General features: G+C 42.6%; 4 protein-coding genes across 5 annotated transcripts in view; 1 reads left to right on the top strand and 3 right to left on the bottom strand.

The window, feature by feature from the left end:
* The first annotated feature begins 14,096 nt into the window (after positions 1-14,096).
* Positions 14,097-15,380, top strand: LOC127328590 (putative F-box protein At5g15660). The gene has a single exon (XM_051355182.1). The coding sequence runs from the start codon at positions 14,097-14,099 to the stop codon at positions 15,378-15,380; it is 1,284 nt and encodes a 427-aa protein (XP_051211142.1).
* Positions 15,381-28,270: 12,890 nt separating this feature from the next.
* Positions 28,271-28,692, bottom strand: LOC127332651 (calmodulin). The gene has a single exon (XM_051358964.1). It carries the CDS (start codon positions 28,620-28,622, stop codon positions 28,347-28,349), a length of 276 nt encoding a protein of 91 aa, XP_051214924.1. The 5' UTR covers positions 28,623-28,692; the 3' UTR covers positions 28,271-28,346.
* A 5,920-nt stretch (positions 28,693-34,612) lies between these two features.
* Positions 34,613-38,806, bottom strand: LOC127332652 (protein WEAK CHLOROPLAST MOVEMENT UNDER BLUE LIGHT 1). Of its 2 annotated transcripts, none has more exons than XM_051358966.1 (3): positions 38,627-38,806; positions 36,772-37,398; positions 34,613-36,638 (listed from the first exon to the last, which is right to left on the bottom strand). In XM_051358966.1, exons 2-3 carry the CDS (start codon positions 37,360-37,362, stop codon positions 34,827-34,829), a joined length of 2,403 nt encoding a protein of 800 aa, XP_051214926.1. In that variant the 5' UTR covers positions 37,363-37,398; positions 38,627-38,806; the 3' UTR covers positions 34,613-34,826. The 2 variants fall into 2 exon arrangements, with proteins under 2 accessions (XP_051214926.1, XP_051214925.1); XM_051358965.1 differs by having other exon boundaries at positions 36,772-37,405.
* A 31,882-nt stretch (positions 38,807-70,688) lies between these two features.
* LOC127332653 (probable calcium-binding protein CML13) overlaps positions 70,689-72,089 on the bottom strand; it is a 2,657-nt gene continuing 1,256 nt past the window's right edge. Inside the window, exons 5-7 of the mRNA XM_051358967.2 lie at positions 71,695-71,847; positions 71,020-71,122; positions 70,689-70,909 (exon numbers count right to left, since the gene is read on the bottom strand). Of these exons, the coding sequence (XP_051214927.1) occupies positions 70,845-70,909; positions 71,020-71,122; positions 71,695-71,847 (321 nt within the window). The 3' untranslated portion in view covers positions 70,689-70,844. The remainder of the gene's footprint in view (positions 70,910-71,019; positions 71,123-71,694; positions 71,848-72,089) is intronic.

Consider the following 72,089-nt stretch of genomic DNA (forward strand, 5'->3'; position numbering starts at 1 on the left):
GCATATTTCCAAAGAGGATATTTGCGAGCCTGAAGCGGCTGCACTCTAGTCTTAAGAAAGTATGCAGTGATTTGGATACCCGATAGCTCTTTGCCACGAGTAGTTTGCAACTCGTGGATGCGAGCCATCAAGTTTTCTGTCGACGCCTTTTCTTCTTCGGTAGCCTCTGCGTCCCAGGAGCGGCGGCGAAAGATTTTCTCGGCGCCATCAAAAGGAGGGATATTGTCTTCAGCACATCCATGGTTCTCCTCCTGAATGTACAACCACTTCTTGCGCCACCCTTGAACAGAGTCAGGGAGTTTGACGTCGAAGTAGTCGACAGTGGGCCGAACAGAAATTACAACGCCGCCTATATTATAGGCGACATTGGGCGAGCCATTACGGCGGCAGAAGAAAATGCGCTTCCATAGCGCCCAGTTAGGCTGGACGCCAAGGAAGGCCTCGCAAAGAGTGATGAAAATGGAGATATGGAGGATTGAATTTGGCGTAAGGTGGTGGAGTTGCAGACCGTAGATAAAAAGCAGTCCGCGGAGAAAAGGATGAATGGGGGCGGAAAGACCACGGATGAGGTGGTCGACAAAACTTACCCGGTACCCCATTGGAGGGGTTGGGTAGCTCTCCTCACTGGGGAAGCACAGTGCCTTGGGTTTCTGCTTGCTGATCCCCAACTTCTTCAGCATGTTGATGTCCTGAGTGGAAATCTTCGATCTTTCCCACTCCGCCGCCCCCAGATCCACGGCGGCCATGGAGGATTCCGGCGTGCTGTGCCTTGTCAATCGACGCGGTGGCATCAACAATGGCGCAGGGTTTGCAGCTTGGAGACGAGGAGCTAAGGTGGCTGTGGGTCGCAGGAGGAAATTTGCAGATGAGAGCAGGAGGACGGCGCGAGCGGAAGTGCTCAAGGAGGAAGAAGACGATCTTATATAGGGGTGCGGTGAAACGATGAACCGTTGGATAAGGAAAATGTGTGGCAGATGGTAGCCACGTGGAAACGAGGGTAAAAAAGTAATTCAACATTGGAGAAGTTACGGTACGTGCGCCAGAAAAAGCGGAGGACGTGTGTCCCCCACTTGCATGACGTGTCAAGATAGTGGATCAATTGGGCCCGCAAGGCAGTGGGAGAAGGCTTCTCGCGATTTTGGGTTCGCAATCGTGGCTATCGTCAGCAATAACGTCACCTTGGCAGAGGAAAAAATTCGACTCTACAATTTCATAAAAGACGACAGGGAAAATAATGCTGAGCCCTTGATCAAATACAAGTTTTTGATCAAATGCTCGGGGGCTACTTTGGAAAAAAGGAAAAGATTCAGAAGGACAAGATAGAAATGGCGTGAGCCTATGACCAAATACAAATATTTGTTCATAGCCTCGGGGGCTACTCCCATCGGGAGCGCTGTTCGCGCACCCGAGAAATTATAAAACTTCGGGAGATAAAAGAAAATATAGCGGCATAAGGCGTGGAGCCTACACCCAAGTACAAGTCCTTGGCTGTAGCCTCGGGGGCTACTCCCATCGGGAAAGCTGCTCGCGTGCCCGATGAAATCATAAAAAAAAGAGAGAGAGAAGAAAGAAAAAAGAAAAAGAAAAATAGTAGAGCAAAAAAGTATATTTCGAGTTATAAATAACTCTGCATATACTCCCATCGGGAGAGCAATATAAGTCATCTTTGACTCGATAAAATGTGCCTTTCCAACAGCCGAAAAAGCACTCGACAATATATTCTCAGAACGCCAAAGTTGCGATCAATTTCTGAATGCCGCAAATTTGCGAAGGTAAGACCCCAGATCCGTTCTGTTGGGCGTGGCATCGCCGAAGACTGCGCTCTGCTACTTTTATCCGTATCAACAGATACGAAGAAAAATCCTAACGGACGCGTTAGGTACCCGATAAATTTTACTGGGACTCGACAGAATGGTAAGACCTTAAGCGGCACCTGTCGAAGTTTACACCAGTATCCCGAGATCATGTCCAGGGACGTGATCTTGAAGTAGGTTTTTGCGGATTGCCACTAGAGCAGTTAACTAGTACCTGATTCGTCAGATGAACTAGCCCCAATTACCGTTATCCCTGTACAATATAGAAGTTTATGAGAAGAAATATAAAAAAGTTAAAGTTGTCGAATAAAAATAAACAGTGGAGATTTTCCTTGACCCTACGATTCAAGCAAAATCTCGGGGGCTACTGACATAGGCATCCCAAATGGGCCTGCCGAAGATAGTACCCGGGGTTTACTGAAGGCCCACTACCCGAAGAATAAGAAGATTCGGAAGCCCAAAATATTATTAAGGAAAGCTAGAGTTGTAATAGAAAGTCTTATTTGTAAACTTGCGGGATGAGTTAGAAACCTTTCCGGACTTTGTAACTTGTACAGCACGAATCCCTCGGCTCCACCTCCTATATAAGGGGGAGTCAAGGGACGCAGAGATCATCGAATCATTGTTTACAAACCCTAGTTTCATAATCGTCGAGTACTTTTCGGCTGAAACCTTCGAGATCTACTTGCCCTCTACTTTCAACTAAACCCTAGTCTACAATCCGTAGGCATTGACAAGTTAATACCTTGTCAACAAGTGATTACCAAACACAATGTAGTGGACAACACCCATCTCTATGATCTATATCATATTAGAGCCACTTTTGTGCCAGCCTACTTCAAAGAAAGGTTCTTTCCGTTCCTACAGACTACTGCTCGTAGTGAGGGGTTCAACGCCGTTTTGAAAACTTACATTGACCCGCACAACAATTTGCATCATTTCTTCCTTCAGTACATGAAGTTGCAAGAAAAGATTGATGTAGCGGAGGATGCAGTTGAATTCAAGGATGAAGACAAGACTCTTAGGGCGTGGGGAGATTTTCCAGTTGAAGAGCAAGCCTTACAGGTGTATACACGGCCCATTTACTTGCGCTTTCGTGCGGAGCTTCATAAAGTGACATCTTATAATGTACAGCATGGTGGTCATGAAACGTACGATGTTAGCCCTATCAAGAATTATGTTTATGGCTATAGCAGTAGAAGCTACAAGGTAGAGGCTAATTTGGAAGCTGAAAATTACAACTGCGAGTGCTGCAAGTTCAGCAGGGATGGGTTCTTGTGCTGCCATATTTTTAGAGTGATGATGCAATTGGGTAACATTGACAGAATTCCAGATAAGTACATCCTCAAGAGGTGGAGAATACCAGAGGAAATTATCGTGGAGGAGAAATTGGAATTGCCAAAGGTACTAGTAGACAGAAAAATGAGTAACAAAGAAAGGAAGCAGCTACGTTATGGAACTATGTGCAATGATTTCACTAAAGTAGCCAAAATTGCATCAACATCTGATAAGGGGAAGGCGCTAGCTGATAAATACATGCAAGCTTTAGAGAAAGAATTGTTAGACATGAAAGCTTCGGAGTCTGCTAAACGTAAGAAAAGAAAAATGCTACTACTGCTCAAGATGGAGAAGGGGCAAATGATGGTGGGCTTGATAGTTTTTCGCAGTTTGATCATGTTCAGGATCCAGTATATGTTCCAAAGCAAGGTCGTCCAGCAGAGAAAAGAAAACAGTCTGGTTTGCATTTGAAGTCATCCAAAGTTGTCAAATGCAGCTTATGCGGGTCTAATCAACACACTGCGACTATGTGCAAAGATAAGATAACACCAGCACCAGAGCCCAAAGAATTTGACTTCTTCCGTGAAATGGTGTAATCACATAAGGGAATTCATATTTTGTTCATGTTATCAAGTACTGGTGGATTTGTTCTTTGTGAAAAATTTATTTTATACATTGTCCAATGTTAAACTATCTGTTGCACTGGGAATTATGATTTGGTGTCTTATATCCAAGTTCTGTGAATTAATTAAATTCATGTAATTTTGGTGCTTAATCATGGACATCAATCATTCACAGTGATTATGCTTAAAAACATTCATAAAATCTGAATTTGCATGCTGAAAAATACATGCTTTGTACTTGCTGGATTGGTCATCACAAATCATGGAGAGAAAAATATATATCCAATTCTGAATTTACATGTAAAACATGAAAAATACATTTTGTACTCCACAAAAAGTAGTACCTTTGAGCCATACATGAAGAATGTACCACTGGTTAACTTCTTATGAGAAGAGAAGTTCCTCCCAGTTGATTGTGTTCTTGTGAAAGTCCACCCATTTCTTCAAGTTAAGCTTCCTGAGAGCTGGCATGTCTGAACCTCTAAATGCTAGCATCTTTCTCCCATTCCATTCTTCAATGAACTTTAGAACGAAGTACCCACAGTCATACCTTGAAAAAAAGAATGTTAGTAAGCGGAATGTACTTTCCCGTAGAAAGAAGTAATAAAATACATTGAGATGAACAATTAAAAATCATATGTTAGAAATTACTTAGTGTCTTGCATTGGCGTAATTATGTGTACTGTTTGATATTTTGAGATATCAATTTTTGACTCACTGTAGTTCGTTGCCCACAAATGCTTTATACTTCCGATGATTGTTCGAGAATCTTTCATGAGTCCACGATCACTCTCACGTCTCATTGAGTCCATCACTTCAAACCTACCGGACTTCAAGTTCAGCACGATAAGGTAGTAGTGCCCAGTCATGATATCCAAGTCAGGTGTCAAGTCTTGCAGAACTGAGAACATTACCTGCATGGTTTTGAAAAAACATGAATACCTCAATTTGTTCTAAAAAAGAGGTTTGCAACTCAATTTTAATTAAAGCCTGAATGTATAAAACATCAACACATTCGAGATTTGTATTGCCTATAAAATATGTAACTACATCCAAACACTGCAAAAGATTCGCCAAAAAGAACGAAGTGAACCAGACAGTAATTACATCTTTTTTCTAAAACTATTTCCTCTAAAACTACAGTTTATATGTGAAAAGTAATAATTGAAGAAACAACCTGGGACTTACCATGTCTTTGTGATCAAGACGGTGATTAGGAGAACACTCGAATGCTTTCTTCACTGATCTATCCGTCAAACAAGTGGCAACACTTCTGAGTTTTGTCTGCATGTGGAAGGAAACAAGAGGATAACACGTTTAAAAAAAAGTGAAACTACTGATAAAATGGAACTACTGCAAAATGGCACTACTTCATTGAAGAACACAATCACAGTACTGGAAAATGGCACTACTGAAACAAATGGCACTACTGATGCCAATGGCAGTACTGGAAAATGGAAACATTGAAATGAAACAAAAAACGTGGTAATGCACTAACCGCAATCCTAAGTGGCATGACAAACTTCTTCTGCTTGGCCATCTCTGTAGAAAGTGCTTGCAACGCGATCTCGCAAGTGGAGTTACTTAACCAACCCCCAGGCTTGACAGAGTCAGCCAAATCACGGAGGTAAATGTAGAAGTCTCCATAATCAATAATCCTTTCGCCGTTCAATGTATCTTTAGTTTTCTCTCCATACATGCAAACCTTGTCGTATAACTCAGAATCTGACTTAGGAACAGATGGTTTCTTTGCGTTTGCAACGAATGGAGACTTCTGATGTGGACCTAGCTTGACTACCCTCCTCGTTTGCGGAATAGGTGTGGTACTACCAGGCGTCCTTGGAGAAGTTCTTGCATTTTGCAACATAATGCCCTTCCCTGATGAGGAAGGCACCTCAATAGAAGCATATATTTTATCCAGTGAGTCACCACTACCATCATTGCTGGAAATAACAACAAGTCCTTGAACCTCTGAATCTTCTTCCGGTCTTTCCATGATATTTTGCTGGTTAGGTACTGATTTCTCTGGTAGAGCTTGCTCAGCTACTGTTTTCTGAGGTATGGTTTGCTCAGCTAGTGTCTTCTCAGTTAGTGTTTGGTCAGCTACTGTCTTCTCAGTTAGTGCTTGCTCACTTAGTGCTTGCTCAGCTACTGGTTGCTGACCCACTGTTTGTTCAGCTACAGCCCTCTCAGGTACTGCTTGCGCATCTACTGCATGTTCACTATCTTTTTGCTCAGTTAGTGTTTCTTCCACTTGACTGAAACCAAGATCAAACGATGGCCAATATTCCGCCAGCTCTCTCACCTTTCTGTGATAATCTGTTTCATTTGCAGTTTGAACAGCCAATTCCTTGGTTTTCCCTCTGTCAAGCTTTGCAGCGTGAATAGGGTTGTGACTTTGATCGCTTGATGGCGAGTTGTAAACCTTGTTCATGCTAGCATTGGGCCGTGCTTCAGCAGTAGCAAATCTTGTGAGCCTCCTCCCAATCGGGCTGGCGGAAACATCTTGCTTAATGGGTGACATTGATCTAGTGACAGGCCTCCTGCCAATCGGGCTACAAGAATCTGGTTTCTTTCTCCTTGTTCTAAGTTGGCCTGAACCTTGGCTACCCTCTTCCTCTTGGCTCCCTTTACTTCCTTCCATATTATTAACAGCTGGAGGAGTTTCAGTGCTTGATTGAGATCCTGTACCATAAACTTGGAGATTCCTCAGTGCATCACCCATGTTGGTCCGTTGAAGGGATACTTCTGTCTCCTGAATAGCTACAGCTGACACATCCTTGTTGACTTCTGCAAGTTCTTCCATTTGTACATTGCTTCGTGTTTGTTGTTCATCTTCAGCAAGTTCAGAGTTTCCTACTATGTGGTCAGTTTGACAACCAAATGCCTTTTCTTCAAACAAATTTGCAGTCGCTTTCTCCTTATGCACTTCAGTGCCAAAATTATCCTGATGATCTTCAATGACAACATGCTCTTCCGGATTAATTTCAGAGCCTCTCATCTTCTTCTTCTTAGGCCTTGCAGCAGCAATAATTCTGTCATCTGGCTTTCTTTTCTTAGACTTTGCAACAATCCCCATTTCTGGAACAACCTCCACTTTTGTGGTACCTGCCATGTGGTCCAGTAACACCTCCTCCTCATTTCTAGCTTCTGTCACCTTCTGCCTTGTACGACATCTCTTCTTGCTAATGATCTGCACATCTTCCTCTGCCTGGTGAGGATTTTCAGAGCTTTCCTTCCCTTGATTAACTGCAAATGACCTCACAAATTCTGCAAGACCATCCTCAAACACATTGCACATGCTAGAAACAGCTTCTCTGTATATTACCAGTTGCTGTTACATAAGAAAAGATAAAAAAGGATAGTGAAAAATCTAGTGTATTTGTAATAACAAGTAGAACATGCCCCTAGAAGTAACAAAAATGGTAAGCCTTACTTCATCATTTGGAGATACTGGTGCATGTTGTTTGATGAACATGTCTACAACACAGGGTTCAGCAGAAAACAAAAATGGCTTGTTCCTGAAGCAAGCCTTGAGATGGGGACATTTAAAAGAAAAATGGTCAACAAATGAGATCATGCAAGTGATATAAAAATACATGCTATCAATAAAAATTATAAATCATCATATGATGGAACGTATGGAGGGTAAAAAACCTATGGAACAGTACAGTTTATATGTAAATTTGCAAAAAGGGTAACAATTGGAATTTATTTGAAGCTTCAGTGTATATTTCTCCCAAATGCAAAAAGGTGAAAAAATTAGCTATAGTTTTATATGGATCAAATTCTCTTTCTTATGTATAAATTGGAACCAGAGACACAAATTAGCTATAGGGTTAAAGGTACAAAAATAAAAACATCAAATGTTAAAGCATTTGTTAGCTTCTTATGAAATATATCAAAACAGATTTAAGAAACATTTTGTTAGCTACATGTGAAAAATCAGAAAAGTTGTATAAAATATACATCCTATGCAGACAAAACAAATATCGAAAAACAGAGAGATACTTTTCACCAGAATCTTATGCTATAAGAAAATTTCACCAGAATAAGGAAAAAGCGGGGTAGTACCGGTAATTTTCCAAACGATCCATCCGTGTTAGTGTCCAGCTCTACGACACGCTTTATGAGCTTGTTTGTCCAGACACATATGCGAGGTCCACCAACTGGTACCTTTACGGCATCTGTTTGCAATGAATCAACATATAGGACCTAGAAACCAAATTAGAAAGTGCAAATCAGTATGTGTTATCTACAGCCATTGAGAAATGTGTTGAAAAAGAAAAAACAGTTAAAATCACAAGAAACTAACCATGAGGTATGACATGCAAGCCTTAAACCAATTCTTGCTTCCTTTGGCATTCGCGGTCTGATTGAGGATGTCAATAATAAATCTTGCCCAGTTCAACCTTGGGATTGCTTCTATGTTAATAACCGCCGGGTAACACTTTGGACTGACATATATTCCAGTAGTAGGAGAAAACACAGAAGAGATTAGGTAAATGATAAATTTCCTCAAGTAAGCAACATCAGCAGGATATGTTTCCCCTAATTGCAACTCCACAACTGCGACAGTTGGTTGCTTGCCATTGTTGATCCCCATCATCTCGAGAGCAGAACTTGTTGCTTCAATATTTTGCTTGTATGGGACAGGGAAACTACCCATGGGTACTGCCATTACATTGACAATTGACTGGACATCAACAGGTATCTTCCCCCTATCACCAAAATCAAGAACACAGGCGACTGGATCGAAGTGCTCCATCAGGAAAATGCATAACTCTGGTATTAGCTTGGAGCATTTCATGCTTAGGATGGCGGAAAATTCTGCTTCACTGATCAAGGTACGCTGCTTGCTCGTCATTCCCTTGCAAACCCTCACAACCTTCATTGGAGAAGAACGGTTGAATAAGTTGACCTGCATCAAATATAAACTTCACATCAGAGCACACCCACCAAATGCATGCAAAAAATTAAAAAATAAAGAGGAAACGGTAAGTAGAAGCAAGTTTGTTATCATGTACCTTCGGTTTCTTGGAAGAAACAGTAGTCTCTACCCCAGAGATTTCTTCTTCAACTGATGGGCAATCCACTGTTTCAGCTGGCTCAAATGCAATTGGGTGCACATCATGCAAAGGAGGGACACTCTGCAATGGTGATTGCTCTTCATGCCCGTTACCCGCAGACACATTTTTATATTGTAACCTCTGCTTCATCCTTTTGAATTTAGTGGTACTTTTCTGCCGGCTCTTTGGGGTCTTAGAACGTATCTGCAAAGAGAAAAGAAAAGAAAACAAAACAAAGCACCATAAGTATTACACCCCCCTAAATCATCCTAGTCAACATTGAATGAAAATTTTTTTGAGGGAACAGAACTTACAATTGGATTGACTGGTTTCATTACAACTTAGATGATCAAATAAAGTAAAATCATCCAAAAAAAACCCTGCATAGATCAAAACAGAAGTTATCTACATATTATTACATCCTATGCAGTTGAAATATACAGCACTTAGACAAAATAGTTTGCTAAAAAAGCTTGAGTAAAATCAGAAAGTTGGGAAAATGTACATCCTATGCATACACATTGTTCAATACTTTGTGGTCAGCTATGTAAAGGATGTACATCCTATAAAAAGTGAATATACATTCTGTAGATGAATATACACTGGCAAGACAGCTAAAACTTGAAAAACAACACCCAGAAATAGAAAATGTACATCATAAGTATAAGGATATACATCCTACATGATGTAATAATATGAAAATGTACATCCTAAGCATAAATATTGTACATGCTACCCCCTCCCCCGCAGGTGAATGCAAGAAAACCCGCCATGCAAACAGTGGCCATAATTGCCCTGCCCAGCCAATCATGACCAGACCCAGAGGTACAATGAAACTTCCAGAACAGCACAGTAGCACAGAAAATTAGAAAAATATACATCTACACAAAATATGATGTACATTTGCAAGACAAAAACTAGTTGAATGGCGATGGGATGGAGGCGGTGGCGGCGGCGGGTTCAGTTTGCTGTAGGGTTTGGTTGTGCGACTTCTGGGTGACCAAGAGCTAAACCCTTTACTACAGCTAATGACAACCAACTTTTGTGTGAGTGATCAAGAAGCAGCAAATGGGAGTGCTACCCCCTCCCCTGTTTGTGCTCCACTTGCGCTATCACCATGCTTTCAATCACATTTGATCATATCCAGCAACATTCGAGCATGAAGAACTGCTACTCTTTTTTTTGTGTGGGGATGGAGAACTGCTACTTGAGAGAAAACTGTACTAGGAACGAAATGTTACTGTACTAGATTCAGATATACAAGTACTACTCCCTCCGTTCTCTAATTTTTCCTAAAACCAAACAAGGTAGTACAAGGCTTCAATACCACACGCAGATATACATCATAAGTATAAGGATATACATCCTACAATTGGGAATATATATTTTGCAGATGAATATACACTGGAAAAACAGACAGTTAAAAATATACATTACATGCATGAAAAATATACATCCTATGCCATGCAACAACAAAAATTAACAATACAGAGAAGTACTTAGCTACAAGGTTTTATACATGCTACAATGAAACACATGAGTGCAAAATCACAAAAACCTATCAACCTACAAACCAGATCTACAACATTTGACTAGTCTGCCATATGAATCTCAAAATTATTTGAATACAACCTGAACAAAAACTGAATTAAAAGCTGAGCAATATACTCTGGAGATTATTCGTTCACATAATCAACACCTACAATACCAAACAAGTACGGACACACACGGAAGGCATGTATGAAGCATTGCAGAAACAACTTTAGAACGAACTAACAGTGTAATCAACAATTCATGGGTGGGGAAACTAACAGCGTAATCAAAAATTTCGTGGGTGGGGGAACTAGAACGGACTCACGGGGGACATGAATTGCTACCTAGCCGGGGATGGGGGATGTACCTCCACCGCAAAAAAACCGAGCGCGCATCACAGGAAAACGCGAAATCGGAAACATGAGAGGCTCAAACGCGCCGAATCGAAGCACTCACCAGCACTTGACGAAGAACACCGACGAGAAGCAGACGCAGAATCCAGAGATCTGGCAGACGACACCAAATCCAGACCTAACACCACCTCGAATGCACCGAAATCGGGCGAGGACGAGCCGATCCACTGGTTCCCACCACCGATTCTGCTCTCCCCTAGTGCCCCATGCTACATGAGACCTCGCAGACGGCTTCCTGGAGACCAACTCGCCGACGCTGAGGTCCTATTTGGTGTGGGCGACGCGGGGAAGTACGGCGGAGGAGAGAGTGGAAGCGAGCGAAGCGAGCGGAGAGAATCACGGGAGGAAGGGGATTCGCTTCGGCTTTCATGATACGTGTCGGAAATCGCTTCTGGCCGTAGGATCTAAATCGGACGGAGCGGACGGGTGAGCACCGTGTAAGACAAGCCAGTGCTATAGCACGTATTAGAAATTGGGATATATGCTTTAGAGATTAGAGATATTTACCATCAATACATATACATCATATAGATTTTACAAAAGTAGTTCAAGAAGATACTTTTCTTATAAATACATACTAAATTACCATAACAAATTGTATGTTCATTGATATTCATTACAAATAGCATAACAAAAACATTTTGCAACATTGCTAGCTGGTTGCCCACCTCACAGGTCTCTTCTGTTTCCGTTTGGCTTCTTCCAGTGTCGATCCTGAATTTTCTGACGCAACATGAGGCGATACGATGTTCGTTTCTGTCTCGCCAACTGTCGCACGCAGCCACGCACGCCTATGATTTTCTGAGGATGCAAGCACGCATCATTCAATTTGCAACCGTAAAGTTATCCAGAATAGATGGAGGCGGGGGAGTATGTTCGCTCGGTTCACGTGGCGTGAATGGCACAGCATGGTGGTGCAGAAATGGCTGACCTGAAAACCGATGGAATTGGATGGGAGCGGCAGCCGGCAGCCGGCACGGAGACTCGTCGCCGTCGCCGGTGCACGTTTTCTGTGAAGACTTCCAGAGGACACGGGCCATACGGTGTAACTAGCTAGGAGGAACCAAAGGCCCGTAACCAGATGACAGTTACCTCGTCTTCAGATTTGACACTAACGAATTTTCAGTTAAGCTCAGAAGAAGAAGAAACTGTACATTTTCAGTCTGTAGAGGATGTGGTGGAGTCATCTGGGCCCAAAACTCTTGGAGGCCCGATGGCCTTTACAGATGAAGCAACATTTAGTTGGGCGTTATTTTAGATGGTTCTAGCTGGGGAAAAAAGCTGGAACAACTACTGGTATTTTTTTTTTGGATCGATTTAATCCTATAATTAAATAAAAATGTGGTCATGGCAATATTAACACATAATCGTACAAATGAATATAACTGTATCAGATAGGAGCTCTTCTAGTACGGTATGGGCCTCCAAAAGGGCTAAATCTTGCTCCAACAGTAGTCATAGTTTTTTTTTTGCGGGTAACAGTAGTCATAGTTAGTTCTTAGGTTGACCTATTCTATATTCATGTTGCTAAGTGGCATTTGCTCCGATGAATAGGACGAACACATATTTTAATTTGAATTTTGAATGGAAAAATTTGAGCAATAAAATATTGATTATATTGCTTTATTTGAGAATATACCGTGGAAGATGTATCAATCATATAGAAGAGATGCCAAGATGGCTGATACATCGCCACAAATTGCTACAACTATACACAACACCACACAATAAGCGGTTTACAACGCCAACCCCAAGACACACGACAACCAAAGCTTGCCATGCACCATCACCCACAAACAATGGCGAGGGGCGGGGCACAGAGCTCCAGAATCGGGTCACACCCGAAGATGGAGACCTCGATAGAACAACACCATGGTCGCCCGAATCAATGTACTATACACTCATAAGCGCCTAGAGGAAGTCAACGAGTGGACAACAAGACCCGACCAATCCAGAGGAATTCATCAACCAAGAAGCACCATCCACGAAATACATTGCGCCCCGGAGGCCCATGCTCCAAGCAGCTGCCAACACCGACACCACCTGTAGTTACAGGGACTCGAGCAACCAAGGCGACACCTTCAAGAATGAAGCGACACCATGGTGCCTTCGTCGCCTGTGCCGGACCTAGGCTTTCCCCAGTGCTCGAGGTGAGGAATACGAATCAGGGCCGCAAATGACGCCTTCAAGGAGGAAGACGGCACTCGCGGGGGTCGCCGTAGCTCGCCAAAGGCATGGATTTCTCCTGGCCCCACCCAATGTCTAGCTGAACCGTGCAGATGGGCACAACATATGGCCACACCACCGCAGAGAGCCAAGCCGAGAAGACCACCGCACACCAAGCCCACCACTAGACGGGACTAGATGGTGGGATCCAGCCCACCGCCGTCTAGCTGACAGCCTCCACTGCGTCTCCCTAGAACCACCACCACAGCGTCGACCCGCAGAGGCGCAGATGACCGAGCGGGCCCGAAGCTCCAGGTAGCAGCTGCAGGGGCACCACCTCCGCGAGAGGAAGCACCCCCTCAGTAGCTGACCAACCGTGGCCGCGGCCGACAACGTCATCCCATGCATCATGCCGAAACCTCCGGTTGGCACGGCCTCAATCCACCGGCGCCGCAACGGGCCGCTGCAAACGAGGGCCACCACCCACTGCCACCTCCATATGCGAGAGGGCCACCATGCTAGGCCCCGCTGACCTTGCCGAGAAGCACCCCCGCAAAGGAAGGCCGCCGCCCTGCACAACCCGCCTCGCGCTGGTTAAGGGAAGTCCCGCCGCCGCCGGCACCGCGCAGGCTTTGCCCGACGGCGCACGCTTGCGGCGGCAAGGGAGGGAGGGGAAAGGGGGAGAGGGAGGGAGGGGGCTAGGGTTTCGCCCCTAGGCCGCCGCGGGGGACAACCCATGGTATGGTTGTATCTCCCCAAGGTATCAAAATCTATCTTGTTTATATTGTAATTCTTATCGATTTTTTTATACATATTTAGAAGAATTTCTGGTCAAATAAAAAACATGGAAAATGAGGGCACAGGTATTCAATACTGTTTGTGCCAAAAGCTTGTATACAATTGTGATGCTTGCTTGGAGAGACGTTATACTGGTGATGTTTCGTTTCGTAGCTCTGGGTATAAGATTTGATGATGGCCTTAAAGCTGGGATCGGGGCAACTTTGTTCTGTCAGCTGGCCGCTCGCCAATCCGAGAGAAAGATACGCGTTTTAAAGTCTGGGAAGAAATCCAGTTCGGAACAGAGAAGGCAAGTGATTCCGAGTAAGAGTAGAATTCGTTCATGCCATGTACCGATCGAGCACGCATGGCCTATATAAGTCGAGGAGCATAGCTCCCCGGTGCTGCATGTTCTCGGCGGACATGAAGAAAAGAATGAGGAGCAATAGGAAGCCGCAGCAGGGAACTATCCTTGATGAGCTTGTGTTCGAGATCTTAATCCGGCTGCCCGTGAAATCGCTGGTGAGGTTCAAGACCGTCAGCAAGGCCTGGCAGGCCACCATCTCCGACCCGTTCTTCATCCGTGCGCAGCTCGGCTGCTCCAAACAGCGACAGCGGCATGATCCGTGCTCGTTCCTCATCACCCCCCAGGTTTTACTCGAACCTGACTGCACCGCTGAGGATTATGGTGTCAAGGCCATGTCAACAGACATCCACTTCTACCGGTGGAATCTAAGAGAGTTCGACTGCAGCAGCACCACCACCACGCTCACCTGCAGGAGGCGCTTCCCGGACGGCGAGTTCGGGGCGGTGTCGCATCTGGCGCACTGCGACGGTCTGGTGCTGCTCCCCACCAGCACCAAGGCCTACGTCTTCAACCCGGCGACTGGGGATGTCCTTGCTCTGCCGGCGAGCCAGCGCAACATGCTGCGGAATGTCACGGCTCTTCCTGCTGGCCTCGGTCTCGATGCTTCCACCGGCAGATATAAGGTAGCGCGCTTCTTTTTCCGCGCCCGCAAGATCAAACGCTGGGAGATTGACACAATGGGGATGGAGGTATTCACCATTGGTGGCGGTGGTGAAGACGACAAGGACCCTTCTTGGAGAGAAACCCTGGTGCATCCACCCTACCCTGTCCACAGCGCGCAGACCGGCACCCACTGCAAGGGACATCTGCTCTTTTTCATCAATAAGCACAATCAGGAACAACCCCCAAATGGCCTGCTCCGTTTCAGCCTCCAAGACGAAACATTTGGTGTCACTCCGTTCCCTTCCAACATGGAGTCAGCGGTTGATGACGAAGATATTTTCGCCCAAGAGCTAGACGGGGAGCTATGCTGTAGTTACGTTTCCAAGTCTTCGCAACGGCTACTAATCTGGATGACAAGAGATGTTCAGGATCCACAATGGGGTTGCCGGTACGTAATCGATGTCCGAGATCACTGCCATCCGGTGGCCTCACGTGGCACCATGGCGGCGCTTGGCAGCGATGGGATTCTTTTAAGACGAGGCAGTTTTATCTTCCGTTACGACTTTGAAGTTAACGGGGTGAGAGAAGATGAAATCTTCGATATGAGTAGCCTAATATACTTTGGGCCCATCGAAGACACCGTGGGGCATGTGTGGAAAAATGTTGCCTGGTTCGACCTAATTAGTTACAGTGAAAGTCTTGTTCCAATTACTCAAGTGTACAGGCCTAGAATGTGATAATGGTCTTGAGCTGATGTCCACCTTTGTCTCTCCGGAGTCCGGACAACCCAAAATTTTACCAGAGCTTATCTGTGCGAGGCAGGAAGATCAGTTAGTGTTGGGTCTTGTTTTTTTACATTTAGAGTGTTACAAAACCGCGCAAATAAAAGTAGATCAAACGAAGAACAAGAATACAGATTTTTACGTGGAAATCCCAAACGGGAAAACCACGAAACGCACGGCGGCGCTCTCACTATAATTGAAGGAGTATTACAATACACGAGAGGACAGATCCTCTACGTGCTATCAATATGATGTAACTTTCTCTCATCTATTCTATGATTACCCTGGACTATATATAGGGGCAAACAACTCTCTTTCTTGGGACATGAAATAGAGTTGTAGATGTGCTACGTCTAGCACGGTTGGCACGCCGTAGTCTTTTAGGACTCCTTCCATAGTACAACAGGTAGATAGATTTTGTGTCATATTCAACAATCTCCACCTTAAGCCGAAATCCCTTGCAACAGTCATAGATAGCATCAACTCCTCAACTAAAGTCATTACAAGTAAACCTTGTGCCTTAAAACGTCCATAGGACTTATAAACTTCTCATGAAGTGAAATTGAGCAAATCAACAATAGGTCGTCTAGGAAACAACACAGTAGTCAACAAAGCAGACAAATAAACCTGGGTATCCTGTAAAACCCCAACAAAAGTCTGAGTCTGTGCCACTGACCTCAAATAAAACTGAAACTGCTCAATCATCAAATGACATAAGTCATCATATCTCCTGTAGTGCTTGAACGAGCACATAGCTCATAGTGCAACATCTTCCTCGTGCACATAACATTGTGAAGAACTTATCTCATGAAATCTGAATGTGCTACAAAACTGAAAGCACAAACCTCGGCAAACATACTCATGCAAAAGCATCTGGTACGAAGGGCATCACGTACACCAAAAACTGCCGACTCATAATGGTTAATGAAAATCCATGATATGGTCAAACACTGCCTTGTAGAACAACTGTCGGATGATGAAACCTCAAACATGCAATGAAGCTTCAACTCTGCAATAGACCCCTCTTGAAAGAGCAAAGACAACTGAATTGCACTGAAACTTACAGTACTAAATGTTGTAGTATCTAGCATAAAACAATCTTCTTCTTGCACCTCAAATAATCTTCATCACGGACTTGAGTAACAAAGCAAAACCTTCACATACATAACGCAAAAACTCGGAGAGCAAAGAGTATAATGCTAGCTACCAACAGGTATAAAAATTACCTCCTCATCTTTTTTTCTTTCAAATAACTGAATTTTGTTCTTCATGTAATTGCAGCAATATAATATCTGAAAGCATCCATAATAGCTCCCAACAGGCTATGATTCAACAAATTCCACCTTAAACTAAAAACTATCAAAAACGATAATCATACCAGCGGCAAATCATCGAACATAGGTGAAGTAGGATCCTCTTCTTGTCAGTCCAAACATCAACACACTTCTTTGTGAACTATCTGGTGCATCCCCATAATCGGCTTGCGCCAACAAACGCTCGCATCTCGACTTGCCATAGGGAAAATCCTTGTGTCACGAACTTACAATCTAGCAGCGGAAAGTCGTACTTCATAGTAGACAACAATAGATAAATCTTTGAACACAAAGTAGTACAAGTCCAACAGAAAAATTCTCTATAGAATTAAATTTACGGAGCGACAAATACAATATAGATAGCACCTGATTTTGTTCTGGATGTGGACGTAGAAATTTGGAGAACAGAAAACCAATTTGCAGCTTCACATGGAATAGCACTAGCGCTGCAGCGCCTTGGGAGTTGATCCAATCAAGCTGATCAATCTAGTACTTGGTTAATCAATCTGGCGTGTGCTGCTTCGGCTGAGGCTAGAGCTTCACGTACGAGGCTGTCGCATGGTGATTTTACGAACAGCAGTACCAACTCGCAAACCCAGATGCAAAAACAATCTGGAACCCTGCCGCATGAACACATAGAAAAACGGCGGTGGAAAGTGGAAACTGCAGCAAACCTGAAACGAAACGGTGATCTCGGCGACTTGACGGATCCTTGTTACTTGGTCCTCGATTAATGCTTCCCTGTGACTCGTACTGTGTCAATCGATCTGGTGAAGACACTGCCAAAATTACTCGACGCCTTTTGATCAGACTTGATACCGAAATGGGATCGCGATCTCCCTAGCGACGTAGATAAGAATCAGCAGTACCAGATTGCCGTTTCAAAAACTGGATGGCAGCGGAAAAACGAATCGCAGGAGTCCGCACAGAGAACACCGACTCTAGATCTAATGTCACAAATCACTTGATGCTGCAAGATCCAAACACGCGGTGCTGCCCCCACGAGCATAATGGAGAGGAATCTCCCGAGGCAACGGATCGATCTTAAAAACTTGCGCTCTGATACCACTTGTTACAAAATCGCGCAAATAAAAGTAGATCAAACGAAGAACAAGAACACAGATTTTTACGTGGAAAACCCAAACGGGAAAAACCACAAAACGCACGGCGGTGCTTTCACTATAATTGGAGGAGTAGTACAATACACGAGAGGACATACCCTCTACGTGCTATCAATATGATGTAACTTTCTCTCATCTATTCTATGATTACCCTGGACTATATATAGGGGCAAACAACTCTCTTTCTTGGCGGACACGAAATAGAGTTGTAGATGTGCTACATCTAGCACGGTTGGCACGCCGTAGTCCTTTAGGACTCCTTCCATAGTACAACAGGTAGATAGATTTCGGATCATATTCAACATAGAGAACAAAAGCTTTATTGCCCTTGGCTTTTACATCACCGATGTATGGAACCTTTGATTATTAGTACACCTACCGTTTCGTGATAGATGTCTTAGATTTGTCTTTTAGGCCTCATTCGGTAGGCTGGGCTTAAAGAGTTCTATGGTGTAATTTTCAAGACCAACTCTATGTTTCACGCTAAAACACTCCATTTATCGTTCGACAGCCTGGTCTTGGACAAGTCTAGCCTATCAATCCCCTACCATATGCTGAAATACTCGTCGGGTAGGATGGCAAACAACCGATTAGGATAGATCCACGGTGGATCAGCTGATTGAGTTGGTTGGTTACACCCCGCGTATCCCAGTCTTCGGTGAAAAGTGAAAACACCTCAACAACCAAAACACTTCGGTTTAAACTCTCAAACACACGCCTGCCGAACGAGCCCTCATGGGCAGGGTGAGTAATGTTTATTACAAACCAAGCGGACTATCAGAAGGGGGAGATAGACAACATTAACAAAATGACTCATACAAGCTGAAATCAAATGTAATATTCCCACCAAGTTAAAGACTAGGAGTCTATCACTTGCACTCTTCGATCTGAACCTGAACTGACGTACTAACTAGATTGTCCTTTACTGCCAAATTCGCGTCTTAATTTGAGGATGCATCGTGTGTACTGTCAGAATCACACTATCTATTACTTCTCATAATATATATAATGAGAATGAGAAGCGGATTGATGACATCTAATATGTTCAACAGTTTGTTATTACCAATTCAGTTTCATCTTTACGAAGATTAAACCCCAGCATAGCCATACATGCATAGACGCTTAGTGAAGATGCAAATCTTAGTTAGAGCATGTCTAACAGGCCCCTTATAACCCACCCACCCCGTAAAATTCCGGCGAGATACGGGGCAGGCGCGGTTTGGGCCGTCTAGCAGGCTCCGTATTCGGGCCGCCCCGTTTCGGCGGAATACGGGGCCCAGGAAATCGCACCCGCCGCCCCCTACTTATACTGGGCGCAGGTGCGAGTGAGGGGTTAACCCCTCACTCGCAACCCTAGCTCCGCCGTGCGCCGCCGCCTCCTCCATCCTGCTCCGGCGAGAAATTCCTCGCTCCCCCGTGATACGTCTCCGACGTATCGATAATTTTTTATGTTCCATGCCACATTATTGATGATATCTACATGTTTTATGCATACTTTATGTCATATTTATGCATTTTTCGGCACTAACCTATTAACGAGATGCCGAAGAGCCAGTTGATGTTTTCTGCTGTTTTTGGTTTCAGAAATCCTAGTAAGGAAATATTCTCGGAATTGGATGAAATCAACGCCCAGGGGCCTATTTTCACACGAAGCATTCAGAAGACCGAAGGAGTCACGAAGTGGGGCCACGAGGTGGCCAGACACCAGGGCGGCGCGGCCCAAGGCCTGGCCGCGCCGGCCTGTCGTGTGGGGCCCTCGTGTGGCCCCCTGATACGTCTCCGACGTATCGATAATTTCTTATGTTCCATGCCACATTATTGATGTTATCTACATGTTTTATGCACACTTTATGTCATATTCGTGCATTTTCTGGAACTAACCTATTAACAAGATGCCGAAGTGCCGATTCTTTGTTTTTGCTGTTTTGGTTTCAGAAATCCTAGTAAGGAAATATTCTCGGAATTGGACGAAATCAAAGCCCAGGGGCCTATTTTCTCACGAAGCTTCCAGAAGTCCGAAGGAGAGACGAAGAGGGGCCACGGAGGGGCCACACCCTAGGGCGGCGCGGCCCCCCCCTTGGCCGCGCGGCCCTGTGGTGTGGGGCCCCCGTGCCGCCTCTTGACCTGCCCTTTCGCCTATAAAAAGTCTCCGTGACGAAAACCCCAGTACCGAGAACCACGATACGGAAAACCTTCCAGAGACGCCGCCGCCGCCGATCCCATCTCGGGGGATCCAGGAGATCGCCTCCGGCACCCTGCCGGAGAGGGGAATCATCTCCCGGAGGACTCTACGCCGCCATGGTCGCCTCCGGTGTGATGTGTGAGTAGTCTACCCCTGGACTATGGGTCCATAGCAGTAGCTAGATGGTTGTCTTCTCCCCATTGTGCTATCATTGTCGGATCTTGTGAGCTGCCTAACATGATCAAGATTATCTATCTGTAATTCTATATGTTGCGTTTGTTGGGATCCGATGAATAGAGAATACTTGTTATGTTGATTATCAAAGCTATGCTTATGTGTTGTTTATGATCTTGCATGCTCTCCGTTATTAGTAGATGCTCTGGCCAAGTTGATGCTAGTAACTCCAAGAGGGAGTATTTATGCTCGATAGTGGGTTCATGCCTCTGTGAATCTGGAGGAGTGACAAGAACCACTAAGGTTATGGATGTGCTGTTGCCACTAGGGATAAAACATTAGTGCTATGTTCAAGGATGTAGTCACTAGTTACATTACGCGCAATACTTAATGCAATTGTCTGTTGTTAGCAACTTAATACTGGAGGGGGTTCGGATGATAACCTGAAGGTGGACTTTTTAGGCATAGATGCAGTTGGATGACGGTCTATGTACTTTGTCGTAATGCCCAATTAAATCTCACTATACTCATCATGATATGTATGTGCATGGTCATGCTCTCTTTATTTGTCAATTGCCCAACTGTAATTTGTTCACCCAACATGCTGTTCGTCTTATGGGAGAGACACCTCTAGTGAACTGTGGACCCCGGTCCAATTCTCTTTACTGAAATACAATCTACTGCAATACTGTTCTACTGTTTTCTGCAAACAATCATCTTCCACACAATACGGTTAATCCTTTGTTACAGCAAGCCGGTGAGATTGACAACCTCACTGTTTCGTTGGGGCAAAGTACTTTGGTTGTGTTGTGCAGGTTCCACGTTGGCGCCGGAATCTCTGGTGTTGCGCCGCACTACATCCCGCCGCCATCAACCTTCAACGTGCTTCTTGGCTCCTCCTGGTTCGATAAACCTTGGTTTCTTTCTGAGGGAAAACTTGCTGCTGTGCGCATCATACCTTCCTCTTGGGGTTGCCCAACGAACGTGTGAAATACACGCCATCACCCCCTGACCTATCTCCTCTGCCTACTTAAAGCCTTCATCGCGAAACCCCCAGTACCGAGAGCCACGATACGGAAAACCTTCCAGAGACGCCGCCGCCATCAATCCCATCTCGGGGGATTCAGGAGATCGCCTCCGGCACCCTGCCGGAGAGGGGAATCATCTCCCGGAGGACTCTTCACCGCATGGTCGCCTCCGGAGTGATGAGTGAGTAGTTCACCCCTGGACTATGGGTCCATAGCAGTAGCTAGATGGTCGTCTTCTCCTAATTGTGCTTCATTATCGGGTCTTGTGAGCTGCCTAACATGATCAAGATCATCTATCTGTAATGCTATATGTTGTGTTTGTTGGGATCCGATGGATAGAGAATACTATGTTCTGTTGATTATCAATCTATTAGCTATGTGTTGTTTATGATCTTGCATGCTCTCCCTTATTAGTAGAGGCTCTGACCAAGTTTTTGCTAGTAACTCCAAGAGGGAGTATTTATGCTCGATAGTGGGTTCATGCCTCCATTAAATCTGGGACAGTGACAGAAAGTTCTAAGGTTGTGGATGTGTTGTTGCCACTAGGGATAAAACATCGATGCTATGTCTAAGGATGTAGTTGTTGATTACATTACGCACCATACTTAATGCAATTATCTGTTGTTTGCAACTTAATACTGGAAGGGGTTCGGATGATAACCTGAAGGTGGACTTTTTAGGCATAGATGCATGCTGGATAGCGGTCTATGTACTTTGTCATAATGCCTAATTAAATCTCACTATACTCATCATATCATGTATGTGCATGGTCATGCCCTCTTTATTTGTCAATTGCCCAACTGTAATTTGTTCACCCAACATGCTTATTCTTATCGGAGAGACGCCTCTAGTGAACTGTGGACCCCGGTCCATTCTTTTACATCGAATACAATCTACTGCAATACTTGTTCTACTGTTCTCTGCAAACAATCATCATCCACACTATATATCTATTCCTTTGTTACAGCAAGCCGGTGAGATTGACAACCTCACTGTTACGTTGGGACAAAGTACTTTGGTTGTGTTGTGCAGGTTCCACGTTGGCGCCGGAATCCCTGGTGTTGCGCCGCACTACATCTCGCCGCCATCAACCTTCAACGTGCTTCTTGGCTCCTACTGGTTCGATAAACCTTGGTTTCTTACTGAGGGAAAACTTGTCGCTGTACGCATCACACCTTCCTCTTGGGGTTCCCAACGGTCGCGTGCTGTACGCGTATCAAGACTGTTTTCTGGCGCCGTTGCCGGGAAGATCAAGACACGCTGCAAGGGGAGTCTCCACTTCCAATCTCTTTACTTTGTTTTTGTCTTGCTTTATTTTATTTACTACTTTGTTTGCTGCACTAAAACAAAACACAAAAAAAATAGTTGCTAGTTTTATTTCATTTACTGTCTTGTTTGCATTCTCCATATTAAAAACATAAAAAAATTAGTTGCTTGCATTTACTATTCATCATGTTTCCTTTTAATTTTACTGTAAAAGATATACCGGTGGGATATGGGTCTATAATTGGAAGAGATAATATAGAAGAATTTTTCACCCATGTTAGTATGCACGAAGATCTTAAAGATATACCCCTGGCAAAAGCTGTCCCTACTTATGAAGATGCCTCTGTTTGTTTGGTACGCATGATGGAAGCTAGATTTATTAGTCTCAACCCCATAATACAACACATGTTCCTTACACTTTCTGATATGGAGAGGGGAGAGAAGAGAGATTTTGTTCTAAAAGTCCTAGTGCGAGAATTTGAGGATATAGCCAAAGAAGATAGAAAAGTTTTTAGTAAGCATGAGAGGCTTGGTATGATCACCGATTTTAAAAGAACAGTTGAAAAGATGGATATGGATAGAATTAAGTACACTAATAACGTTAATGATGGTGGGGAGATTAAAGCACCAATACCTTATAAGCTCCTAGCAATGCATGAAGCTCTAGATGATAATTATGCTTGGCTTGTTCCTGAAAATTTGTTTGATGAGAGTAGCAAGCCCAAGACTAATGAAAAGGGAGCCTCTGAAACTTATGTATCCAAAATACAATTCATGGTTGAGAAAACTCCAAACCCCGCTGTATATGCATCATCTCTTGATAACACTTGATACACACTTTCTGCGCCTAGCTGAAAGGCGTTAAAGAAAAGCGCTTATGGGAGACAACCCATGATTTTACTACTGCACTTTTGTTTTATATTTGAGTCTTGGAAGTTGTTACTACTGTAGCAACCTCTCCTTATCTTAGTTTTGTGCATTGTTGTGCCAAGTAAAGTCGTTGATAGTAAGGTTTATACTAGATTTGGATTACTGCGCAGAAACAGATTTCTTTGCTGTCACGAATCTGGGCCTAATTCTCTGTAGGTAACTCAGAAAATTACGCCAATTTACGTGAGTGATCCTCAGATATGTACGCAACTTTCATTCAATTTGAGCATTTTCATTTGAGCAAGTCTGGTGCCTCTTAGAAATTCGTCTTTACGAACTGTTCTGTTTTGACAGATTCTGCCTTTTATTCCGCATTGCCTGTTTTGCTATGCTTGATGGACTTTTCGATTCCATTAACTTTCAGTAGCTTTGTGCAATGTCCAGAAGTGTTAAGAATGATTATGTCACCTCTGAACATGTGAATTTTAATTGTGCACTAACCCTCTAATGAGTTATTTTGAGTTTGGTGTGGAGGAAGTTTTCAAGGATCAAGAGAGGAGGATGATACAATATGATCAAGGAGAGTGAAAGCTCTAAGCTTGGGGATGCCCCGGTGGTTCACCCCTGCATATTTCAAGAAGAATCAAGCGTCTAAGCTTGGGGATGCCCAAGGCATCCCCTTCTTCATCGACAACATTATCAGGTTCCTCTAGTGAAACTATATTTTTATTCCATCACATCTTATGTACTTTGCTTGGAGCGTCTGTTTGTTTTTGTTTTTGTTTTGTTTGAATAAAGTGGATCCTAGCATTCATTGTGTGGGAGAGAGACACGCTCCGCTGTTGCATATGGACAAATATGTCTTTAGGCTTTACTCATAATATTCATGGCGAAGGTTGAATCTTCTTCGTTAAATTGTTATATGGTTGGAAACGGGAAATGCTACATGTAGTAATTGGTAAAATGTCTTGGATAATTTGATACTTTGCAATTGTTGTGCTCATGTTTAAGCTCTTGCATCATATACTTTGCACCTATTAATGAAGAAATACATAGAGCTTGCTAAAATTTGGTTTGCATAATTGGTCTCTCTAAGGTCTAGATAATTTCTAGTAAGAGTTTGAACAACAAGGAAGACGGTGTAGAGTCTTATAATGTTTACAATATGTCTTTTATGTGAGTTTTGCTGCACCGCTTCATACTTGTGTTTGTTTCAAATAACCTTGCTAGCCTAAACCTTGTATCGAGAGGGAATACTTCTCATGCATCCAAAATCCTTGAGCCAACCACTATGCCATTTGTGTCCACCATACCTACCTACTACATGGTATTTCTCCGCCATTCCAAAGTAAATTGCTTGAGTGCTACCTTTAAATAATTCAAAATTTATCACCTCTGATTTGTGTCAATGTTTTATAGCTCATGAGGAAGTATGTGGTGTTTATCTTTCAATCTTGTTGGGCAACTTTCATCAATGGACTAGTGGCTTCATCCACTTATCCAATAATTTTGCAAAAAGAGCTGGCAATGGGATTTCCAGTCCCAAATTAATTAACCTAAATAGACACTCCTCCATGGTATGTGATTGTTGGACGGCACCCGAAGGATTCGGTTAGCCATGTCTTGAGAAAGCAAAGGTGGGGAGGAGTGTCATCATAATAAAACTAAAACAAAAAGGCACTCCTTCATGGTATGAGATTGTTGGCAGGCACCCGAGGATTCGGTTAGCCATGGTTTGTGAAAGAAAGGTTGGAAGGAGTGCCACCCAAAAATAAAAATAATTCATGGGAGCCGCTCTTTGAAGGTTTGCCTGGCAAGGGGGTTAGAGTGCCCACTACCATTCGTTGACAACAACAAACACCTCTCAAAACTTTACTTTTATGCTCTCTTTATGTTTTCAAAACCTTAGCTCTAGCATAAATATAGCAATCAATGCTTCCCTCTGCGAAGGGCCCTTCTTTTACTTTTATGTTGAGGCAGTTCACCTATTTCTCTCCCATCTCAAGAAGCAAACACTTGTGTGAACTGTGCATTGATTCCTACATACTTGCATATTGCACTTATTATATTACTTTATGTTGACAATATCCATGAGATATACATGTTATAAGTTGAAAGCAACCGCTGAAACTTAATCTTCCTTTGTGTTGCTTCAATACCTTTACTTTGAATTATTGCTTTATGAGTTAACTCTTATGCAAGACTTATTGATGCTTGTCTTGAAAGTACTATTTATGAAAAGTCTTTGCTATATGATTCATTTGTTTACTCATGTCATTTACCATTGTTTTGATCGCTGCATTCATTACATGTGCTTACAATAGTATGATCAAGGGTATGATGGTATGTCACTACAGAAATTATCTTTGTTATCGTTTACCTACTCGGGACGAGCAGGAACTAAGCTTGGGGATGCTGATACGTCTCCGACGTATCGATAATTTCTTATGTTCCATGCCACATTATTGATGATATCTACATGTTTTATGCATACTTTATGTCATATTTATGCATTTTCCGGCACTAACCTATTAACGAGATGCCGAAGAGCCGATTCTTTGTTTCTGCTGTTTTTGGTTTCAGAAATCCTAGTAAGGAAATATTCTCGGAATTGGACGAAATCAACGCCCAGGGGCCTATTTTCACACGAAGCTTCCAGAAGACCGAAGGAGTCACGAAGTGGGGCCACGAGGTGGCCAGACACCAGGGCGGCGCGGCCCAAGGCCTGGCCGCGCCGGCCTATCGTGTGGGGCCCTCGTGTGGCCCCCTGACCTATCTCCTCCGCCTACTTAAAGCATTCGTCGCGAAACCCCCAGTACCGATAGCCACGATACGGAAAACCTTCCAGAGAGGCCGCCGCCGCCAATCCCATCTCGGGGGATTCAGGAGATCGCCTCCAGCACCCTGCTGGAGAGGGGAATCATCTCCCGGAGGACTCTTCACCGCCATGGTCGCCTCCGGAGTGATGAGTGAGTAGTTCACCCCTGGACTATGGGTCCATAGCAGTAGCTAGATGGTCGTCTTCTCCTAATTGTGCTTCATTGTCGGATCTTGTGAGCTGCCTAACATGATCAAGATCATCTATCTGTAATGCTATATGTTGTGTTTGTTGGGATCCGATGGATAGAGAATACTATGTTATGTTGATTATCAATCTATTACCTATGTGTTGTTTATGATCTTGCATGCTCTCCGTTATTAGTAGAGGCTCTGGCCAAATTTTTGCTAGTAACTCCAAGAGGGAGTATTTATGCTCGATAGTGGGTTCATGCCTCGATTAAATCTGGAACAGTGACAGAAAGTTCTAAGGTTGTGGATGTGTTGTTGCCACTAGGGATAAAACATCGATGCTATGTCTAAGGATGTAGTTGTTGATTACATTACGCACCATACTTAATGCAATTGTCTGTTGTTTGCAACTTAATACTGGAAGGGGTTCGGATGATAACCTGAAGGTGGACTTTTTAGGCATAGATGCATGCTGGATAGCGGTCTATGTACTTTGTCGTAATGCCCAATTAAATCTCACTATACTCATCACATCATGTATGTGCATGGTCATGCCCTCTTTATTTGTCAATTGTTCAACTGTAATTTGTTCACCCAACATGCTTATTCTTATCGGAGAGACGCCTCTAGTGAACTGTGGACCCCGGTCCATTCTTTTACATCGAATACAATCTACTGCAATACTTGTTCTACTGTTCTCTGCAAACAATCATCATCCACACTATACATCTAATCCTTTGTTACAGCAAGCCGGTGAGATTGACAACCTCACTGTTACGTTGGGACAAAGTACTTTGGTTGTGTTGTGCAGGTTCCACGTTGGCGCCGGAATCCCTGGTGTTGCGCCGCACTACATCTCGCCGCCATCAACCTTCAACGTGCTTCTTGGCTCCTACTGGTTCGATAAACCTTGGTTTCTTACTGAGGGAAAACTTGCCGCTGTACGCATCACACCTTCCTCTTGGGGTTCCCAACGGTCGCGTGCTGTACGCGTATCACCCCGCGCCGCATTCCACCCCATCTCCGGCATGGACTCCCGCCGCCGCAGTACCGCCTCGCCGGCGAGCGGATCGAAGCGATCCCGCTCGCCGGACAACGTGGAGGATGCCTGGCGGCTTCAATGCAAAAGATCCGCCGTCGGGAGCCACCGCGCGGCCTGCAAGTACGACGGCGGCGCGTTCGTCCCGCCGAAGCTCCGTGACTTCACGCGGGGCGGCCGCTGGCCGCTGGTACCACGAGGACCCGCCGCTCAAACCGATGAGCGGCCCCAAGTTCGAGGCGTGGCGCGCCGAGTGGGAGCGCCAACGTCGGGTGGCCGAGGCATGGAGGGCGACCATCGGGAGCACCAGCGGCGGAGGTGCTCCGCTCGCCGGCGAGGAGGAGGAGGAAGACGAGGACCAGGACCCCGCCTTCTTGAAGGCGATTGAAGAGTCCCTCAAGGACGCCGACGAGAGGAAGAGGGCGGAGGAGGAAGATAGGGCGGCGGCCATCGCCGCCGTGAAGGAGGCGGAGGCGCAGGAGGCGGAGGCGGAGGCCGACGGGTTCATCATCGACCTCTCCGACTAGAAGTCGCGATCCATGATCGCGCATTTTGTATGTAGGTATGTCGATTTCTATGTATGATCGACAAACTATGAATGAACTAGTTTCCCGGGGTTTTAAATTTACAAATATACGGGGTCAAATACGGGGTCTGCTAAACGGAGCGGTGTATCTACGAGCATTTTTTTTATACGGGACGAAAAAGCGGCGAAATACGGGGCAGAAAAATAAGGGGCCTGCTAGACATGCTCTTAGTTCTCCTGAATTTCCACATATTATTCAGGAGAAGTTCGCATGTCAAGTCGAAGCTACCGCACAAAGCAATATATAGTAGAGGGGGTTGATGTAATGGTCTTCGATCATTAATATTAAGCAGAGCTGATAAAAACTCCATGCATGGAGCTTAGCCTAGGCAGCTACCAGGCGGAGATCTTCATCCCTAGGTCTTTCTGCGCGAAGGCAACGAGGTTCTCGATCTCTGCGTCATCGACGTATCCGCTGTTGTCCCTGTCGGCGTGGCGGACGGCGCGGCCTGCCTTGAGGGTGGTGAACCACCCGCCACGGCGCCGGATGGCCTCCCGGAGCTCGCCCCTGCTGATCCGGCCATCGCCGTCGACGTCGAACTGCTTCAGCCATTCCTTGAACTCCTCCACAGACATCCCGCGCGCCGATTGGATTCCCCTGATCGCCATGGACAGCTAAACCTTACAGTTGCAGAGACGGCTGTGTGCTAGCTAAGGTGGATGGTCTGAAGCCTCTCGAGGGTGTGCCTCCTTTTATACTGGTCTCGATTCACGCACGCGTGCATCTCGCAGCTTTATTCGTTTCTATCTGCAGGCTGCGAGGGAGAGGTGATGATCTGAATCTGAATGTTATCTCGTTTCTTGGTGGAGGGCGACCTAACTTTCAGCCTAGCTCGAGCATCGCATCTCCCTTTACACACAAGGCTAATAAGAAAGTGTGCATCACATAGTTCGATTCTAATAACTTTTTGCCTGACGGGGTGAGGGAGAATGGCTTCATGCATTTGCCTTAGTTTACTGGTAGGTATTGTATCCGTGTAGCTCTCTGCGGGGATTTCCTTGATTATATTCCTATGCTTGCGGCAACCAGCAAGATGCCCATGGCATAAGTTTCAAGTGGGGGAAGTGGCACTGTGGTAGGTCCTGCGTGAAGGAGCTTCTCCATTGATCGACCAGTCCAAAAAAGGAGATTCTACCATAGCTACTGAGGAATGTTCAAAGTTCTTTCTCTCACTATTATTTCCACGCAAACCTGCCAAACCCTGCTTATTTGATTTGGTTCTGACATGCTTTTGTTACTTATGCTAGAGTTCTGGCACAAGGAAATTGAGTCACCAACTTCAAGTATCAGAGAAACATGCTAGGATTAACCATGCCTGGCTGCATATCCTTCCATTTATTAAGCAAACTTTTGTTAGTCCAGTTCAATCACATGTCTGATGTTCGGGCCTGAACCATAGTGTACTACTGTGATTGTAGGTTGAGTGGGCACTTGGTGAGCAATACCTTCTGACAAAACATGCAACGAGATGGTGGATTTCATGTTCGAGGATCCGGTCAATGTTATCTTTCGAACACAGATATCAGGATATGTTAGCATATATATCTGAATTATTTAAAAATACATAAAGTAATGATTTTTCATAGGATTAATACATGTGCGTAAATAAAACAACTAGTTAAGGAATTCTAATAATTTTCCACCAAAATGAAGGAATTCTAATAACTTAATTAGGTGTTAGAAGCCTAAATGTACCGCTGGCCGAGCAAGAGGGAGGGGCTCATGGAAGAAGTGGGTGTTGATTAAGGGTATTTATGAACTCCCTTCGGCTCCTTAAACATGGAGATTGCAGGATCGAATGGAATTTGGTCGTACGCACCCGTGTTTTTTTCCGACCGTTTGGTTTCAAGAGGGAGCAGCACTAAGCTCTGCTATCTGTTGCTATCATGGGACATGTCTTTGTGTTAAATGGTGAAGTCATATGCGTAGAATGGAATGGAAGCCGGGATCGAAGGACTAGTAATGGTGGTTAAAGTCTTTGAAGTGATGAGAAACTTGCTTGGTGATCAGGGATTCGTATCAGCGGCATGTAAGTGAGGGTGACACCACTGGAGAAGTTCAAATACTTACCTTTTCGGATGCAAATCCAAGATCATGTCTTAATTAGTTGTACCTCATAATGTCCTTGTTGAAGGCATTATTTTAAGAGCGGAGACTTTCTTCAGGGTGAAAACTTAAGACCTTTGATCGGGCGACGATGATGCTTATGCATTGTTTTCTTCTTGAAGGCGTTGATTTTGAAGAACTTGAGCTTCATGTGTTGTCTTGGTGGTGTTTGTGTTGCTGCTACAAGGACCGGAAAACTATAGCGGGATTTTTTTTAGTTTTGTTTTGATTGTGTGTATTCGTATTTCTATTTGGGTATTGTCTTGTTGTAGAGGCTGGACGTAAATGGTATCTTCGGGATATTAATATATTTCATTTATTGATTTTTTTAATCACGCGGGCATATTAGGTTCTTCTATTTGAACGTATATATTGTTGAGGTACCCCATGTGTATCGCTATTTTTCTACTGTAAAATTGGCGATATATGTACGAGGTATGTATCGAGCTGTATCTTGATCGTATCCCGTATCCGTGTAGTATCCGCACTTCCTAGCTGGTAACAACTGGACATCCTGACATTTAGTTTATTATCTAATGTCCATGAATCCGATGCATCAACCGCATGAGTTCCGGTGGAAACTCCTTTTATATGTCTCCTTTATGGTAAAATTTGTGTGTATATATGCTGAATTGATTAATCACAACCATCCTTGCCATAGAAATTCATTTGGAAACTTAAAGTGTCTCTAAAGATTAAAATTTTGCATACTGGTCATCGTCATGAAATTTCCCAAAGGAAACTAAATTTCCAACAAGAAGTGTTGCTATTGTGATAAGCCAGACATAATTTGGCACAAGCTTGTGTGAAGGGTGGTCTTTGTACTTTCAACTTTCCAACGCCCACAAACACCTCGAATATTTGTAAGAATTGGTAGCATGCAGTTAGTAGACAACTTAATATTCAAACTCGGGTGGGGTGTGTTCGTTATGTTAGGAATTTGGAATTAACTTTATTGTATACATGAGCGGGATTCTCTGAACTCTAGGTGCCTCAGAGTTTGTTCAACTATTTTGGGTGGTATCATATCAATAGGATTAGTCATGCATATGTGCGAATGAAATATGTTTTGGTTTTTCTTTGAGCTTCTACTAGCACAAAGCATGTGTGTTGCTACAGTGTCATATTAAATTGAATGAACAATCTTCCATATGTTTAAATCCATTCCTCAATTGGTTCCAAATGACATGAGTTCTTGAATCCATGTGATAGTACTGATTCTTGAATCCGTGTGAGTTCTTGAATCCATGTGGTAGTACGTCAGCCCTTACTCGACCATATGCATATTCTCGGTGGACAACATTCGATGGCAAACCACAAGCATGCTTCTCATTTTCTCGCGCTGAAAAGATATCCCCATGGCCTGCGATAATTTCTTGTGGCCGGCGATCACGCACCAAGACCCAGAAGTCAAGATAAAATAGAAAGCGAAAGACAAAGTCAAATAGAGCCCCAGGACGAACAAATTCACAAGCCAATGAGAGGCCTAGATGAAAGATTAAAGCTTCTATTATCCATATTGTCTTAGCTATTTCAGTTTCCACGGGATGGAATTTACGGCAATTAGGTGTGAAGAACATGTTTTACATGTTGTTCTAGAAGAGAAGGTTTCCATTAAACAACCCCTGATTTTGAGAAGCCTCATTCTACTCGGTTTATATGCAAACTTGACGAATCACTCTATGGATTAATATAGGCACCTCGAGCTTGGTTCTCTCGTCTCAGTTCCAAGCTTCATGATCTTGGCATCATACCATCTAAGATTGATATCTCTCTGTTAGAAGTTAGGAATCACTAAGTTCGTGTTGATTTATGTTGATGATATAGTTATGACAAGCTCTTTAGATCAGGTTATTACTACTCTTTTAAAGACCTCAATAAGAATTTTGCTATCTGATCTTGGTGATTTACACTTGTTTTTGGGCATTGAGGTGGCCAAGACACATGTGGTTTACTCTTGACACAAACTAAATATGCTTCTCATTTGCTTGCTAAGGTTGGTATGCATGGCTCTACAATATCTTACTTTGGCACATCGTGATATATCTTTATGTGTTAACAAAGTTTTCTAATATTTGCATGCTTCGACATCCTGCATATTTGACAACTGTCAAGAGGATTCTGCGGTATCTTAAGGATACCTTGAAGGTTGGCATTTCTTTCAGGCCATCAACTTATACTCTTTTTAGTGCATTTTCAGATGAAAATTTAGTTGGATATCTAGATGACAGACGATCCACGGGGTGTTTGTCATCTTTGTTGGTCCAAACCTTATCTCTTGAAGTGCCAGAAAACATGCCACAGGGTCATGTTCCAGCTGAATATAAATCTCTTGCAAATGCTACTGCGGAATTAATTTGGGTTGAAACTCTTCTTGGAGAACTTGGTGTCATGATGAATGAAATGTCATGTATATGGTGTGATAATTTAAGAGCGACTTATTTGTATGCTAATCCTTTTGTTCATGCACGCATATGATTATCACTTTGTTAGAGAACGAGTTGCTAATGTGAGTCTGGCTATTTGGGTTGTCTCTAGCAAAGATCATGTTGTTGGTGTCTTCACTAAAACACTTCCAGTTAAAGGTTCATGAGTTCACACGTAATCTAAACCTTTGTACCAATTTAGATAAAGGGAGATGATAGACTATGTGTATCATAGGTATAGGCATGGTGTAATACCCCACCCTATACCGTATCTCCTAATGTACGCCATGGTAGGGATTTTTTTTCCTACCCTATATAAACACGTAACACGTGCCCGAGAGGGGATCATTTCCGCCTAGGTTAATATAACCAACATTTATTTTAGGAGTTTGCTCAGACGTCTCTAAGCAGCGAAAACCCATGATTTAGCCTAACAATGTCGATTTTATTTCCATTCTGAAGGCATCATTGTTGAAGCAACTCTCGTGTCACCCTCAGGTTTCCATCATCGGTGATGGATGCTGTTGTTACACAACACAAGGGGCCTAGGTAGTCTTGAGCCCTAATCAACGGCAAGGTCAGTTACTAGGTACCACTAAGTTGTTTCACGATGCACTACATACTAATGTTATAAGGGCATGTACAATGGTAGAGATGTCACGCCTTCCCTTAGAACTCCACATCATCTAGAAAAGGCAATAGTTATATACTTTGTACAGTGCATTATCTTTTATTGCCATCCCTTACCATTAATGAGAATTAATTAATTTTAGTAGAAAATCATGTTGCTAAGAAAAAAACATGTGATACAGTGGTGAAACTGGTATTCTCTTGTTTTCTAAGAGATAATCCTTTAGCTAAGGAAAGATAGTCTTCTCTTTTTCTATTCTCTCCTCTAACTTAGCAAAATTCCTACGTAACAGCTCTAAGAGAAGGCTGGGATCGTATTGTATATGTCCTAACATTGGATGGTTTCGCCGGAACGCTTTTAGAACAAGGCTAAGCGTGCATCACATTGTTCGGTTCCACTTTCTGCCGAATGCCTGATGGACCAAGGGAGAATGTCATCGTCGCCTTTTCTGATGTGTAGCCGCGTATCTCGTATAAGATATTTCATCTGATCGAATTCAACTATCAAGCTCATTAGTAACCATTGGATGTTCTCCGTGGGTGCTTCGAAAGAAAGAAGAAAATGTCACAATGTCCGTTCAGGGGTGCACGTGGTATTCTATTATGGATAAATTTGAAGTGGTAGGAACCAGATTCTTCAGCGACTGGCCAATCCAAGCAGGAAACAGAAAGGAGATTCTGCCACACTTGCTCCGGAATGTTCAAAGTTTCTTTCTTTCTTATTTCAACCAACTTGCCTGCGTAAACCAACAATTGTTTGACCCTCTAGGCAGATACTCCGGATCAATCAAGAAGCTGGGCTTTAATTCTCGAAGGTCGTGAACTTCTTAGAGTTTATTAAGATTTAGAAGTCTCGAAAGTTGAGCGCGTGAGCAATAGTGTAGCACATGTTTTAGTGCAATTAGGTAAGTTTGGTTGTAACGGTATTTCTTGGGGATCACCACCGAGCTGCATCTCTTCGCTGGTTGATCACGATTGTATGAATACTGTGTAAAATTCGGAGCAGCAAGTTTCTTACGCACTCTTTTTCTTACTAAAGTACCTAATAAGATTGGAAGGTTTTTAATAAGGCGTCTTGCTGCTCATTATAGTGGTGTTCTTACTTCAAAAAAAAAAAAATGGAACGGAGTGATACCTGCTAATACTGGACACGTCCATTCGGACACTTGTGAAAACTTTACAGCACACAGTTAACCTAAAATTCTGAAGGAGTTTGCAAAAAAATTCATAAGGAACAGAACAGGACATAACTGCTCCAACGAACCAACGTTTTTCTTTTTTGGATATGCTGTCATGTTCATGTTGTAATACTGGACACTTCCATCCGGACAGTTGTTGCAGCAGGAGGACTATGCAAATCAAATATGATTCATCAGCAAAAAAAAATAGCAGCACTAGTCAGTTCTCTCCAAAGTTTCAGGCGGACGGTCGTAGCATTAACATAACAGAACCATGCTATATTTCAGGCATTTTTCCTCCCAAAATTTATCCTGGGTTGCTCAAAAAATGATGTAGAAAACTACAGCATACCCACCTGAATTTATACCAACAAATTACAGCTTACATCGAGCATCAACTTGCAAGACAAATAAAGTTAACCTTATTACAGCAATGTACAGCTTGTCGATCCATATCTCATGACCTGTCCTCTTATGTTTGTGCCGGCGTATTTCTCGACAAAAATGAGCCCATTCGAGGGAGAAACGACTTCTTGTTTCGCAACTTCCGGTTTGGAACAAGGTCCTCGTAGCTACTACCTGACATATGTAACCGTGAATCCTGCTCTTTCAGGTAAGGAGCCTTCTGTTCAACAAACGGGCTACTCAAAGGGTTAACCGCACCTTTAGCAGCCTCCTGAGCTTTCACTTTACGGCGTTGCTCGTGGTCGGATCTCCATTTCCTCAGTTGCTGCTCAGCGGCGAGTTTCCCCTCGTTTGCCCTCTCGGCTCTCTCCAGTGCAGTTTCAAGAGCTTCCTTCTTTTCACCTATCTCCTTTGATGCTTCAGTTAGCCTATCTAGGCTCTCTGTTTCGGACGCTTTCGCTGACTCTACCTGTGCCAGTGCTTCTCTCACCTTCTCATTTGCCAGCTCTTCAGCCTCATGCGCTTTCTTGCTAAGGGCATAATACTCGCTTAGAGGAAGGGCCACTCCTCTGGGTGAACCCTCAATATCGCTGGCCTCTTTGCTTTCGTTCAACGCTTGAACTGTCGCGAGTGCTAGTCTCTCAGATGCTTTGGATGCTTCTATTTCTTTCAGAACAGCACATAACCTGGAGCTTGCCGTAGTTGCACCTGCTTTGGTTTGCTCAGTTTCTTCCTTCACTTTCCTCAGTTGCTCTTCTGCTGAGTGAACTGCCACTTTGGCATCCTCAGCCTCCTGGGCTGCTTGCTGTAACATGTTAGGAAGATCCACCATTATCTCTTGGGCATTTTCTTCCTTGGACCTCACAAGTTCTATCTCTTTTTTCGTCCTATTGAGCTCAGCTTCTAGTGAAGAAACTGCAATTGATGCCATTGCTTCTCTCTGCTGCAATGAGTCAAGTGAAGCTTTCTCACGATCAAGTTCCAATCTGAGAGTTGTCGCGGCAACTCTTAACAATTTGGCCTCAGTTTTTGCGTTTTCTATGGTTGCTTTCATTTCCTCGAGCTCTTTCCGTTTCGAAGCTAGAATTTCCTTCATTGAGCTACTACTTTGCCTAGAATCTTCAAACTCAAGCTCATTGGCAACTCCTTCAGCTTCTTTACTAAGTATATTCTCCATATAGGATGAAAGCTCATGCTTCAGGCTATGCAACTTGTGCAAATTTGCATCAAGATTCTGCTTCAAATCGTTTTGGGACAGAAGCTTATTATTCAGTTGTTGCAGCTCTTCTTGTGCCTGGAGCAACTCTCTATCCCAAGCAAGACAATCTTGCTCTTTCGCCAATGCTGCACCGATCCTACGTTCTTCAGCATCATGATGTGCAGCATGGGCCAACTCGAGAGATCCTTTAGAGGCAATCAATTCTACAGTCAGTCCCTCTACTCGCTTCTCGATCTCTTTTCCGGCAGATAAAACTTCTTCAGCTCTTCTGATTGCTCCATCCCTTTCAATAACTAATGTAGCATACTGCTCATGCAAACTTCTTAGCTCCTCCTTTACTGATTTAAGTTCGACAACAGATTTTTCATGTCTCTCTTTTGCGACTTCCATTTGGGTCTTGGCTATTAAACTAGAATCATCAGCTACTCCATGCTCAATTTCTTGCGCCCTGAGTTGTGCAAGCTCGGAGTCCTGCTTCGCTTGAACTTCTTCCATCTGTGCTTTCTCCAGATCATGCTTCAGCTCTTCTATAATTCTCTTAGTACTCTCTAGTTCATCCAGTACCCGTGATTTAGCCATCTCTGCAGCTTCTAGTTCTTCTTTGCATTGTGGAATTTCTTTCTGAGCATTTTCAAGTTCAAGTTGTATGAACTTACGCCTCTGCATAGAAAAGAAATTCCTTTAAGAGTACTCTATGTGATTAAAAATCAATTATGTCGCAGATAATTTAGAACGACGACTATGAGCATATGATTCATATGTAGTGTTAAGACTTTAAGAGTGACAAAAATACCTCCATCATCTGAACTTTGTGAGCTTTCCAATCGACGATTCCTCCAAACTTGGTGACAGCTTCTCTCACAGACTCGAAAGGCGCAGCGGTGTCAATAAGGCCTTTATATGGACTTATAGGTTCTGTTTCCGACTCTTCTGTGACTTTTGGTTTGACAGCAATTTTTTTCTGATAACGTATCTTGTTTTCAGCATTCTTTACTTCGACAGGATATACTGAAGAAGGCTGATCTGCATCATCCTTCATTGATTGTGTGATTGTCTCAGTTGTTCCTGAACTTGAAATCATTTCAGGACCTGCACCTGCAGGGGAATTTGATTCTAAGTTGTGCTCTGGTGAATCAGGAAGAGAACTTTCCAGGACCTTTGAATATAATTCCGAACTATCGGCAGCAACTGGCAGGCCATTTGAGATATCCAATGTGGCTGCTTGGGCTGACTCTTTCATGTGCGCATTTGGATTTTCATGATGACCGTTGTTAATGACCTCCTTTGTAGCAGCCATAGTTGGTGAATCCGCAAAATTTTCTGGATTTTCTCTTGGAAATGACTCTTTTGAGTTACTTTCTTCAGATGCATGAGTCGATTCCATTTCTTACGCCTTCGCTATGCGGCGGCCAGTTTACACCTAAAAACTATTATGCAATGAACAAGTAACTATCAGATCACAAGACATGTCATCTGAAAAATTCCAGCAAGTAAGGAGAGTACACTGAATGCCATGTAATCATCGTGGCACCTAGCACCGTCATTACATTGTTTTTTGCAAGTAATATGCAAATTATCAAGTTGTTAAACCTAAACATATTTTACATGTAAATTCTACTGATATTCCAACCGAAGAGAAATAAATAAACTGCATTACAGAACAATACATGACTATCTGAAATTGTGAAGTAACTGGGTATGCTAGTCACTAAAAGAACATCCTGCCCTACATGCACTAATCATTGACACCTACTGACACCGAACCTACTTTCTGTCTGCAATAATTCAGCTACTTTTGCAGCCAACCTTATGTATGCATGACCTAAACCATCTTGTCTAAATAAAGAACGAAAGTAAGCAACCAAATAAAGCATACGATTTTTTATACCTCCTAAAAAAATATGTCATAATGGACCAGGTAGAGCAAAAATCATTGTGCCAACACCATCATTATTTGCCAACAATTATGAGCTAAATCATTCCAATCATGTTCAATTCTATTTGCTTCAAATCATGGTCAGTCGTATGCGCATCAATCAAACTTGAATGTTGACTTCCAGAAGAATTTTCTCGTCTCCGTACAGGTTCATGCTACGTATCTTGGCATAACCTTTTCAATTAATAATTTAATCCCAACTAGTACAATCTTACTCCCACAGAAGATTTAACACGTTTAATATTACAGGACTAACTGTACCTAGCAAGGTGAAATATTTAAGTTCTACTACTACTGAACGGGTTAAAAAAAATAAGAGCTTTTATGGCTCCGAGGTTCTAGCCCTCTTCTTCCATGCAAACACAAAAAGAAATGAAATTTTATTTACGCACAGCCCGTGATTCCTTTGCACTTATGAAACTGAATTTCCCTAATCAGTGGACTACTACAGACAGAGAGATTTCATCCTTAGGACCGAAATTAGATTCTTCACGCAGTTGATTGTACCCAGGAGAACGAAACTGGCCAGAACAACAAGAAACTAGAACAGAAAAGCACTGCCAAAAAAACATCGAGCCAAAAGCTTGAATCCACATCAGACGAAGAATCAAGAACTCGGCAGGCCGCCGCAGCTGTGCCTCAGAAGAGAAAAAAGGCTCGGAGCCGCGGCAAGATTAATGGCGGGTTGCAGCAGAAGGGGAGGAAAGCTTACCCGATGGCGCGGAGGAATTCGTGCGGGCGAAGCGATCGGGGCCACCTTTTGCGCCGATTCCGATCTCCGCTCTTGGTGCTCACGAGTTTTCTGTTCTTCCCTTTGCTGCGAGGAGAGGAGAGGGGAGACGGGTGTGGTGTACGTGTGCTTGGTTTGTCCGGCTCGTGAGAGTCCACTGGTCGGTCGGACACTTCACACCTGGGATTACTGCAAGGAGCGGATGGGACTTCTTTTCTGCAGAAAGCACCTTTCGTTTTGTTCAAACTACGGGAAGGGCCATTTTGTTGAAATGACACTTTATTTGGCTTATTTGTAGGAACTATCACTCGCTCTCATAATATAAGATATTATTATACCTAAAACTATGGTGATATATTAATTAACAGGTTCTATGATATCCTATATTACGGCAAGGAGAGAGTATAAAAATTTGGTACATCCTCCTTTGAAGTTGAAGTTTTGGGGTACTTCGAGTGGATGGAGAAGCTCGATGCGGAGCAGTTCTTATTTCTCATCGGCGACAGCCGGAGGACGTCATGGCATCTAGCCTGGAAGAGAGATTTTTGGTATTCGGGTGACAAATTGTCTTGAGCTGATCCAAGATTACGAGCTATATTGGTTTTGAAAATGGTGCGTTTGAGAGAACGAGTACGAGCATGGACAAGGGTATGTTGGTACATGGGTGTACAAATGTGCACCCACTAATTTTTGGAGACAGGCTTGGAATACTTAGGTCTTTCTCTCATGCCTATAACATTCTACATTGAACAATTAAGGAAATCTAAGTAAAATGAGGGCATAAGTTAATTTAGGGGGTATACCGAAGCACACCTCTTTTTACAATGTATGTTGAAATAGCATAAGTTGTTCTTGTATCGATTCACCACTTAAAAGCGACCCTGGATATTGGGGTGGCTAATTGTCGGGTAAATGTGGGATAGTTATATTTTTATTGGACATCTTCCACGTTTCGTACTAGGTGTCACTCCCCTATAGCTTATTTCTAGAAAGTTTGTTCTCGCGGCCTTTAACTGGAAAAAAAACGGGTTTATACTCCCAAAGATGAAATTTTTTGATTTATCAATAGGCAGTTGATGTGAGGCGGCGATAAGCAAAAAACCCCTAGCATAGGGATGGATGGAGGAAGGAAGGGAGGGAGGGAGAGATAGATCAACATGAGATCCCTACAATAATATCGCACTTGTTGACATGTGTTGCCTATGCGATAGATTAAGGAGGCAGTGCACTTATCTAAATATTCTACAAAGGTGAGGTGCCAAATGCAAAGCCTGATGGAGATTGTTACACGAGTGCCTGGCAAGATTAAGTAGTAGCCAGCATGCCTCGAACTGGTGGCTTCGAATGAATCTAATCTTGTTAACTACTAGCCAGCATTATCTCTGCTCTGGAGTACTTTGCAATAATTAATTTTCTGGTATGGCGTGGAAGATTGAAAGGAAGAGATTCCAGCAACAAAGGCTTTCGGTGGCCGAAACGGCGACCTGCCATGACGCATCGCCCGTTCGTTCCCGCCATGACTCGGAAGCGGACGGCTCACACGCACACGTAGGCGGGCGGGCCGGTGGCCCCGGTGAGCGTGACGTTGTGGAGGTGGAGTCGTTGGACTTTTGGAGGTGACACCTGCCGCCGCAAGCAACCACGTCTCTCGTAAATGTGGCCAAACCACATGGCAACAGTATAACAATATCACCGGTCAACTTGATTTCAGATTTTCAGGTTTGATACTCAGATATACTCCGTATTACCTACTCAGAAGTAGTATGTTTTAGTGTCTGTAGTGCAGTCACGTCCTCATCCTTGAAACTCCCGTGATTCCAATATTTTATTAAATGTTACGCGATCGTGTGCGTGCAATGGACGTGCGTGTGCGTGTCTACATTTTTCAATGTACTCCGTTGCATAAACTACGGAGTATGCCAGCAGCGGCGGAAATTAACGCGTGAACAATGTTTGGTAGCTTAATAAGACAGCCCATATAGCTTACAATTTCTGAAATCTTAACACCCATCATGTTGGTAGTTTAGGGATAGCCTTAAGGGATAAATTTTAGTTTCACATTGCTAGTTGGAAGTAAGTTGGAGTGGTATATAAGGGTTGCCCTTCTAGTACTTCCAAGTGAGTGAGAATAGAAGGATCCCTCACGCACTTCTCCTCCTCCGCCTGCCCCGCCTCGTCACACGTACGTCGCGTTTCGTGACTCGAGTTCGAGACACACTCAAGGAAGTTAAATTTTTTGCTTGGTGCACCAACTGAGTTGGGTATGTGTCCACGTGCATGTGCATGCTCGCCGCGTGTCACTGGCTTCCTACGCGTGGCAACGCGATCGGGTCAGCTCTCCTCCCAAGCTATACCAGGAGACATAACAGATCTAGACATACACACACAGAACTCTCTGCCTCTCTCACGAAGAAGTTTCTTTTGCTATGCTACTCTCTAGTCTACCCCATCCCGGCGACTGCGTGCACAGCCGTCCAGGAGAGCAGGCCTCCGAAACTCCGTCCATCGAGATCCTGTACCGGGAGGCGGGCGATAAGGTTTTTGCGGAGTGTCTCAGCGCGACTGCTCACTGCTGTTTGCGTTCTTCTTCCCCGGTTCGACTGCTTCCTCGATGAATCCGACTACACCATGAGCGACATCAACGATTCCCATGGTGGTGCTGCTGCTGCTGCGGCCTTCCCGATCGCGATGTACGTGATTTTTCTCTCCTACCATGCACTGCTACTTGTTCCATATTCAGATCTGATGCATGTACTTAGTCTGATGCATCTGTAATATTATTTTCGGTAATTAATCTCACTTGAAAATTGCCTAATACTCTAACATATCTTATCTTAATCTCACCAAATGATCAAGATATATAACAACAAAATGTGATCTACGGTGCATTATTTTTAATCTTATATCTAGTAATGAGATTCCAAATATACAAAGAGAGGTTATTGTTAAGATATCACCTACTTCCTCCTTCTAAAAAAACTTCTTAACTTTTTATATATGTGGATGTATTTATAACTAAAATATATCTATATGCATCCCGCATCTAGACAAAATAAACAGCTTTTTTTTAAGAAAAAGTATTAGTTTTTAGGAAGATACCGCATTTTCATTAATCATAGAATCTCAGCTGAGAAAATTGGTCTTGAATGGACAGAAACTGAGGAACGATGACACATAACACCCAAACAAGATAAAAGGTAAAACAAAATCCTTGGAGCTTATGTGCACATTCATGTTGTCAATTCTTCGTCGTCGCCTAGATGACTGCTGCCGTGCTTCTCGGCATGCAGATCCGGTTCGCTTGTTCGACCTCGTTGGAGAGGCGGGCCAGATCCTCCCACCACGAACCACACACTTTGCACCTCATGAACATGGTGACCACTACCACTCGACTGAGTAGTGGACGACGGTTGACTCCTAAACACATATCTCCCGGACAGCCTGATCGCATCGGAGTAAACACCATCCAAGAAGGAGCGGACCGTGGAGAAATTATTCCACAACAATGTCATTGCCGCCACCACAACGTTGTTGATCGAAAAGCCCTACTCGCCTCCCCATATTCAATAGAAACCAGGTGACGAAGACATTGATTCCCAGATACACCGCCAAAAACGAAGGAAGACATCGTGTTGATAGAGGGACCGGAGAAACTTTATTCATCCTCACCGCCATCATCATTGGAGCGAATGGATGGACGAGAGAAAACCTAGCTGGTAGTACCTACACACACGAGATGATCCCTGCGACCCTCACCCACCGACGACCATGAGGTCGCCAGGGATGGGGAGCTGTCGGGATCGACACCGGAAGGGGCGGTGCACAGGCGATTCGGTATCCCCTTTCTCGTCTCTCGGGTGAGGGGAAAAACTAGAATTGTCCTCTAGTTAAGAGAAGATAAACCTTTTTTTATTTCTCTCCCGTCCACATCATCAATTGTTCTAGGTGGCATTGTTGAGATATAACCATTGTACTTGCCCTTAAGGAGTACACCATGTAAGGATATAGTGTTTGTAATACTGCCTTAGTTGAACAATATAGGACGTGTAGCAACGTAATTTAGTGGACCAAAGCGTGTTAAGAAACAGAGGTAATTGCATAAGTACTAGGTAGATAGAGACAGCGTCGTTAGGCTCCAGCGAACACGTTGTCGTCCCCGCGCGGAAGAGCCAGTCGCCGTCGCGGAGCCAGCGCAACGCAGAACCGACGAAACGGCCAATAGCAATCCTGTGGCGACGGCGAGGTAGCGACGCGCGTGAGGGTGGACGTGGAGCTGACACGGCCGGAGAGGCGAGGGAGCCGCGGCGCCGGCGCGGGTTGGATGGTTCCGGCGCCGTCTGCGTGTTGATCCAAGTTGAAGCGCGACGTGAGGTGAGGAGGACACGAGGGGGCCGGTGGAACTGCACCACCGCACACCGCCGCTGGCCCCGGCCCCCGTCTCTGTCTCATCCTGTGTGCCGGCGTGTACAAAGCAGGCAGGGTCTTTTTCAGAGTTTCGAAGCGGGTTCAGAAAAAAGGAGCGCTTCTGTAGCACCGTGATTCATAAAACTCTGGCAGGAAGAAGAGGCTGGAGAACATGGATACTTGCTCGTGGTCCAGCGTCAGTAATCACAAACGACATTCGCTAGTTGGTGTTGGTGGCCAGACCTGAGCTACCACCGGCTAACTGAAATACCAGCACACCCCTGCCGGCACCCGCGCTGGAACCCTGAAACTGATGGCACGGCTAGTGTGGTGTGCTACTGCCCAGTGTTCACCATAGCCTGCTTTTACTCGCACAAATGCATCAACCACGAGTGTCGAACAACATTCAGCAACCCAATTCGCATGGTAACATGCAGTTGGAGCCAAATCCCAGGTGGTACTGGACCAAGTTCATACACTGAAGAGCAGTTTGTTTGGTTCCCAACAAAAAAAAAACTCAGCACGTTTATGCATATTGTTTGTTTCCAACTAAGCAATCTGTATATGAACTGGGGATTTTGGCCTGATTGGCAATCTACCGTCCTCTATTCTAGTTACCACTGCTTCCAAGTGATGACATTACCCCTTATCACTTGGAACAAAGAAGCAGCATAACAACAAAGAAAACTAATAAGTATGACTATTATAAGCCGTTCAGTCCTAGCTATTTTGAAATAGCAGTTTAACACAACTAGTTTAGCCCCAGCTAATACATAATGGTAGTTCAACACACAAGTAGTCGACTTATACACACAAACGGAAGTAGTTCATAACACAACACAACATGGAAATGCTTTTTCTTCTTCACTTCTGGAGTTGTCTCCACTACTAGGAAAAGCTTTATTGTCGGCGCACCAAAAACGGCTATTGCCGGCGCACCAGAGCCCGCCGGTGGGAACAGGCCGGTGGTAATGAGTTACCGCCGGCGCACCAGCACGTGCGCCAGCAGTAACGTGAATTATCCCCGGCGAACCAGGCCAGGTGCGCCGGCGGTATGATTTTTCAATTTTTTCAAAAAAGGCCGATCTAGATCTAGATCTCGATCTCGATCTAGATCTAGCTCGGGTTCGTCCTCGAAAACCATGAAAGTGGGCATGTCGTTGTTGCGCCGAGGTAGGAGTAGGAGGAGGTGTAGGAGGCCGGAGGTGGAGGTGGAGGTGCCCGGAGGTGGAGGAGGAGGAGGAGGATGTCACCGGAGTAGGAGGAGGAGGAGGAGGATGTCACCGGAGTAGGAGGAGGAGGAGGAGGCCCGAGGTGTAGTATGAGGAGGAGGAGGAGGAGTATGTCACTGGAGGGAGGATGTCACCGGAGTAGGAGGAGGAGGATGCATGTCACCGGAGGAGGAGGCCCGAGGTTGAGGTAGCCGCAGGAGGTCGTCGTCGTCGTCGGAGGAGGAGGGGGAGTAGGAGGAGCCCGTCAGGGAGGAGAAAAGGAGGAAGGATAAGAGGAGGAGGAGGAGAGGAGGAGGAGGAGAAGTGGAAGAGGAGGAGGATGAGGCTAGTATGCGCCTATATAGTAGAGGTTACTGCCGGCGCACCTAGTATGGTGGTGTGCCGGGGGTACTTTTTAATTTTTTTCATCCAAATCTAAAACCTAAAAAACCTCTGTTTTCCTTTTCGAATTTTGGGAATCAAAAAAATCGCTAAATGGCCATAGGCCGTTGAATTCGAATAGGAAATTTCGCGTAGATAGATTTTGATATAAAAAAGTTTTTCATCGGAGGTCGTATGCAACCAGAAAACCCGTTTTACCGAAAGATGACGCCATTTTGCATAATATATCGAAATTCATTTTTTCAAATTTTCATGAAAGCTAGATTACATAATACATGAGCAGTTCAAAGGATTTTATTTTTTGAATTTTCTATCACTTTCTTTCATTTTTTCGAAAACTGAAAAGGCGATTCCCTGGGGGGGGGGGGGGTGACCACCAGCGCACTACCATAGAGGTGCGCCGGGGGTAAGGTGCCCAGACTTTTTGCTTCCGACCAGACCTCTTCGAATTTTATTCCCGGCGCACTAAATTTTTGTGTGCGCCGGCAGTATATGCTCTTCGCCGGCGCGGCCTAATATGGCCCGCCGGCGGTATTTGCCACCGGCGTGCGTCAATGATGGTGCGTCGGCACTATTCCGTGGAGCTATAGCCCTTTTCCTAGTAGTGCTCAGTCCATATGGCATCCGTCCGCTCCTGCCTCTTGTTCTACCAGGCGACGTTATCGTTGACAGCAACATCATGGCTAGCATCAATCTCGTCAGGTATGACTTCATGCTCCTCCGGGAAGAACGAATCAACACCTCATCCTAAGATCCAGTTATGCAGAATGCAAAATGCAAGAACTAGCTTAACCTGGATGGAGAAGGTGTGGAAAAGCTTCTGAACAAGAATCTTAAATATGTTCTTCAGAGCTGTGAATGCCCTCTCGACCGTGACTATAAGGCTAGAGTGTCTAAGATTGTAGAGTTCCTTTAGCATTCCGGGTAGAAGCTTATAGAGAGCTCATTGAGGTGGTACCTTGCAGATCTGAAGGGTGGGAGAAAACCAGGATGATAAGCATAGCGAACATCAGCAAGGTAGAACTTACCCTCGGTGACTTTCAGGCCATCAACTCTCTCCAAGCTGTCAGTCAGAATCGTAGCATGATGGGCTAGCTGATCCTTCCCACCCAGCAAGCACATATGTGAACTTCATCTCGGAGTTAACAACAGCAAGCACATTTTGGCTGGTGTAGTGCTTTCTCCCTCTGTAAGCAAGAGCCTGGCTTCTGGGTACTATCGATGTTACATGAGTGCCATCAATGGCATCAACACAATCCTGATATGAACATGAACAAATGGTTAGGGGCTAGTGTTGTACAAATGTGTAAAGTGTAATATCCCAGGTATTGGGGTTACAAAAATAGAGGAAACAGATGTGTGCATTGCATTCATGCATAGAAAATCTGGGGAATTTTCGCGCTTTAAAGTAAAACAGTCACAGTAACTGAAGTTTCACTTGACCTTGGTGGAATTGAAGTAACTCATCAAGTCAAGCGCTATAAACCTCAATGTGACTTTGTTAAAACCTTGTTTTGGGTAGAGATAATTTGATCTAAGGGGTTAGATCAAATGGAACTATAATCAACACAAGAACTTATTAATCAAGGATCAACTACTTGATCTTATTAAAGATCACAACATGATATTCTTTGCCATAGCATATGAATATGTACTCAACTAGAAATCAAGTAGTAATAAAATGGAGAAACCATTCTTGACTTATCTTTTCCATGTCTTAAACTAATCCTTGATCCTACCATGAACCTCATGGTATTCATTCTATTTCAATCCTGGAAACTAGACAAGGAGATCAACTCTAGAAGTATATATTCCTCTCTATCACAAATAGTTTTACATCAAACCTAGAGAGGTGAGAGTTCTATTATAATTAGTAGAGAAGCAATAACAAACCTTGAGTTAAACCTTGGATATACATCCAAGTATTCAAATCATCATCTTCAAGAGGGAACCTAGGATCTTATTCAAGATATTTCCTAGAGAGAGAATTCATTTATGTTAACCATAGACATTGGTGACCACACCAATCTCTATGGAGCCTAACCTTAGGTTAGTATTAAAGACCTTCCCAAATGAGAGAGACCATTATTACCAATTGTAGATTTACCTAATTAAGAACCAAAAACAAATCTTGAACTAAAGTATTAGGTTGTAAACCATTCCACCTTGGAGGGGTGAGATAACCTAATATAAAATGGAACAAGACTATATCCATGAATAGGTGAAGTAAAGTAGATACTAAATCAACTAAGCCATCTAGGTAGAGACTTAACCTTTCATACCTACTGAGATATTGTGGATACACCATAAACCCTAGAATAACTATTCCTATGAGAGAGAGCTCAAGTTATGATGTTACTCGGCTTCCTATTATAATATATGATCATGCTTTGGAGATATGTGAGGATAAGTTAAACCTTAATAAGATAAGTAGATATCATTCACCACCTGGAATTATAGGGAGGTAACTAATAAGCAAACCTAGGCTTACGTCCCAACCTTTACTTGTGAACCACTTGGTGATCACAATTAGAATCCTACCATATCTATATTTCATAAATTAATGAACCTAAGAAAACCTTAGAGTTAAACTCTATATTTTATATGGTGAGAAACCAATCACCCATAAAACCAAAGTTAACTATAAAAAGAACCATAACCACTTTAGATACTTCAACAATAGATTAAGGATAATAATAATAGAAGTCTATTAGTAAAAGATAACACCAATTCTCATATCCTTAGTAACTAAAGGAGCACATGAAATAATAAGCAAGTAACCATTTTACCATGCATTGGGGAGATTAAACCTAGCACATGCAATATGATGTCATCCCAATTCTATAAATTAGAATTGTATCTCAACCCTAGTTTACACACTACTATGGAGATTGCAATATAAACCTAGACCATAATTGTGAATCAAAACCATGGCCATTAGGTAAACATCATTAGAACCCTAGCATTGCACTCTCATGCTCAATTACTAAACATAAGAGACCTCTAATGTTAAGTCCTATAGTTAAAACCCACAAATGGTGATCAACTATTTATCTTTGTAACCAAGATCAACCATGATGGAACAATACCTACCTTAGATACTTTCAAATATAATAATAGTGTTAACTTTACAAGGGGGTTGTAATAAAAATCATAAAACCCTAATAGTTGATGCTCACATAAAATCATATGTGAACAACCAACTTCTCAAACAAGATAACAAGTCCTAATGATAACTCCTGAAATACCTTGAGCTGAAATTATCAACTCTAATACTTCAAACAGATCGATCCACAAGAAAAACATAAACCTAAAATGAGGATATAAAATCATGTCTATTTGCTATTTTGAATAAGCCCACATGGATGAAATTTAATCAAATACATAATATGTTCTTCAGATAGGAGGGTAGTGTAATAATCATTGCACTACATCCTTATTGAATTAACATCATGAATTACCTGCAAAAGAGCAAAGTGTTAAATAATGAATTTAAATTAGCAAATATAAAACAGGATTTAAAACAGAAAAATAAAAACAGAAAAGAAAAAGAGAGGAGAAGAGGCTTACCTGCCGCAGCAGCCCAACTGGGGAGCCTAGTAGAAGCCAGGTCCAAACCAAACCGCACCAGCCCAGCACAACCCACCAGCAGCCCACCTACCAGCCCACCATACCTGTTCAAAAAAAATATAAATGAAGGGGGGGCTTCGTCTTCATCTCTTCTCCACGCATGGATGACAGCGAGATGGCGTGCTCCCTTTCTCCCTCTCGTTGGCGGCCTTCCCTTGCTCGATGGTGTGGCGTGGCGTGCTCCACCGCGCGGTATAAAACCCTGGACGAACCCTAGCTGCTCGTTTCTTCCTCCTCTGTCCCAAATTCTCCACACCGAAACCCTAACCCGTACTGCCTCCGGCCATCGCCGATGATGGAGACATCCCCGTGCCTCGCCGAGACCACCATCGGAACCGCCGTCCTCGACATGGTCTCCGTGCGCGAGGAATCGAGCCGAAGCTCCCGCCAGCGACCACGCCTGGCCGTCTTCTCCGACGCCGGCAACGGCTCAATCCGGCGGCACAGACCCTCTCCGGCTTCGCCGTCAAGCTTGGCGTGACTCTGGTGAGCTTCCAAGTCCATTAGCATGCTCGCCAAGCTCAAATAAGTGCCGTAGCATACTCCTCGACGATAGACCGTAACCACTGCCGCAAACCATCACCGTCGGCCGAGCTCCGGCGACCCAAACACAGCGGCGCCGCCCTCAAACGGTTCCCCATGACACCCGAGTCGCATACGCTTAGTCCCCTGCCCGCGCACGTCCAGAATCATCGTCAATTGACGAATTCCCCGCCGTCCAGTAGCCTCTGGTAATGAACTCGATTTTGACTTCGGTCAAAATCGACGTGGACCCTGGGTCCACCAGTCAGTGGCTGCATGGGTAACTGACCGGGTGCATTTAGTCATTTCTCTGTTTTAAGTTTAAATCCCATTATTCTAGAAACTTCAAATAAATCTAGAAAATTCATAATAGCTCAGAAAAATAACTATAAGATATCAAAATTCTTATAAAGATAAACTCTATCCAATAAAAATATAAAATGAAATTTTTATTTTTAATAAAAATTCAATTATTTAATACTTGTTATTTAAGCCTTTAATTTTAATTCTAAAATCAATTAAAATTCAATAATTAGGAAAAGAGTATAAAACAAATAAAAACCAGTAAAGTAAATAAAGAAAACATTAAAACTAATTTTCTTTATTTGTTAATTTGTTAAATCCTTATTAGAAGGATTTAAACCCTGATTAATAATTACCTTAATTATTAATTCATTAAAAATAATAAAATGTCAAATCCAAGATTAATTTTATTTTAAAGTTATTAATAACTTCAACCTGATAATAAATTTATTAATCATAAGACTACATAGCAAATTGGAAACCCTAATTCCTTATGAAATGACATTACAACTTTATCATTTCATGTGGTTCCTAAAACCCTAATCCAAATAGGAACCCTAGCTCCACTATTTCATTTGAACCCTAATTTACTTCTAAAACCTAAACCCTATATCCTCACATGTATTCATGGTGTTCTATTTTCATACATAGAATCATAATAGCAATTAAATACCTGCCATGTCACATGAAATGTAGAGGACCTATCACTAATATATGGGTATTCCATTTGTTCACCTTCATCACACCTAAATAATCAAGTAGGGTTAAACAAGTGTAAACCCTAGATCCTATTACCAAAGCCATCATCCTTATTCATTCCTATTTAGCATCACACCAATGTGATGAACCACAGGAGCAACTATGCCAATTCTTGAGCATAGCCTAATCATATTCCACTAAACCCTACTAATGATGGATACTAATCAACCATCCTATTTAAGGAGCCAATTATACCTTACTTAATAGAACCAACAGTAAAACCTAGACCACCTCAACCCTAATTGCAATACTTCTTAATATTTAAGAAGTATGTTCTTCAAAAGTTATTCTTTTAAAGAAAATAAGGAATCATCATCAACCCTGCTTATCAGAACCTATAAACCCTAGCCAGCTATCACTAGCAAGATAAACCAATCTTGATAGCACCCATGTGTAATTAATTGCTTAGGATGCCTAGACTTAACTCAACCTTACAAGCCCTAGGTGTTGATGAATCCAATTAGGTTGTGATCCATCCACTACTTACCCCAGGAACCAATTAGAACCATAGAAAACCATAGAACCCCACCAATCTAATTATCATACTTGTTCTTTATTAAAGAAATGTTCTTCCAAAGTTAATCTTTTGAATTATATAATAAGTAATCATCAAACATGCATTATAAGACTTAAAATTGACAACTGCTCTTTACTTATTATACAACTACTATTCCCTGGTGTGTATGATTGTTACTATGCATTTTTAACACTTGCTTATGATACTAAAACAACACAACCCTGAATAAGAACCTTGTTTGTGAATCACTCTAAAAGTGCAACACACCCTGAACCAATTATTACAACTCACTGATCCTAAATCATCGGGGTTAGGTCGCGCTTAGAACGATTGCATCTCATTCTTATGCATTATTGCATCCTTGCCAATCTTTTAAACATCGTCCTTACCGGACGATGATGCTATTTCAGAATTTGGAGTTATTGCGTATCGAAGACCTCGCCTGCATAATCTTGCAGTCAAGAAAGGCAAGTTCATCGCTTGCTCATACCATTTGAGTATCTTTATCAAATTACTTGCAAAGTACTATGATTATCACTATTGCATAAAAACCAAAACCACTACTTTCATAACTATGAATATGACTATGTGGTGGGCAATGGAACCATGGATTGTGTGGATATGGTGGAGGTTCCATTGCAAGGGTTTATATCCATCTAGGATTAAACAACAAATGTCGCCAGTGATTCTTGTTCCGTAATACCCGTGTTAACCATAAGATCCGGAGTGGGACGGAGTAGTCAAAAGTGTTTCCACCTCTCGTTCATCAACGGATGCGCTTTACCGTAGACACTTGTATCTGTCAGGGCAAGCGGTTGGCTGGGGAAGCCTTAAGTCCCCACGGCATAGTCCGTAGACACTTTTCGCTCGAAGAACACGCGGTTGGCTGGGGAAGCCTTAAGTCCCCACGGTATTGCGGTCTATGATGGGTTGCAGCTACCGGCGAAGGAGTTTGGTTCGATCCCAGACTGTCGTTGTGGTCGGGGTCCACCCTGAAATCTATGGGAATAATGGGACCGGCGAGGACCCAGGGTCGGGGCATGCAACAAAGGGTGGGTGTTCGAGGTAGCGGAGGAACATGATTGGCTAGACCTTATACCGGGCCTCACACCATAGGAAGTGTGGACAAGCCTGCAGCTTGGTTGGCACCAAGGTTAAGATCTCTTATGGGTAAAGCAACACACCTCTGCAGAGTGTAAAGAACCGTGACCTGTCACTCCCTGTTCCGGGATATGGAACTGCGAACGCGGCCGGAAAGGAGCTCCATGAAGTTCTAGTAAACCGGTGAAGGCTGACGGACATAGTTCTTCTGAATAAAAGCAAACTTTTGAAGAAATGGTTATGCAAACTTGCATTGGTATTAGACTTTATGGTCTAATTCCGTAGCTAGTGCATTAAACACCTCTTTCCTGTAATGAACTTGTTGAGTACGCTCGTACTCATCCCACTCTTAAATCCCCTGCTTAGATATGGAGGCATCGGAGGAGGATCTACAGTGCAACTCGAAGGCCAAGGAGTCAATAACTACTTCAAGAGACAGGACCCTGTTAGAGGAGTCAGATACCACATCCAACAAGGAGAAAACCTAGTTTAGCCATAGAAGGGAACTCGTTTCCTAAACCTAGCTCCTATTTAGCTAGAATCTATTCATAGCCTCTGTAGCTAGCTAAATACTCTACAAGTAGAGTTCGTGATAAGATTAGACTACGAGTCATTCTTCTGGAGTTTATTTGCAGTTTTACCTCATTGTAAAGTAGGAGGCTGTGATGATCTTATGTAACAGAGTCGATGTTGTAATTCTATAGACATGCCTTGGACCCACATATGTTTCTGTTGTACCACTCTGAGCGATATAATACTAGTGGAACGGTGTTTCATTGGTGTTATATCAGACTTGCATACTACACCATGCAGTGGTATGCCGGGTCACCACAGTTGGTATCAGAGCAAATGCTTTGACCTAGGATTAAAACCTTTAAATGAGACCTATAGGATTGGTAGTGTCTATAGGAAGTTGTCTTAGTTGAACCAAATCTTTTTATGACTTGAGATGGATATTCACTTGAGAATAGTCCTGACACACTTAAGTCAACCTTTCTTAACTATCTTTACTAAGTAAAGTTAGTTAACTAATCCCAAACATATAGTACATAATTAAGTCCTTAGATCAATAGATGTGTAGATCATAGTTGGTATACAATACATGGTAGTCCAAAGAGAGGATACAACCATATGGGAGATATCCTATTGGAAGATGTGTACCAACATATGTTATAATTAAGTAAGAGTTATCCAGACCTGTAATAGGAATAATATCAAGTGAGGAAGATAATTAAGATATCCTAATAGAAGATGTAGACCAAGTTAAGTAATGAGTAAGTAAAATTATCTAAACATGTGAAACAACTGATAGTAAGTGATAACTCTGAGTTATATGAGGTAGTATAGACCATGATAAGTCAATCATGGGAGGTAAGGAAAAGATAAAAGGAATGAAATAGGTCTACTTATATAGTAGAGATAGTAATCATATATGATTCACCTGAGAATCATTATGTGATGGACTAGAACCTCATAATTAATTAAGAGGAGTACAATAAGAAGCCAAGTGCAAAACAATAGTGCAAGAATTGTGTTCCAAAACAATGGGAAGTGTGCCAAGCACATCAAGACCATATGTTTATGGTAGAAACACTTGAAGTATCGGAGCAATATTCAAATTGTTAGGTGTTTAGAGTAGCAATGTTAGAACCCAGATATACCATGTGAAATAGTCCTCAACAAAATGGAAGCTAAGTAAGTACTACCAAAGAAAATTAGGTTAACCTCAACTATTCTAGACCACTTTGTTTCAAGTTTATCTCATTGCAAATGTACAATTAAGGTAAATGTTGAGACAAATAGTAGAGTCCCCTATATTCGTGCTAAGTATCACGATATAAACCTATCTTATGTGGTGTTTTATACTACACATCTCAGCTTGATATTTAGAGATGTCTTACTCAAATATTATATTCAGGCCTATGATGGTGTGTATTATAAACACAAAGCTGATTCTTCTTGGATTTTATTGGATTTTCATTGTTTGACTAGATCCATACATGAAGTTTGACTTTGATATGCAAATGCATGTTGCAATATCAAGCCTTTACTTGATGCTATAGATCTAGAGGGTAATGGTATTCGTGTGAGGAAGTGACGAACTCTGAAGATCTTAAGGACAAGATGAAGGTTCATCAGAAAAAGGAAGTAAAGTTGTGGGAAGTAACCACAATACTCTGAAGATAGTACCAATCAGAGACTCATGCTTTTCCTCAACAGAGGAGTACTTTAGTACATAAGAAGCATGAAGGTGAGAAATATGATGATTATGGAGAAGTAGAAGTAGAACCATAATCATTATGGAAGAGGGAATGCATGGGAAATCACTTAGGATACTATATTCATAGTGTTAGCTAGTGGTTTTTCTGCAAAATAAACCCTGAATGAAGGAAGACGATTTATGAAACCATAGCAGATATAAGAAGACCAGAGTTGATATCAGAAGACCACAATTGGTATAGGATCAATACTGCGAGATAAAGTAGAGGATGTCTCGTCCAGTTGATCAGAACCTATAATAGAATCCATTTTTAGATAACAAATAGTCACAATTGGTATCAAGTAGTCCGTAATTGGATTATCTGTACCAAGAAGTTATGAACAAATGAAATCTTGTCAGTCAAATAATTATGACCTATAAAGCATTTAGTCGAAGGATTCACATTGGATGTCCACAATTGAGTGGATACACCACAGATATTCTTCGCAAGACGTTCGAAGGATATAAACCATAAGCTAGACCCAGACCAATATTCTAACCATAAGTCCAATGGTTGGAAGAAAAGAAGCTGAAGACCATAAGAAAACTCTAAGGGGTAGAGTAAAGATTGAGTTGGCTGTATAATGACTCAATACTTTAAGCAAGATAGAAGAAGAAGGTCTGAACTGAGAGGAAGATTGATCTTATTTTCATAAGATTGTTGACACTACTTTCAGAAGGATGTCAGACCAGAAGCCGAGGTTACACCTCGAGGAAGTAATAATTGGACTATAACTTGAGAAACTGAGTAATAGTTACTCAGAAGTACGAAAGCTCAAGTAAACTAAGGTTAATAAAGTTGAACGAAGGAAATACCATAGACCAAATACAGCTCAAGAAGGCCAAAGACTGAAGTAGATTGACCATACCAAAACTAAAGTCTATTTGAAAGATTCCTTTCATGGAACCTAAATAACCCAAAATAGTTATATGTATCAACTATAAACCATGATTTGATGAACTAAATGAGTCTAATCCATTCTTAGAGGAATAAACCATCATGAGCAATTCCATGTTAAGTACCATATTTAGTACCATTATTGCAGTTTTGGTAGTAAGGGAAAACAAAGACCTATTTACCAATTAGGGGTATGTTATCAAACTAGTCTTCAGTTAAGACTAGCAGCATCAGAAGAAGTCTCAATCATTGAATCTTCAATGAGAAAGGAAACAAGCTTATAGAGTTGGAAGAAATCAATGGAATTAAAGTTAGAAGCCATGGCTCAGAGACATGTATTATTAGAATCCAAAGAAAAATCATAGAACTGGAGTAAGAAACTAATGTTCAGAGACAAACCCTAATGGATTCCAGGAAGAATCTGGACAAGGGATATATTCAATTATATCCAGTGAGATTACTACGGAGTTCGAGAAAAGATTTAAATCTGCATAAGTCAGGACCACACTCCGGAAACGTGAGAGAGTTCAAACTTCGAGGACGAAGTTTAGTTTAAGGGGTAGAGACTGTAATATCCCAGGTATTGGGGTTACAAAAATAGAGGAAACAGATGTGTGCATTGCATTCATGCATAGAAAATCTGGGGAATTTTCGCGCTTTAAAGTAAAACAAATACAAGAATCGAAGTTTCACTTGACCTTGGTGGAATTGAAGTAACTCATCAAGTCAAGCGCTATAAACCTCAATGTGACTTTGTTAAAACCTTGTTTTGGGTAGAGATAATTTGATCTAAGGGGTTAGATCAAATGGAACTATAATCAACACAAGAACTTATTAATCAAGGATCAACTACTTGATCTTATTAAAGATCACAACATGATATTCTTTGCCATAGCATATGAATATGTACTCAACTAGAAATCAAGTAGTAATAAAATGGAGAAACCATTCTTGACTTATCTTTTCCATGTCTTAAACTAATCCTTGATCCTACCATGAACCTCATGGTATTCATTCTATTTCAATCCTGGAAACTAGACAAGGAGATCAACTCTAGAAGTATATATTCCTCTCTATCACAAATAGTTTTACATCAAACCTAGAGAGGTGAGAGTTCTATTATAATTAGTAGATAAGTGATACGTCTCCGACGTATCGATAATTTCTTATGTTCCATGCCACATTATTGATGATATCTACATGTTTTATGCACACTTTATGTCATATTCGTGCATTTTCTGGAACTAACCTATTAACAAGATGCCGAAGTGCCAGTTGCTGTTTTCTGCTGTTTTTGGTTTCAGAAATCCTAGTAAAGAAATATTCTCGGAATTGGACGAAATCAACGCCCAGGGTCCTATTTTGCCACGAAGCTTCCAGAAGACCGAAGAGGAGACGAAGTGGGGCCACGAGGTGGCCACACCCTAGGGCGGCGCGGCCCAGGTCTTGGCCGCGCCGACCTGTAGTGTGGGCCCCTCGTGTGGCCCCCTGACCTGCCCTTCCGCCTACAAATAGCCTTCGTCGCGAAACCCCCAGTACCGAGAGCCACGATACGGAAAACCTTCCAGAGACGCCGCCGCCGCCAATCCCATCTCGGGGGATTCAGGAGATCGCCTCCGGCACCCTGCCGGAGAGGGGAATCATCTCCCGGAGGACTCTACGCCGCCATGGTCGCCTCCGGAGTGATGTGTGAGTAGTCTACCCCTGGACTATGGGTCCATAGCAGTGGCTAGATGGTTGTCTTCTCCCCATTGTGCTTAATTGTCGGGTCTTGTGAGCTGCCGAACATGATCAAGATCATCTATCTGTAATTCTATATGTTGTGTTTGTTGGGATCCGATGAATAGAGAATACTTGTTATGTTGATTATCAATTTATGCCTATGTGTTGTTTATGATCTTGCATGCTCTCCGTTTCTAGTAGATGCTCTGGCCAAGTAGATGCTTGTAACTCCAAGAGGGAGTATTTATGCTCGATAGTGGGTTCATGTCTCCGTGAATCTGGGGAAGTGACAGAAATCTCTAAGATTATGGATGTGTTGTTGCCACTAGGGATAAAACATTGGTGCTATGTTCGAGGATGTAGTTACTGATTACATTACGCGCAATACTTAATGCAATTGTCTGTTGTTAGCAACTTAATACTGGAGGGGGTTCGGATGATAACCTGAAGGTGGACTTTTTAGGCATAGATGCATGCTGGATAGCGGTCTATGTACTTTGTCGTAATGCCCAATTAAATCTCACTATACTCATCATAATATGTATGTGCATGGTCATGCCCTCTTTATTTGTCAATTTCCCAACTGTAATTTGTTCACCCAACATGTTGTTTATCTTATGGGAGAGACACCTCTAGTGAACTGTGGACCCCGGTCCAATTCTCTATACTGAAATACAATCTACTGCAACTGTTCTACTGTTTTCTGCAAACAATCATCATCCACACTATACATCTAATCCTTTGTTACAGCAAGCCGGTGAGATTGACAACCTCGCTGTTTCGTTGGGGCAAAGTACTTGGTTTGTGTTGTGCAGGTTCCACGTTGGCGCCGGAATCCCTGGTGTTGCGCCGCACTACATCTCGCCGCCATCAACCTTCAACGTGCTTCTTGGCTCCTACTGGTTCGATAAACCTTGGTTTCATACTAAGGGAAAACTTGCCGCTGTACGCATCACACCTTCCTCTTGGGGTTCCCAACGGACGCGTGTTGTACGCGTATCAAGCACTTTTTCTGGCGCCGTTGCCGGGGAGATCAAGACACGCTGCAAGGGGAGTCTCCACATCCCAATCTCTTTACTTTGTTTTTGTCTTGCTTAGTTTTATTTACTACTTTGTTTGCTGCACTAAATCAAAATACAAAAAAATTAGTTGCTAGTTTTACTTTATTTGTTATCTTGTTTGCTATATCAAAAACACAAAAAAATTAGTTACTTGCATTTACTTTATCTAGTTTGTTTTATTTATTACTGCTAAAATGAGTAATCCTGAAGTTGAAGTTCGTACCTTTAAGCAACGAGGGGGAGAATGTTTAAGAGATGCTTGGTATAGAATTAGTGATGCCCATAATAGGTGCAGTAAGAAACACTCCACCACTATCTTACTCAGGAATTTTTATGTTGGTATCTCTAGCTGGAATAGGTATGTTCTTGATAGTCTCGCGAAAGGTAACTTTCTAAGTACTCCTGCATTAGAAGCTAGTTGCATTATTGAGAGTCTATTTGGGGTACCCCCTGCTGATGAAGTTAAAACTGAAATCTCTCTTGAAGATGTTATGAAAAAAATTGGAAACCATAGAGAAAAATTTTCCAAGCATTGAAACTAAATTGGAAATGTTACTTGATAAAACTGATGAACTCGATAAATCCTTAGGAGGAATTGATGAAAGAATTAGTGTCCTAGGAACTTGTGCTGTCCATGATGATCAAATCAATAGGATTGATGAACTTGAAAAAGCTATGGGAACCTTGGGTTCAACATTTTCTTCTCTTAAATATAAGGAGAAAGCTTATGTGGGTAAGGAGCAAAAGTTTATGTATGTCTCTAAAGTGCCTAGACCAAAGAAATATTATTATAGGCCTAAAATTGACAAAGCCCTTAGTACCACCACAGATGGGGGAGCTCATGATAACGATGCACCATCTTTTGATAATACTTGATACACACTTTCTGCGCCTAGCTGAAAGGCGTTAAAGAAAAGCGCTTATGGGAGACAACCCATGGTTTTTACTACAGTACTTTGTTTTTATTTTGTGTCTTGGAAGTTGTTTACTACTGTAGCAACCTCTCCTTATCTTAGTTTAGTGTTTTGTTGTGCCAAGTAAAGTCGTTGATAGTAAAGTTCATACTAGATTTGGATTACTGCGCAGAAACAGATTTCTTTGCTGTCACGAATCGGAGCTGTTTTCTCTGTAGGTAACTCAGAAAATTATGCCAATTTACGTGAGTGATCCTAAGATATGTACGCAACTTTCATTCAATTTGGGCATTTTCATTTGAGCAAGTCTGGTTCCTCGATAAAATTCGTCAATACGAACTGTTCTGTTTTTGACAGATTCTGCCTTTTATTTCGCATTGCCTGTTTTGTTATGTTCGATGGATATTTCGATTCCATTGACTTTCAGTAGCTTTGTGCAATGTCCAGAAGTGTTAAGAATGATTATGTCACCTCTGAACATGTATATTTTGATTGTGCACTAACCCTCTAATGAGTTGTTCTAAGTTTGGTGTGGAGGAAGTTTTCAAGGATCAAGAGAAGGAGATGATACAACATGATCAAGGAGAGTGAAAGCTCTAAGCTTGGGGATGCCCAGGTGGTTCACCCCTGCATATATCAAGAAGACTCAAGCGTCTAAGCTTGGGGATGCCCAAGGCATCCCCTTCTTCATCGACAACATTATCAGGTTCCTCCCCTGAAACTTTATTTTTATTCCATCACATCTTATGTGCTTTTCTTGGAGCATCGGTTTGTTTTTGTTTTTGTTTTGTTTGAATAAAATGGATCCTAGCATTCGTTGTGTGGGAGAGAGACACGCTCCGCTGTAGCATATGGACAAGTATGTCCTTAGGCTCTACTCATAATATTCATGGCGAAGTTTCTTCTTCGTTAAATTGTTATATGGTTGGAATTGGAAAATGATACATGTAGTAATTGCTAAAATGTCTTGGATAATGTGATACTTGGCAATTGTTGTGCTCATGTTTAAGCTTTTGCATCATATGCTTTGCACCCATTAATGAAGAAATACATAGAGCATGCTAAAATTTGGTTTGCATATTTGGTTTCTCTAAGGTCTAGATAATTTCTAGTATTGAGTTTGAACAACAAGGAAGACGGTGTAGAGTTTTATAATGTTTACAATATGTCTTTTATGTGAGTTTTGCTGCACCAGTTCATCCTTGTGTTTGTTTCAAATAGCCTTGCTAGCCTAAGCCTTGTATCGAGAGGGAATACCTCTCATGCATCCAAAATACTTGAGCCAACCACTATGCCATTTGTGTCCACCATACCTACCTACTACATGGTATTTCTCCACCATTCCAAAGTAAATTGCTTGAGTGCTACCTTTAAATTTCTAATTCTCTACCTTTACAATATATAGCTCATGGGACAAATAGCTTAAAAACTATTGTGGTATTGAATATGTACTTATGCACTTTATCTCTTATTAAGTTGCTTGTTGTGCGATAACCATGTTCACTGGGGACGCCATCAACTACTCTTTGTTGAATTTCATGTGAGTTGCTATGCATGTTCATCTTGTCTGAAGTAAGAGCGATCTACCACCTTATGGTTAGAGCATGCATATTGTTAGAGAAGAACATTGGGCCGCTAACTAAAGCCATGATCCATGGTGGAAGTTTCAGTTTTGGACAATATCCTCAATCTCATATGAGAAAATTAATTGTTGTTACATGCTTATGCATAAAAGAGGAGTCCATTATCTGTTGTCTATGTTGTCCCGGTATGGATGTCTAAGTTGAGAATAATCAATAGCGAGAAATCCGATGCGAGCTTTCTCCTTAGACCTTTGTACAGGCGGCATAGAGGTACCCCTTTGTGACACTTGGTTAAAACATGTGCATTGCGATGATCCCGGTAGTCCAAGCTAATTAGCAGGCCCGTCCATAGGCACGTGCGAGCTGTGCGACGGAACGGGGCCCCCAAATCTCCGGCCCATCCGCTCATTAGGTCTCGAAGTCCCGTCCCTAGCTAGAGGTGAGATCGATCTTACAGTCTTAATCAGGAAATGGTCTATCGATCAATGGGGGTCGAGGGCGGAAAACTCTGACTTTTGCGAGCGAGGCCATCCAGTCCGCGGCGATCGTCTATGGCGAAGATAATCTATAGACTACAAGGATGAGTACTGGGTCGCGGCCGCCGAGCTCTCAAACTCACAGTGCGTATTTTGATCTGTCCTCCTCCTGCTTATGGTCTTGTCAGTTTTATGCCGCGTTGTTCGCCATTGATTTAGACCGGCTGTGTCCTTTTCTCCTTTGCTATATTGGAATCAGGAACGCCAAGGAGTAAATGTGTCTAGGTTATTCTAACTTCCACGATCCATGTATTCTTCGCAATGTGGAGATGCGGCAATCAAGGTTTTGGGTACATCCACAAAATTAGGTCGTCAGAGAGAGTAACATCATGCAAGTACACCATACCCTCTGATCCAAAATATATCTAGTGGGAGTAGTCCACTAAAACCCCGACCTCTAGTGGGAGTAGTCCACTAAAACCACTAGATATATCTACAATTTTTTTTTTTGCCAAATTGAGTTCTTTCTGCCATTGGCTCCGACCTCACCTCCGAGCACATGACCATGCGCGTGATATGTCACATTTCCGCATTTTGTGTTCCTGATGTTTGTGTCGATTTTTGGAGGACAACGCCATCAGGACAAATCCCAATTCTCCACCAGGGATATAATCATGCCATCAAATATCGATATCAACATCAATTTTATTTGTTACAAGGGGTCCTATTTGGAATTCGCACCGGGGCCCCGAATTTCTGGAGATGGCCCTGCTAATTAGGACAAGGTGCGGGCACTATTAGTATACTATGCATGAGGCTTGCAACTTGTAAGATATAATTTACATGATACATATGCTTTATTACTACCGTTGACAAAATTGTTTCTTGTTTTCAAAATCAAAGCTCTAGCACAAATATAGCAATCGATGCTTTTCCTCTTTGGAGGACCATTCTTTTACTCTTATTGTTGAGTCAGTTCACCTATCTCTCTCCACCTCAAGAAGCAAACACTTGTGTGAACTGTGCATTGATTCTTACATACTTGCATATTGCACTTATTATATTACTCTATGTTGACAATATCCATGAGATATACATGTTACAAGTTGAAAGCAACCGCTGAAACTTAATCTTCCTTTGTGTTGCTTCAATGCCTTTACTTTGAATTATTGCTTTATGAGTTAACTCTTATGCAAGACTTATTGATGCTTGTCTTGAAGTACTATTCATGAAAAGTCTTTGCTATATGATTCACTTGTTTACTCATGTCATATACATTGTTTTGATCGCTGCATTCACTACATATGCTTTACAAATAGTATGATCAAGGTTATTATGGCATGTCACTCCAGAAATTATCTTTGTTTATCGTTTACCTGCTCGGGACGAGCAAGAACTAAGCTTGGGGATGCTGATACGTCTCCGACGTATCGATAATTTCTTATGTTCCATGCCACATTATTGATGATATCTACATGTTTTATGCACACTTTATGTCATATTCGTGCATTTTCTGGAACTAACCTATTAACAAGATGCCGAAGTGCCGCTTGTCTTTTCTGCTGTTTTTGGTTTCAGAAATCCTAGTAAAGAAATATTCTCGGAATTGGACGAAATCAACGCCCAGGGTCCTATTTTGCCACGAAGCTTCCAGAAGACCGAAGAGGAGACGAAGTGGGGCCACGAGGTGGCCACACCCTAGGGCGGCGCGGCCCAGGTCTTGGCCGCGCCGACCTGTAGTGTGGGACCCTCGTGTGGCCCCCTGACCTGCCCTGCGCCTACAAATAGCCTTCGTCGCGAAACCCCCAGTACCGAGAGCCACGATACGGAAAACCTTCCAGAGACGCCGCCGCCAATCCCATCTCGGGGGATTCAGGAGATCGCCTCCGGCACCCTGCCGGAGAGGGGAATCATCTCCCGGAGGACTCTACGCCGCCATGGTCGCCTCCGGAGTGATATGTGAGTAGTCTACCCCTGGACTATGGGTCCATAGCAGTAGCTAGATGGTTGTCTTCTCCCCATTGTGCTTAATTGTCGGGTCTTGTGAGCTGCCGAACATGATCAAGATCATCTATCTGTAATTCTATATGTTGTGTTTGTTGGGATCCGATGAATAGAGAATACTTGTTATGTTGATTATCAATTTATGTCTATGTGTTGTTTATGATCTTGCATGCTCTCCGTTACTAGTAGATGCTCTGGCCAAGTTGATGCTTGTAACTCCAAGAGGGAGTATTTATGCTCGATAGTGGGTTCATGTCTCCGTGAATCTGGGGAAGTGACAGAAATCTCTAAGATTATGGATGTGCTGTTGCCACTAGGGATAAAACATTGGTGCTATGTTCGAGGATGTAGTTACTGATTAAATTACGCGCAATACTTAATGCAATTGTCTGTTGTTAGCAACTTAATACTGGAGGGGGTTCGGATGATAACCAGAAGGTGGACTTTTTAGGCATAGATGCATGCTGGATAGCGGTCTATGTACTTTGTCGTAATGCCCAATTAAATCTCACTATACTCATCATAATATGTATGTGCATGGTCATGCCCTCTTTATTTGTCAATTGCCCAACTGTAATTTGTTCACCCAACATGCTGTTTATCTTATGGGAGAGACACCTCTAGTGAACTGTGGACCCCGGTCCAATTCTCTATACTGAAATACAATCTACTGCAATACTGTTCTACTGTTTTCTGCAAACAATCATCATCCACACTATACATCTAATCCTTTGTTACAGCAAGCCGGTGAGATTGACAACCTCGCTGTTTCATTGGGGCAAAGTACTTGGTTTGTGTTGTGCAGGTTCCACGTTGGCGCCGGAATCCCTGGTGTTGCGCCGCACTACATCTCGCCGCCATCAACCTTCAACGTGCTTCTTGGCTCCTACTGGTTCGATAAACCTTGGTTTCATACTGAGGGAAAACTTGCCGCTGTACGCATCACACCTTCCTCTTGGGGTTCCCAACGGACGCGTGCTGTACGCGTATCAATAAGCAATAACAAACCTTGAGTTAAACCTTGGATATACATCCAAGTATTCGAATCATCATCTTCAAGAGGAACCCTAGGATCTTATTCAAGATATTTCCTAGAGAGAGAATTCATTTATGTTAACCATAGATATTGGTGACCACACCAATCTCTATGGAGCCTAACCTTAGGTTAGTATTAAAGACCTTCCCAAATGAGAGAGACCATTATTACCAATTGTAGATTTACCTAATTAAGAACCAAAAACAAATCTTGAACTAAAGTATTAGGTTGTAAACCATTCCACCTTGGAGGGGTGAGATAACCTAATATCAAATGGAACAAGACTATATCCATGAATAGGTGAAGTAAAGTAGAGACTAAATCAACTAAGCCATCTAGGTAGAGACTTAACCTTTCATACCTACTGAGATATTGTGGATACACCATAAACCCTAGAATAACTATTCCTATGAGAGAGAGCTCAAGTTATGATGTTACTCAGCTTCCTATTATAATATGTGATCATGCTTTGGAGATATGTGAGGATAAGTTAAACCTTAATAAGATAAGTAAATATCATTCACCACCTGGAATTATAGGGAGGTAACTAATAAGCAAACCTAGGCTTACGTCCCAACCTTTACTTGTGAACCACTTGGTGATCACAATTAGAATCCTACCATATCTATATTTCATAAATTAATGAACCTAAGAAAACCTTAGAGTTAAACTCTATATTTTATATGGTGAGAAACCAATCACCCATAAAACCAAAGTTAACTATAAAAAGAACCATAACCACTTTAGTTACTTCAACAATAGATTAAGGATAATAATAATAGAAGTCTATTAGTAAAAGATAACACCAATTCTCATATCCTTAGTAACTAAAGGAGCACATGAAATAATAAGCAAGTAACCATTTTACCATGCATTGGAGAGATTAAACCTAGCACATGCAATATGATGTCATCCCAATTCTATAAATTAGAATTGTATCTCAACCCTAGTTTACACACCACTATGGAGATTGCAATATAAACCTAGACCATAATTGTGAATCAAAACCATGGCCATTAGGTAAACATCATTAGAACCCTAGCATTGCACTCTCATGCTCAATTACTAAACGTAAGAGACCTCTAATGTTAAGTCCTATAGTTAAAACCCACAAATGGTGATCAACTATTTATCTTTGTAACCAAGATCAACCATGATTGAACAATACCTACCTTAGATACTTTCAAATATAATAATAGTGTTAGCTTTACAAGGGGGTTGTAATAAAAATCATAAAACCCTAATAGTTGATGTTCACATAAAATCATATGTGAACAACCAACTTCTCAAACAAGATAACAAGTCCTAATGATAACTCCTGAAATACCTTGAGCTGGAATTATCAACTATAATACTTCAAACAGATCGATCCACAAGAAAAACATAAACCTAAAATGAGGATATAAAATCATGTCTATTTGCTATTTTGAATAAGCCCACATGGATGAAATTTAATCAAATACATAATATGTTCTTCAGATAGGAGGGTAGTGTAATAGTCATTGCACTACATCCTCATTGAATTAACATCATGAATTACCTGCAAAAGAGCAAAGTGTTAAATGATGAATTTAAATTAGCAAATATAAAACAGGATTTAAAACAGAAAAATAAAAACAGAAAAGAAAAAAGAGAGGAGAAGAGGCTTACCTGCCGAAGCAGCCCAACTGGGGAGCCCAGTAGAAGCCAGGTCCAAACCAAACCGCACCAGCCCAGCACAACCCACCAGCAGCCCACCTACCAGCCCACCATACCTGTTCAAAAAAAATATAAACGAAGGGGGGGCTTCGTCCTCATCTCTTCTCCACGCATGGACGACAGCGAGATGGCGTGCTCCCTTTCTCCCTCTCGTTGGCGGCCTTCCCTTGCTCGATGGTGTGGCGTGGCGTGCTCCACCGCACGGTATAAAACCTTGGACGAACCCTAGCTGCTTGTTTCTTCCTCCTCTGTCCCAAATTCTCCACACCGAAACCCTAACCCGTACTGCCTCCGGCCATCGCCGACGATGGAGACATCCCCGTGCCTCGCCGAGACCACCATCGGAACCGCCGTCCTCGACATGGTCTCCGTGCGCGAGGAATCGAGCCGAAGCTCCCGCTAGCGACCACGCCTGGCCGTCTTCTCCGACGCCGGCAACGGCTCAATCCGGCGGCACAGACCCTCTCCGGCTTCGCCGTCAAGCTTGGCGTGACTCTGGTGAGCTTCCAAGTCCATTAGCATGCTCGCCAAGCTCAAATAAGTGCCGTAGCATACTCCTCGACGATAGATCGTAACCACTGCCGCAAACCATCACCGTCGGCCGAGCTCCGGCGACCCAAACACAGCGGCGCCGCCCTCAAACGGTTCCCCATGACACCCGAGTCGCATACGCTTAGTCCCCTGCCCGCGCACGTCCAGAATCATCGTCAATTGACGAATTCCCCGCCGTCCAGTAGCCTCTGGTAATGAACTCGATTTTGACTTCGGTCAAAATCGACGTGGACCCTGGGTCCACCAGTCAGTGGCTGCATGGGTAACTGACCGGGTGCATTTAGTCATTTCTCTGTTTTAAGTTTAAATCCCATTATTCCAGAAACTTCAAATAAATCTAGAAAATTCATAATAGCTCAGAAAAATAACTATAAGATATCAAAATTCTTATAAAGATAAACTCTATCCAATAAAAATATAAAATGAAATTTTTATTTTTAATAAAAATTCAATTATTTAATACTTGTTATTTAAGCCTTTAATTTTAATTCTAAAATCAATTAAAATTCAATAATTAGGAAAAGAGTATAAAACAAATAAAAACCAGTAAAGTAAATAAAGAAAACATTAAAACTAATTTTCTTTATTTGTTAATTTGTTAAATCCTTATTAGAAGGATTTAAACCCTGATTAATAATTACCTTAATTATTAATTCATTAAAAATAATAAAATGTCAAATCCAAGATTAATTTTATTTTAAAGTTATTAATAACTTCAACCTGATAATAAATTTATTAATCATAAGACTACATAGCAAATTGGAAACCCTAATTCCTTATGTAATGACATTACAACTTTATCATTTCATGTGGTTCCTAAAACCCTAATCCAAATAGGAACCCTAGCTCCACTATTTCATTTGAACCCTAATTTACTTCTAAAACCTAAACCCTATATCCTCACATGTATTCATGGTGTTCTATTTTCATACATAGAATCATAATAGCAATTAAATACCTGCCATGTCACATGAAATGTAGAGGACCTATCACTAATATATGGGTATTCCATTTGTTCACCTTCATCACACCTAAATAATCAAGTAGGGTTAAACAAGTGTAAACCCTAGATCCTATTACCAAAGCCATCATCCTTATTCATTCCTATTTAGCATCACACCAATGTGATGAACCACAGGAGCAACTATGCCAATTCTTGAGCATAGCCTAATCATATTCCACTAAACCCTACTAATGATGGATACTAATCAACCATCCTATTTAAGGAGCCAATTATACCTTACTTAATAGAACCAACAGTAAAACCTAGACCACCTCAACCCTAATTGCAATACTTCTTAATATTTAAGAAGTATGTTCTTCAAAAGTTATTCTTTTAAAGAAAATAAGGAATCATCATCAACCCTGCTTATCAGAACCTATAAACCCTAGCCAGCTATCACTAGCAAGATAAACCAATCTTGATAGCACCCATGTGTAATTAATTGCTTAGGATGCCTAGACTTAACTCAACCTTACAAGCCCTAGGTGTTGATGAATCCAATTAGGTTGTGATCCATCCACTACTTACCCCAGGAACCAATTAGAACCATAGAAAACCATAGAACCCCACCAATCTAATTATCATACTTGTTCTTTATTAAAGAAATGTTCTTCAAAAGTTAATCTTTTGAATTATATAATAAGTAATCATCAACCATGCATTATAAGACTTAAAATTGACAACTGCTCTTTACTTATTATACAACTACTATTCCCTGGTGTGTATGATTGTTACTATGCATTTTTAACACTTGCTTATGATACTAAAACAACACAACCCTGAATAAGAACCTTGTTTGTGAATCACTCTAAAAGTGCAACACACCCTGAACCAATTATTACAACTCACTGATCCTAAATCATCGGGGTTAGGTCGCGCTTAGAACGATTGCATCTCATTCTTATGCATTATTGCATATCCTTGCCAATCTTTTAAACATCGTCCTTACCGGACGATGATGCTATTTCAGAATTTGGAGTTATTGCGTATCGAAGACCTCGCCTGCATAATCTTGCAGTCAAGAAAGGCAAGTTCATTGCTTGCTCATACCATTTGAGTATCTTTATCAAATTACTTGCAAAGTACTATGATTATCACTATTGCATAAAAACCAAAACCACTACTTTCATAACTATGAATATGACTATGTGGTGGGCAATGGAACCATGGATTGTGTGGATATGGTGGAGGTTCCATTGCAAGGGTTTATATCCATCTAGGATTAAACAACAAATGTCGCCAGTGATTCTTGTGCCGCAATACCCGTGTTAACCATAAGATCCGGAGTGGGACGGAGTAGTCAAAGTGTTTCCACCTCTCATTCATCAACGGATGCGCTTTACCGTAGACACTTGTATCTGTCAGGGCAAGCGGTTGGCTGGGGAAGCCTTAAGTCCCCACGGCATAGTCCGTAGACACTTGTCGCTCGAAGAACAAGCGGTTGGCTGGGGAAGCCTTAAGTCCCCACGGTATTGCGGTCTATGATGGGTTGCAGCTACCGGCGAAGGAGTTTGGTTCGATCCCAGACTGTCATCGTGGTCGGGGTCCACCCTGAAATCTATGGGAATAATGGGACCGGCGAGGACCCAGGGTCGGGGCATGCAACAAAGGGTGGGTGATCGAGGTAGCGGAGGAACATGATTGGCTAGACCTTATACCGGGCCTCACACCATAGGAAGTGTGGACAAGCCTGCAGCTTGGTTGGCACCAAGGTTAAGATCTCTTATGGGTAAAGCAACACACCTCTGCAGAGTATAAAGAACCGTGACCTGTCACTCCCTGTTCCGGGATATGGAACTGCGAACGCGGCCGGAAAGGAGCTCCATGAAGTTCTAGTAAACCGGTGAAGGCTGACGGACATAGTTCTTCTGAATAAAAGCAACCTTTTGAAGAAATGGTTATGCAAACTTGCATTGGTATTAGACTTTCTGGTCTAATGTCGTAGCTAGTGCATTAAACACCTCTTTCCTGTAATGAACTTGTTGAGTACGCTCGTACTCATCCCACTCTTAAATCCCCTGCTTAGATATGGAGGCATCGGAGGAGGATCTACAGTGCAACTCGAAGGCCAAGGAGTCAATAACTACTTCAAGAGACAGGACCCTGTCAGAGGAGTCAGATACCACATCCAACAAGGAGAAAACCTAGTTTAGCCATAGAAGGGAACTCGTTTCCTAAACCTAGCTCCTATTTAGCTAGAATCTATTCATAGCCTCTGTAGCTAGCTAAATACTCTACAAGTAGAGTTCGTGATAAGATTAGACTACGAGTCGTTCTTCTGGAGTTTATTTGCAGTTTTACCTCATTGTAAAGTAGGAGGCTGTGATGATCTTATGTAACAGAGTCGATGTTGTAATTCTATAGACATGCCTTGGACCCGCATATGTTTCTGTTGTACCACTCTGAGCGATATAATACTAGTGGAACGGTGTTTCATTGGTGTTATATCAGACTTGCATACTACACCATGCAGTGGTATGCCGGGTCACCACATAAAGCACATGGTTCACCTTCAAATATGATGTACAAATGTGTAAATCAGTTCTACAAAGTGTTGCTCACCTTGAAATTTGGAAACCAAGGGTGACTATTAGTGATCTTGTTAGGAGTGCTGGAAGATGCAAGCTTGATCATCTCTCCTCTCAGTTCTCCCATAGCATACATGACTTTCTTGAAGTACCTAGATACTGTCTTAGTCGATCTCCTCTAGGTGTTATGGATGACTCGAAATCTTTGGTTGTGCCCAACAACATGAAGGAACATAGCCACTTGCTCCTTGATACAGGTGTGTATGCTATCTCTGAGAAACTGCCTAGAACTCAATGTGTTCACGAGTTGATTAAAAGAAGTTTTTTTTTCCATCCTGAGCATGTTAACAAAGTCGACATCACCATTGTTGTAGATGTAGTTCAGCTTGTTCATCCTCTCTCTATCGCGGACAAACATTGGTGCATATGTGATGCGATGCCTAGTGTATCGACGAATGGCTCTCGCGTGCATACAAAGACTTGTGCCGGAATCACAGCTACAAGAGCACCCGCTTGAACAAACATCTTGTGTGGATCGGCCTAAGCATTTCGATGTGGCATAATCATGAGCTAAATCGGCATGAATCTAGGCTAAAGCAGTAACAGTAGGAGCGTGAGTGGGCTGCTTGAGCTTACAGTCCTCTTTGAAGGCATCCTCATTCCGCCGGAGTCGGAGACGAAGGGGATCAGAGGTTGATGGAGACCGGGACGGGTCGCGGTTCTAGGAGATCGGGCACTCTCACATCAGATGGACAGCGCGACGGAGAGGTTGATGGAGACGGGGGAGATCTTGGTCTCAGATTTAGATAGCCGCAATCTTATCTTAGGGATTTCTTTTTCGCTAGGTGGTGACCAACTATGACGGGCGGTGAGGCTACTTTACGCGCCTAAACACGGAGCAAGTTTGCAACTCTCGCCTTTTCCACCGTGTATCCCCACCCCCACGCAGGAGTGCGGCTGATTTGAGATTTGTGCTCGCCAGTGCCTGTCTCAAAAAAAATAAAAAAAAACTGCCGAATCAACCGTTTCTCGCGGGCTAACTTTTAGGCCGCTTTCCATGCGATCTTGCCAACAAATCGACCGATTTTTGGCCGAGTGGAAGGGAGAACCAGCATTCCAGCCAAACACGCCACCTATGAATAGAGTAAGACGATCCTTAACGATCCTGGTCCATAGTAATCACAAACGACGACGTTCGCTAGTTGGCGCTGGTGTCCAGGCCTGAGCTACCGGCTAACTGAACTACCAGCACATCCCTGCCCGCACAGACTAAAAACCTCGAACTGATGGCACGGTTGATGTGTAGCCTACTTTTACTCACCAAAATGGATAGTGTCAAACAACATGCAGCAACTCAATTCGCATGGCTAAATGCAGTTGCACCAAATGTCAGGTAGATGCTACATCGGGTTATTTAACTTGGCAAAACACATCACAGGGTAGAGGATGGTACAGACAGATACCACAAGTGCACAACATCTCAGCATAGTTAAGTACAAAGTTTGACAGGAACGTTCGGAGTAAATACATACATCAGTAAGTGCATTAGACAAACACACACTGTGGTTATTGAACAGCTACACAACCATCAGACACAAGCTGATGGCATTCCCCGTCTAGTAACCATAGCTGGTCTTCTTCATCATCCTAGCAAACTCACCAAAGTCTATCTCACCGTCACCTGCGGCGGACCAGAAACAATGTTAAATTGCTTGGTTCTCCAGCAGGATGAGGTTCAGATATACGATGTTCTATTAGAGCTCTCAGCAAATAGAGAGAAAAAGGGCTTACCGTTTTGATCTGCCTCCTGTACCATTTCTTGGATCTCTTGGAGGGTGAAGTTTTCACCCAGCTCCTTGGCGATACGCTGAATGTCAACATCGGAAATCTTCCCCTGCAAGAGTCACACAATGTACTCAAGTTAGTATGGTAACACTCTTCAAAAGGACAGTTGGTGTTAACATTGCTGAAGTTCTAACACATGTATTGTGTTTGCTTCACACTGTGAACTGCAATAGGAATTATTTAGAAAAATAACAAATTATCATTCTGGACAAAGCCACCAAGAGATATCCGGTACTTACTCTAAGACATCAACCTAGGCCATTCAGACTTAACACTGTTTTCCAAGGGCACATTTTGACTACGAACAATGTGTTGCTATGAATGAAATGAAATATACATTGAATATTATATTTCATCACGGATCTAGTACCATTTAGTATTCTGGTAGATAGTCGTATTTATTTCTGTAAATGGAAAATGTTTGACAGGAAAAAATTCTAACACGACTTGCATTGTGACTGAGTAGTAGTTAAGTTACCTATTTACTAACTTGGTTAACTGATTATGCATCTACAAGTAAAATAAATGCCAACCAATCAAGCACCTGGAAGAAGAAAATGGCCAAGTGCCTACTAAGAGAAACATGCTTACAAGGAAGAAAGACTGAGTGAGAACTCTTACATTTTTATCTTGGTCAATAATCCGGAATGCTTTTGTAAGCTCTTCTTTAGTATCTCTCTCTCCAATCTTGGCAGTCATCATGTGCTCAAACTCCTCATAATCTATTGATCCACTGCCATCTTTGTCTACATCAGCAATCATCTGGTTGATTTGCTGCATTATCCAAAAGCAGGGTGGTGTGTCAGTAGGAGGGGCTTCCTCAATATATTGTAGGGTGGCCATTTAGTATTAAAGGAAGGGCTCAATAACCAGCTTTTTCAGATGACAGAAAAAGATATTACCCAAAAGGAAATGTTGGGAGCTACACAACATCACTAAGAATAGCACACAAGCATAATTTTACCCTCAATCTAGATCTGTTCAGTCAGTATTGCATTATGAATTCAAGAAGTAAC

Source organism: Lolium perenne, chromosome 2 (assembly GCF_019359855.2).
Source record: "Lolium perenne isolate Kyuss_39 chromosome 2, Kyuss_2.0, whole genome shotgun sequence".
Taxonomy (NCBI): domain Eukaryota; kingdom Viridiplantae; phylum Streptophyta; class Magnoliopsida; order Poales; family Poaceae; genus Lolium; species Lolium perenne.

Excerpts from the sequence above, each read along its gene's own strand:
- LOC127328590 (XM_051355182.1), top strand. The coding sequence starts at position 14,097 with ATGAAGAAAAGAATGAGGAGCAATAGGAAGCCGCAGCAGGGAACTATC.
- LOC127332651 (XM_051358964.1), bottom strand. The coding sequence starts at position 28,622 with ATGGCGATCAGGGGAATCCAATCGGCGCGCGGGATGTCTGTGGAGGAG.
- LOC127332652 (XM_051358966.1), bottom strand. The coding sequence starts at position 37,362 with ATGGAATCGACTCATGCATCTGAAGAAAGTAACTCAAAAGAGTCATTT. Across the intron at positions 36,639-36,771 it reads ACAAAGTTCAGATGATGGAG|AGGCGTAAGTTCATACAACT; the intron begins GTATTTTTGTCA and ends TTTTCTATGCAG.